The sequence below is a fragment of the Coffea arabica genome, chromosome 7c, assembly GCF_036785885.1.
Source record: "Coffea arabica cultivar ET-39 chromosome 7c, Coffea Arabica ET-39 HiFi, whole genome shotgun sequence".
NCBI lineage: Eukaryota > Viridiplantae > Streptophyta > Magnoliopsida > Gentianales > Rubiaceae > Coffea > Coffea arabica.
The window spans coordinates 6,070,765-6,139,074 of NC_092322.1; the positions used below are offsets into that span (position 1 = coordinate 6,070,765).

General features: G+C 36.5%; 9 protein-coding genes, 1 non-coding gene and 1 pseudogene across 14 annotated transcripts; 6 read left to right on the forward strand and 5 right to left on the reverse strand.

Moving 5' to 3' along the window:
* Window positions 1-1,795: 1,795 nt before the first annotated feature.
* On the forward strand, window positions 1,796-6,517 carry LOC113699275 (mannose-6-phosphate isomerase 1). The gene is made up of 5 exons (XM_027219522.2): window positions 1,796-2,294; window positions 2,673-2,840; window positions 3,488-3,697; window positions 5,122-5,388; window positions 5,998-6,517. Exons 1-5 carry the CDS (start codon window positions 1,944-1,946, stop codon window positions 6,298-6,300), a joined length of 1,299 nt encoding a protein of 432 aa, XP_027075323.2. The 5' UTR covers window positions 1,796-1,943; the 3' UTR covers window positions 6,301-6,517.
* Window positions 6,518-7,114: 597 nt separating this feature from the next.
* LOC113699276 (uncharacterized) lies at window positions 7,115-11,032 on the reverse strand. Of its 2 annotated transcripts, XM_027219523.2 has the most exons (8): window positions 10,630-11,032; window positions 9,729-9,773; window positions 9,420-9,549; window positions 8,807-8,876; window positions 8,684-8,732; window positions 8,242-8,339; window positions 7,836-7,974; window positions 7,115-7,541 (listed from the first exon to the last, which is right to left on the reverse strand). In XM_027219523.2, exons 1-8 carry the CDS (start codon window positions 10,972-10,974, stop codon window positions 7,356-7,358), a joined length of 1,062 nt encoding a protein of 353 aa, XP_027075324.2. In that variant the 5' UTR covers window positions 10,975-11,032; the 3' UTR covers window positions 7,115-7,355. The 2 variants fall into 2 exon arrangements, with proteins under 2 accessions (XP_027075324.2, XP_027075325.2); XM_027219524.2 differs by lacking the exon at window positions 8,242-8,339 and having other exon boundaries at window positions 8,814-8,876.
* Window positions 11,033-12,651: 1,619 nt separating this feature from the next.
* LOC113699174 (uncharacterized) lies at window positions 12,652-18,300 on the forward strand. Of its 3 annotated transcripts, none has more exons than XM_027219318.2 (11): window positions 12,652-12,871; window positions 13,451-13,643; window positions 13,755-13,840; window positions 14,277-14,361; window positions 14,782-14,860; window positions 14,989-15,119; window positions 15,244-15,330; window positions 15,456-15,559; window positions 16,482-16,612; window positions 17,420-17,560; window positions 17,980-18,300. In XM_027219318.2, exons 1-10 carry the CDS (start codon window positions 12,801-12,803, stop codon window positions 17,530-17,532), a joined length of 1,080 nt encoding a protein of 359 aa, XP_027075119.1. In that variant the 5' UTR covers window positions 12,652-12,800; the 3' UTR covers window positions 17,533-17,560; window positions 17,980-18,300. The 3 variants fall into 3 exon arrangements, with proteins under 3 accessions (XP_027075119.1, XP_027075120.1, XP_071913466.1); XM_027219319.2 differs by having other exon boundaries at window positions 17,420-17,570; window positions 17,980-18,178; XM_072057365.1 differs by lacking the exon at window positions 17,980-18,300 and having other exon boundaries at window positions 16,526-16,612; window positions 17,420-17,457.
* Window positions 18,301-18,969: 669 nt separating this feature from the next.
* On the forward strand, window positions 18,970-19,797 carry LOC113699452 (uncharacterized). The gene is made up of 2 exons (XM_027219825.2): window positions 18,970-19,345; window positions 19,422-19,797. Exons 1-2 carry the CDS (start codon window positions 19,104-19,106, stop codon window positions 19,687-19,689), a joined length of 510 nt encoding a protein of 169 aa, XP_027075626.2. The 5' UTR covers window positions 18,970-19,103; the 3' UTR covers window positions 19,690-19,797.
* Window positions 19,797-20,528, forward strand: LOC140010411 (uncharacterized; annotated as a pseudogene).
* On the reverse strand, window positions 20,452-23,770 carry LOC113699175 (protein ABA DEFICIENT 4, chloroplastic). The gene is made up of 6 exons (XM_027219320.2): window positions 23,381-23,770; window positions 22,123-22,339; window positions 21,520-21,620; window positions 21,153-21,281; window positions 20,982-21,070; window positions 20,452-20,835 (listed from the first exon to the last, which is right to left on the reverse strand). Exons 1-6 carry the CDS (start codon window positions 23,423-23,425, stop codon window positions 20,694-20,696), a joined length of 723 nt encoding a protein of 240 aa, XP_027075121.1. The 5' UTR covers window positions 23,426-23,770; the 3' UTR covers window positions 20,452-20,693.
* Window positions 23,771-29,736: 5,966 nt separating this feature from the next.
* Window positions 29,737-32,906, reverse strand: LOC113698177 (caffeoylshikimate esterase-like). Its single transcript, XM_027217889.2, has 9 exons — window positions 32,733-32,906; window positions 32,327-32,517; window positions 31,813-31,842; window positions 31,271-31,397; window positions 31,034-31,180; window positions 30,825-30,955; window positions 30,605-30,742; window positions 30,362-30,460; window positions 29,737-30,188 (listed from the first exon to the last, which is right to left on the reverse strand). Exons 1-9 carry the CDS (start codon window positions 32,803-32,805, stop codon window positions 29,976-29,978), a joined length of 1,149 nt encoding a protein of 382 aa, XP_027073690.1. The 5' UTR covers window positions 32,806-32,906; the 3' UTR covers window positions 29,737-29,975.
* Window positions 32,907-38,361: 5,455 nt separating this feature from the next.
* On the reverse strand, window positions 38,362-38,434 carry TRNAV-UAC (transfer RNA valine (anticodon UAC)). Its single transcript has one exon. It is a non-coding gene; the product is annotated as a tRNA-Val (tRNA).
* A 3,993-nt stretch (window positions 38,435-42,427) lies between these two features.
* LOC113698165 (ribulose bisphosphate carboxylase small subunit, chloroplastic 1) lies at window positions 42,428-43,663 on the reverse strand. The gene is made up of 3 exons (XM_027217874.2): window positions 43,421-43,663; window positions 43,166-43,300; window positions 42,428-42,930 (listed from the first exon to the last, which is right to left on the reverse strand). The coding sequence occupies exons 1-3, from the start codon at window positions 43,655-43,657 to the stop codon at window positions 42,700-42,702; spliced, it is 603 nt and encodes a 200-aa protein (XP_027073675.1). The 5' UTR covers window positions 43,658-43,663; the 3' UTR covers window positions 42,428-42,699.
* A 9,278-nt stretch (window positions 43,664-52,941) lies between these two features.
* On the forward strand, window positions 52,942-54,666 carry LOC113698207 (LOB domain-containing protein 41). The gene is made up of 2 exons (XM_027217928.2): window positions 52,942-53,484; window positions 53,593-54,666. Exons 1-2 carry the CDS (start codon window positions 53,295-53,297, stop codon window positions 54,285-54,287), a joined length of 885 nt encoding a protein of 294 aa, XP_027073729.1. The 5' UTR covers window positions 52,942-53,294; the 3' UTR covers window positions 54,288-54,666.
* Window positions 54,667-56,316: 1,650 nt separating this feature from the next.
* LOC113699059 (KH domain-containing protein At4g18375) lies at window positions 56,317-63,117 on the forward strand. 2 transcript variants are annotated; one of them, XM_072057366.1, is made up of 9 exons: window positions 56,317-56,620; window positions 56,951-57,102; window positions 57,371-58,094; window positions 59,469-59,933; window positions 60,004-60,249; window positions 60,394-60,606; window positions 61,056-61,111; window positions 61,193-61,265; window positions 62,443-63,117. In XM_072057366.1, the coding sequence occupies exons 3-9, from the start codon at window positions 57,462-57,464 to the stop codon at window positions 62,755-62,757; spliced, it is 2,001 nt and encodes a 666-aa protein (XP_071913467.1). In that variant the 5' UTR covers window positions 56,317-56,620; window positions 56,951-57,102; window positions 57,371-57,461; the 3' UTR covers window positions 62,758-63,117. The 2 variants fall into 2 exon arrangements, with proteins under 2 accessions (XP_071913467.1, XP_027074914.1); XM_027219113.2 differs by lacking the exon at window positions 56,951-57,102 and having other exon boundaries at window positions 56,318-56,620.
* Window positions 63,118-68,310: the final 5,193 nt, after the last annotated feature.

Genomic DNA, 68,310 nt, shown 5'->3' on the forward strand with positions numbered 1-68,310 from the left:
TGTGAAGGAATTTTTATTCCACGGCTGCCCCTTTGCTCCTTGTATTAGTAGAAGATTGAAAGAATAATAAATTACTAAAGTTGAGGGGGTGTAAGTACAATACAAAAAATTGTAAGCACTAGATGTGCCAGGGAAAATGCCGGTTTTCATAAATCTTAAGTCAACTAGTATGTTATCTATTTCACATAACTTAAGTAACTAATTAAACTAATTAAATTACCTACGAGTATTACTTTCACATAATTAATTTATGTTAAATACAGAACCTATCAGTTTCCCTTTCGTAAAAATATGAGTGTAATACTTTTTGAATTTTACTTACAACCATTTGTATATTTAATATAAATTAAATGATTCAGAGTAAAATGCCTATAAATAACTTGTACTTTATTCATATAATAGAAAAAACTTGTAAAGAGCTAGTAAAAAGTGGGTGATTTTTTTTTTACTTTCACGTATTTAATTTATGTTAAATACAAAACCTAATAGTTTCCCTTTCGTAATAATATTAGTGTAACAATTTTTTAATTTCACTTATAAACATTTATGTATTTAATATAAATTAAATGATGCAAATTAAATTGCTCATAAATAGCTAGCTAGTACTTTATCCATACAATGGAAGAAACTTGTAAAGAACTTGTATGCTATGAAAATTTTTTTTTACCTTCAAATACTTCATTTATATTAAATACAAAACATGCTACTTTTCCTATCGTAAAAATACTTGTGTAACAGCTTTTGAATTTTATTTGCAAATATTTATGAACTTAACATAAATTAAATGATTCAAAATAAAATGCCCATAAAACCCGGTACTTGGTTCATTTAATAGAGAAAAACCATAAAGAGTTTGTACTTTATAGGATATTTCTTTTTTAAAAAATGATTAATTTATGTTAAATAGATAACCTATTAGTTTTTTTCGTAAGAAGTTACTGTAACATTTTTTTGAATTTTACTTAAAAACATTTATATATTCACAGCAGGCACAAAAATGGCGCCTTACTCCCTAGTCTAGCTTTAATTCATGTATTAGCCATCAAGTTTGTGTTATTGTTGTTAAGCTTGATTAATCACTTAAGATGCATTTTTTCTCCAACTAAACAGTAGTAATACACTCCATCTTCAGTAATAAATTCCCAACTTCATAGGATATATTTGTAATTTTGGCCTTCATGATGTTAGCAAGGGGGCTCAATTTTCTATCAAGGGAGGTCAGTGAAATTTTGAGAACCTCAGGGGTGCCAGTGAAAGTGTCAAAAACCTCAGGGGAGGTTTCTGAAATTATCCCTTATTTTTTTGTCAAGAAAAAACAAACCTGATTGAAAAATTTTCAACAGAGCTCCACGTAGTTTTGGACATCAAAGTTTGCGGGGCCTAGAAAACCGCAGGTGTCAGGAGTCCAACACTAGAATCCGAAGAACATACCGCTTTGGCACTTCACTCGTGATTTGCCAAGTACCCGATTCTTTCCTCAGACTCCTCCCATCCATCCGTCTCTTTCCTTCGTTTGGTGCTTTTTCATCATCGCTGAGCTTGTGGGCCCTAAATCCGTCATCTCCCGCATATTTGACATCACCATCAACCGTCTAAAATAAATGCTAAATATTAGCACCCCACGATCCTCACGGCTCCGTCAGCTAACGCCGTGCCCTGAAAAACAACACATCTCCATTCCCTGTAGTAGTACTACTATAAATCTGACGATATTTTCTGAATTATTTATTTATTTAATTAATTAACTCCGTTACTCCGACTGTGATTGTTCTCCGTCGGACGTTGTGTCCTTCGAACACAGAACTTGCTCCGACTCCCGCTTTAAATAAATTCTCAGACATCCCCAGGCTGCTCACTTCCGAAACGCCTCCTTTTTAAGTGTTCATTCTACTTTCACTCTCTAGGGTGGTTTTGGTTTTGGTCTTTTTTTGCTGCAGTGCTCCATGGAGGCTAATAATCGTTCAGCGGCGGTTGCTGGTCAGGAGGGGAGACTGCTGAGGTTGAGATGTTCGGTAAAGAGTTATGACTGGGGTCGCATTGGGCGGGAATCCAGTGTGGCGCGGCTTTATGAGAGGAATTGTAAGGCAGAGGCTGAGGATGGGAAGCCTTACGCTGAATTCTGGATGGGTACTCATGACTCCGGACCCTCCTATGTTGCACCAGAAACGGCAACGGCAGCGGCGGCGGAGAAGGAGTTGCTCAGTTTGAAGGATTTGATCGAGAAAAATCCCAGGGCTTTTCTAGGGGATAAGGTCTATGATCGCTGGGGTCCCAACCTGCCCTTTCTCTTTAAGGTACTGGTCTTCTTTTTCTGTTGTTTTTAGTTGCTTTAACGGAGTTATTTTGTTAATTTATTTGTTCTGAGCATTTTTGTACTCGTCTATATTGGCTTAAAGTTTTGCTAGTATTTGAGCCAACCTTTCTCCCTAATTCTGAGAAAATTTAAGAGTTATTCATACTGATCTTTCGTTTTCTTCAGGTAATTGATGGGGCAGGGGTGTCGAGAAATTTTTTTTTTTGTTTTATTTGTTTTTGAGTGCCAAGGAATTTTATTTTTTTTTTTGGGTTTATGAGTGGTATTTGTTTATTGATGGGGGTGCCCAGGCTTTTTTTTTTTTTTGGGTTTATAAGTGGTATTTTTCTGGCTCTCTGATTGATGGATTAAATTTTAGGTGCTGTCAATTGCGAAAGCCTTGTCAATTCAAGCTCATCCAAACAAAGAGTTGGCTACCATTTTGCACAAGGCGCAACCAAATGTTTATAAGGATCCCAATCACAAGCCTGAAATGGCTTTGGCCCTAACTGAATTTGAGGCCTTATGTGGGTTTATCAGTCTTGAGGTAACGTAACAAATATTAACATCTGCAGCTTCTTTATTCACATGTGCATTTTTTTTTGCGGCTGGAAAAGGGAAAAAGTCCCCTATAGCCGAATGACACAGCAACATCTAGTAGCAATTGCGTTTGTGCTTCTTAATCATGAGTGTATACTCCTAATCTTGTCTCGATGATACCAACAAAAAGGAAATTTGTTTCAAGCAATGATATAAACACAACTGGATCTATAAACTTTGGTATTAAGCATTTGAAAATTTTGGAAGCATGTTTTTTCATTATGCTCGGGTAAGAATTTGGTAGTAAGGGCTTGAAAAATTTGGAAGCATGTTTTTTCATTATGCTTGGCTAAGAATTCATTGTAATATGATGGGATCTCTGTTTACATGCATACGCCGGTGTTTTGCTCAAACATTGGAGTGGAATATTCTTAGTGCATTTGCGGATGTTCACGGTCTCTATCGTCCATGATACACGACAAATGTTTTGGAGCTGTTGTTGTTGTTGCATATAGTTGTTTTTGAGGACATACAGAAACTTCACAATAAAAATATGTACAGCTAATGACCTGAACTTTAATTGTTTTAAATTCCTGCAGTCGTGCAATGTGACTTTGTTGAAATGTATTACAAATCTTGTTATTGTTTCTCCAGGAGCTGAAGAGTGTTGTTCACAATGTTCCTGAGATTGTAGAGGTGGTTGGCACAAAATATGTCGACGAACTGTTGTGTGTTCATGAGGAGGATGTCAAGAAAGCAAAAGAAGTTCTTCAGCTTATATTTACTCAACTCATGGCAGCTAGTAAGGATGTGATTGCACAAGCTCTATCCAGATTGATTAGTCGTCTGAGTATAAAAAATGAGGTACCTGTGGACTTATATTTTAAATTTGTAATCAAGAGTTGTCGAAATTCTTCGAGTGGGTGACATGACTGTTGAACTTCTTCTGCTCTTGTTATATTCTTATCTTGGTACTATTGCATTCTATGCAATAGCATTTGACTGTTAGAAACTTAGGCCCTAATTGGGAAGGCAGGACCAGTTTTGCTGGCACATGTTAGGTATTCAATGATTTGCCCATGTTTGACTAGCTCCATCCTGGGGTTCTTCAGTACTTCTTGGGTTCTAATTGGCCTCAGAATTGGTGTGTATATATAAATTTAGTCTTCAGTGTTTTTATGAGCTTGTGTGCCGAGATAGATGCAACTATTTTTTCCTCTTATGCTGTGTTTTTGTTATCTAAAGTAACTGGACTTTGTATACTTCTTGATCTGATGAGTTGGTCTTGGGATATCAAGTAGCTATAACAGGTTAGGGAGAGTTGTATTACTAGTCATGTGCCCATTTGAAGTGATGTCCACATTCGTCATCACTTGGGAAGTGAGCACCAAATACTTTTATGGATGTTATCTTTTCTTATCATTGAAATTCTAACATCTTCATTCTCCTCCCTTTTCTTCTTGTTGTTTTTTCCCCTTGGGAGGCCCTTTTTTTTTTTTTTTGGGAGGAGCGGGGAGAGGATTTGATGCCAAGTTGTTTGACTTTAAAGTGAAGAAGTTAGAGATCAGTCTTGGAAAAATTGGAATTATATTAATTGAACCTTATCTGTTAATGCCAGTCAAGATGTGGTTGATGTACCAAAATTTCTGTATTAAGTAAACAATTTGCCCATCATATGAAGCCTTTCATCCTGGAAAGCATAATCTGAAGAAGTTTAATCATTACTCAAAGATGATTGATTTTCCGAACCTCTCTGTACGAAACCAAATCGAAGCAATTCTAAGCCTTGTCAATGGGGCTGGGTTTGAGAATAATGCACATCTCCAGTATTAGTCAACTTTTACCTGAAGCTTGTACAGAGACTAGGAGATTTTGAACAAGCTTGAGTACTGAATTTTGTTTAATTATACACAATGAGGTTAGACTTAAATCTTTTCTCAAAGATGACCGAAGTCTGATTTATGATTGTAAGAAGATGATTTGATCTTGTGAATCATGTTTACGTATCTAGAACCATGTGCATATGGTTTGATGTTTTGAATGAAGTTTATATGTCATGTGCAATGCATTGTGGTTTTCTTACCATTTTTATATGGTTTTTATATATCATGTGCAATGAAGTTTATGATTGTAATGAATGATTTGGTGCATAAGGCATAATCTTGAACTACTGACCTCATGCAGGCTGCAGCTATAATATATTTTAATGGTCACTTGCATTTGCATTCTCCTGTAGTCTTGTAACCGATCCAGCTTCATGACAACTTTGTTTTTCTCATGTTAATTAGGCAAGGGAGCTGACAGATAAGGAACACCTAGTATTGAGGCTTGAAAAGCAGTATCCAGCTGATATTGGTTTGCTAGCAGCATTCCTACTGAATTATATTAAACTTAAACCTGGTCAAGCTTTATATTTAGGGGCAGATGAGCCTCATGCATATATCTATGGAGAGTGTATAGAGTGCATGGCAACTTCAGACAATGTTGTCCGAGCTGGTCTAACTCCAAAGAGCCGGGATGTCCAAACTCTTTGTTCCATGCTCACATACAAACAGGTAAGGATAGTATTCAAGTTCATGGATGAATAATTCCTCATTCTTGGTACACTTTTTTTTTTTTTTTTTTTGAGTTTCCATTTTTTGAGTTTTAAACTTGTGTAGTTTTTTTAGATCCTTTTCTGTTGAAGGAGCAATAAGTAGTTACTTTGAACTTGAAAGGTGCTGGTAATTCGAATGGCTGCCTGTTATAAATAGTGCGAAATCCAATTTGGCCATACAGTAAAGATTCAGATTTTTGCTGATCCTGAATCTTTTCAGTGATGTTGTTGAGATCAATATCTTGATTTTCACATGAAATGTATATTATGGATAAGTGGCTATGGTTTGCCCTGTGTCTGGGTTTCCATAATGATTCATCATGTTGGGCTAGGAGTTTTTTCAGCTGGACACTGTTTATTTGCAAAGATCATGTAGACTTATTGCAGTGAGTAACCAATTGACCTGCAAACCTCTTCGATTTATTCTTAGTTCGAAGCCCTTTTTATGCCTGTTTCGCTCTGTGTTCCCCTGCTCTTTTTTTTTTTTTCTCAAAGTTTGTCCGGGTTTTATTATATTCAATTTAACGGCTTAGGTTGGTTGATTTAGTCTGATGGATGGCTGCTGCAGGGGTTACCAGAGATTCTTGATGGTGTTGCTTTGAATCCGTATGTGCATAGATACCCACCACCTTTTGATGAGTTTGAGGTTGACCGGTGCATTCTTCCCCAAGGATCATCTGTGGTTTTTCCATCAGTCCCTGGTCCTGCAATTTATCTTGTCATTGGGGGACAGGGAACGATATCTAGTACATCCGAGGAGTTAGTTGGTGAAGGTGATGTACTGTTTTCACCTGCGAACACAGAGATCACCGTAACAACTACATCGGGCTTGAGTTTGTATAGAGCTGGCGTCAATAGCAAGTTTTTCTAAGCTGGTGGTTTATGGAAACATCTCATCCAAGAAGCACGGTAACAGTCGCACGCGATGTGGCATGTACTGTCTCTCTCGTATAATATATTAGATATGCTTGTATATGCAGAGCTAATAATGTATATATATATATATATATCACTTGAATTTTCTTTCCTGGGCATGAATGGCCAAACGTGTTATATAATGTGGTAAAAGCTTGTTCCGGTCGCGTCAACTTTTTGTTGGTTTTTATTCCTCACTGTTGGTTCTGTGGAGCAACCTTCGGTCCATAGAGACTGCCAGCAAGCAAGGGAGAGAATTTGGTACACATCTAACTTCTTCCTTCCCGCGTTGAGTACTAGTTAACCGGATGCTCGTGCGACGCTAACACCTTATGAGCCAATGATTAAATTGAATCTGTCAATACATTCTTCACTATCAGCTTTGCGTGTGCTATACTACTAGGGATTATTAAAGAGCGCCTGCAAGCAACGCTGATACATTTTTGTTCAACATGTTTGTTCTTTAGCCGTGTGTTTGGTAGCTATTTTCTGTTTGTAGCTGGGAAAGAATTTAAGTTTCAATGCTAATGTTACAAATCATTTATGAATCAAATGATAAATAAGTGGATATAGAGCACTATTCTCCTGATATTGAACTGTTTCAGTTTTTTTTTTTTTTTTTTTTTTTGATTTGACTAGGGGATAGCCACGCAATTGTTTAATAATCAGGCAGATACATTAAAAAAGATGGGTTGGCGAAGCTAATGGTTGTTTTTCATCATTATGGTAACGAAGGGGTCATTTCTGAAGCCCCTTCTTGGACTTGGGTGTGTAAGAGACTCGAGCCGAAAACGTTTTCTTTGGTATCAAGAATCAAACAGATGCGCTCTTTTGTTTTCTACAATGAAATGCAATCTGTAATTGATAGCTTAGTGTTTGATGACTTGAAAGGGACTTGTTTCCCATGATAAAAAAAACAAAGCGGGAGAGAAATATGAAGAAGAGAAGCCTAGTCATGTGTCCGCATGAATTTCCTCATCTCCGCCCAGGCACACATACGTCCAAGCAAATTTACACAGCCATAGGCCGGCCTTTTTCTGTATTAGCCACCTCTTTATCAGATCCACTGAGCCACAGCAGGAGTGCTTCAGCACCTTTCTCCCACGAGCAATCCAACATCATGTCATGGGCTACTCCTTCGAGGCAGATAGGTGACGCACCACAAAACCGGCCTGTTTCATTCAGTCCCTCCATATCCTACAAAATTTTAAATGGTCTTAGATGCACTTCAAATTTTCTGCATACTACTCCTTAAGAGCGATCCCAGTGTAATATGGAAAAAAGTTGAAAGCAATAGAAATCACTCCAGCGGCATGAGAATCAAGAATCAATAAAGACATCATAAGTTCTCTTCAGGTTCATGTTTACTTCTACATCAGCTATCTGTCTAATGGAGATGCTAGCAGTGACAACAAAAATCAACATTTAATGTATGCACTGTGAGTAATAAATTCTGCATTTAATCGGAATATCTATTGAAGCTGAATTTACCACTATGAAGTCATCATTTGCGCCCAGCACCAAAATTTTTGCACAAGAATTGTTCACCGAAGGAACAGGAAGTGAGGCATTTAGCTTTCTTAGGTCAAACAACGGCATCCTCGAACTTTCTGTCATCAACTTTTGGTAACTGAAGAGAAAAAAAAATTTTTATTGCAAAGCTTATTCAGTGCAGAAAAATAGCAGAAGGGAGTTCCAATGAAAGAAACCAAACAATCTTCTAGACCAATATTTTGGCTTAATAACTGTACACAGAGTTTAAGCTACATCAATTTAGGCAATACACCTAGTTTTCTAACCTGCTGATTTTACATCAACACAAATTTATTAATTGCAACATTTGGTAATGTTACATTAATTTCAACTAATGGCAGCTGTTAGTTTCTGAAGTACACACCGTAAAACCAGCTGATCCTCCAAGGAAACAGAGAAAAACGTTTCCTTACAAAGAGGCAGGGAAGTTTGAAAAGCTTTGGCTGCCAAGCTGAGAGTTACCTGTAAAAATTTTTAAGGACACTGAAGGTTAAAGAAAAATTGTTACCAAAAGAAGAAGGTGACACAGAAGTTTGCCAAGCATTGACAAAGCAAGTTTTATGCAATTGTGATTGAATGGTCTCGTAGGCAGACAAACTATGAAGTTTCTCAAACTAAGTAATGCTTTCAAAGAAGAAAAATTAGAATTAAGAGTATAGTAGTTCACAAATGATCTGTCCAAATCTTAAAAATAACAGTCTGAAAAGTAGAAATAAATGAGGAAGTAAAAGAATGACATTATTAAGACGCTCTTTTAAGGATGCAATAGAAGCAGTGTCAATATATTCACAGCAAGAAACAGAGACCTTAAATGCAGCAATAGGTTTGGAGAAGAGATATCGCCATACTGCTTGGCTGGATAAAGTGAACGAAATATGTTAGTCTGCCATAAGTAATGGGAAAGATGAGGTTGTTGCACAGGCAATCACCTATTACCAGAAGGAGGTACGGAGCAAACCAGCGCTGCACCAGCAAGATAGGAGTGCAACCTTCCACTCTCTAGACACAAAAGCCAAGAAAAGAAACAGCCAAAAGTGATCACAAGTAACTTATCTGATAAAAGAATTTGTTACCAATTACAGTAAATAAAAAATTATGTTAATCATGCTTGTGATTTAAAAAGTCACAAAAGCTACTACAAGTTTGCTTTTTCCAGAAGAAGGATGGAGCAATCACCCTGAAGGAAAGTACTTTGGCATATAACCTATGTAAATTTCACGCATCCCTGACTAGATATCAGATTTATGACAGTTCATCCTTGAGGCAACCCTTGTCACAGTTATTTGAACCTTATGGTTCAGGAAACAATATATTTCCTTTCTCCAAAATAAACAAGGTTAGCCACTCAAAGGCGATCTATTTGCTATATGTCCTTTTGTTCTTAGCATTGGATAGCTTAGTTATCAAGCTTGAAATTTGAGGGTGATAAGCATCTGACATTGGAGTTAAAATATGTTTGTATTTCAGTCTAATATCCAGTAGCCATAGTAGATTCACTCTGCCTTCCTAAACATGTTTATATCTCCAAAATTTTAAAATTACCTTGAATTTTGTTGGATCTCATATTAGCAACGTAATATTGCACGATCAGTCCCCCAAATGAATGTCCTATTAAGACAGGGCGCAGTTTGAGTTCTTTCTGGATGAAGTCAGCAACATTACCTGCATGTGTCTACTGCAGAATTAAACTGGTTTAGTGGGAGAAATAAGATAAACGCAGGAAGCACTTAAGGCTTAATCTCTGAGAAAGGTACTCTCTCTATATCAGTTTCTCTTGTTCATTTTTTCCCTTATCCTATTCCCACTGCTCTATAAGTACTTAGAAAGGATTGGCAATTTGAGCTACAATACCTGGAGAGTACCAGCAACAGGACCAGCAGGATCATCGCTTTCTCCCTGACACAATAGTGAGAAATTGAATCAGCATCTGATATCATATTTACGTGTATTATAAAGCCCCAAGACAAGGTACAACTGTTGGGAAGGGGGAATAATCAATAGAACCCGGCTGGATCCGGGCTGGGATAATGGTGTCCATTCTTAACCAGCTCCGAAAGGGTTCCTTCCAAAAGGTTTTGAAGCTTTTACTCCAATTTCAAGATATTCCAAATGGGATGTCTTTTGAGCAAGACAAAGATCACTGATAAGCAATAGCAGAAACGGAAAAGGCACATTCTTTACACTATCATATCATCGAGTACACTAGAAGGCTTGTAGAAAATCAAGCTTACATGTTTCCTGATGCTGCATTAGCACTTATACATGGTTTTGGTTAAGAGGGGAGAAGGGATGAGGAGCCTGATGCAAGAAGGGGCCATGCTCAACTGAGACTAATGATGGTTAGCAATTTATCAATATAGACCAAATGTTTTTCTTCTCAGTTTTCTTTAAACTTATGTACCTTCTCATTTCTTGAGATAAGAATTGCTCAAAGCCATGTAAATCAAGATTAATCCACATTCTTGGATTGGACTTTCCGTGAATTAATCTGAAGCAAATATTTTTTTGGCTATCGATTACTCAAAAATAATAGTATAAAAAGAAATTAGGAAGCTATATTTTGTCAGAGAAATTTAGATTGGCAGTCTAGGCGTTAAGGAACATAAATCCAATCATCCACATATCTAAACCACGGAAATTTATATCAGTAATTCATAACTTTGATGTATCTTTCTTAATTAACATTCTCGATAATATTTCATCAAAGCTGAGTTTCAAGAGCTCTACACAGCCACAACTAACACAAGAGTACCTGACCCAATAAGCTGAGAGCATAGCAATCATATCCATTTTGGGAAAAATACGGCAGCCAATGCTCAGCCCAGCACCAAGCTGCATGAAAGCTCCCATGAACGAACACTAATGGTGGGATTTGAGATTCCTCTTGCCTCTCGTCTGAGCTTTTGTGCTTTAGGCCCTCTTGGAAGATAACCTCCATGTTCAACCCAGAGGGAAGCTTGTGGAAACGACGTGACTGCCCTTGTTTCAGTTCATATGGAACCCGCATTTTGTATTCTTGATTGAGCGCAGCTCTTGGCATTATGGCGGTTCTGCTCTTTCTCGGGATCATGCTCGTAGTCAAACTCAGAGTAGCCATTGCTGGGATTTGGGAGACAAAGCAAAGCTAACCTACGGTTTCAGCAGCACTGTTTCACCAATCCCCGGCTTGAATTTTATCGCCAAGGAGTTGTCCTTTTGACTTTTTAACCCCTACTAGTTAATGAATTTGTAATTTCGGTCATTAAACTTTTACATTCATGCCATTGTAGCCTCAACGTTTTGGATCTTGGAATTAGAAGTATTTTTTTCTTTTTCTCTTTCCGACAGCCGTAATTACTAACTTACAATTTTCCCTTTTGCCTATCACATCCTCGGGACAAATTTACTGCAACGGTGGAATAAGTATTTTTTTACCGTTAAATCATAATATTTGTATAACCTAATATATCATATTCTAAAGAAGAGGAATCGATGACCAGCCTTTGAGTTGGTAGCTACCACCAATGCATTAAAGATTGGTGGGTTGAGAAGCCACATTAAAGTGGCACTGCTTAAAAAATTTAGGTTGATGCGTAGTATATCCATCTGGTCCGTTGGTGATTCAGTTCTCTTCAAATTATCTTTGGATTGCTTCGGGTCTTCCCCTTCCCCCTAGTATAGGATAATCTATCATATTGACCAAAGAAAAAAAATAGAGGGAGAGGGGTCCAAAGAGAATGTCTAATCTATTCTATTCTATTTGTATAACCTTATGGTTGCCAACAAAAAAAGGGTCTCTTAAATCGTAATAATTTTATTATTTAAAATATAAAGCACAATCATCGTTGAGAAATATAAACCGAGGGAATAGTTTCCTGCAATAACCACAGTATCTTTCTAGTTCCTAGATTCCAAATGGTACATAGACTTGAGCAATTTTGATTACTCGTCAGCAAAACCAAGGTGGATGGGTGGCTTCTAAATCTTGATCAGGTGCAGAATTATCGCTTTTGATTGTTCTTTTTAGAAGTTATTTTTAATAGAATATATATTGTAACAATTGAATATATATGAGTTAAAATAGTGATAAGGAAATATGTTCATAGAAAGTGAAATTTTTTTTGTAAAAAATAGCAATTCCAACAAGGTCGGACACTATTCTGTTTGAAAAAAAAAAGAAACCTATAACCAGATGTTATTTTGTTTGGAAAAAAAAAACTACAAGTGAATATCTCTCTATATTACTCAAAAAAAAAAAAGAATATCTATCTAAATAATAAAGCATGAGTAGGGATTTTGTGTTAACGAAAAATGCCATTATTTGTTATTCCAAAAATGTCATTTCAACATTTACCATTATCCACTCACGGTCTCATATGAAAAATCTCCCATTCCTATGTAATTACCACTACGCAACTATCACTACACTTAACTAATCTACCAATGAAAATTGCATCACCGTAATCTCTCATTCCTACATAACTATCACTACACTTACTAATTTAGCAATGAACATTGTATCACCATCCAAAAATCTCTCTAATTAGTTTTTTATTCTATATATATTTTTTATTACTTTTTTTTTTTCAAAATATGCATACGTATAGCGTGTTTTCTTATCCACTAGTTTATTTATACTTTCAGTTTAAAGATTGAGGCCCGACAAAGATCCAAATTCTAAATCAATTGAAGCCCAAACAAACAAACGGACCAACTACCCCACAATCAGCCCATTCGGCCCTGTCATTTAACCGCAGCTCCGCTCGACCAAGGAATCAACTTCTGGTAAAAATTTTCCCGGACTAAAGCGACGTCGACGACGACGACAAATTCATCGGCGATTGAAGCAATTTCTTGATTCCAGATGCTTTAGGAGTGCTGAAGCAATTAACAATCCATTTCTGAGCAAATTCTTTCAGCAGATAAAAAGAAAATTTTGAAAAGATGATGTCCCCTAGGCAAAATCTAGACGATCGAGGAGGAGGAGCAAGTTCTTTCCAATCAGCTAACTTTAGGTAATGCTAAAACTTCTACTTGTTCTTGTTTGTTCAATTTTTTTTTCTCTTCAAAAATGAATCATTGAAGCCTCATTTTTAATTCTACGTTTGATTCACTAGTATGCTTAATTATTAGCATCTGTTGCTGTTGGTAAGTACATGTATCTGCATTTTTTGCTACTCGAATTTGCTGGATGGATATGTTTAAGCAAATAAATTCCTCTGTTAGGATTTGAGTTAATTACGTTTATAAAGTATTCTAAACTTGAAGTTTTCAGTTGATTCAGTAATTCTACTGCTCACTGTATCTTTAATTTCACTGCATTGCCTTGTTTAATTTGATAGCATTTCTTTGTCTTTTAACTTTACGCTTTTTTTAGGTTCGTTTGCTCTATCGATCTTTTTACTTGTCTATTTTCAAGAGTTTCATTGTTGGAAATTTTTTAAGAATTTGGTAGGCTTTCTTGAATTAGCAGCTTTAATGATTCTACTGATGTAATAGTTGTTTCAAATGTGGAAAACGCTTCAAAATGGTGATAAGAGGCTTTCTTTAATATCAACTTAGACAAGCCTACTAATTGTGTTGTTCAATTGTAGGCGAACTCCCTTGCAGATAATCCATGTTTTTGGCAACTTCATGAGGATATGGTCCGTTTACACTATGTATCGCTACTTGTCTCAAACAGGAGCGTCAGTTGTTCTTTTTATTTTCAGCTGTCTTGTTCCAGCATCAATCCTGTTTTTAGTTTTGCAAAAGCCTTGGAAAGGCAGGTCACTCTCTAGCACGCAGGTCTTCTCAAAATACTCCACTTATGAATAATTAGACACAGCTAGGAAATCTTCAAACGTTTGTGGCTTAACAATGACATTTATTTTCTGGCATTGCTCATTGTTTCTACAGGTTGTACCTTCTGTTATAAATGGTGGTATAACAGCTCTGTATTTCATACTGTGGGGAAAAGGTGTTAAATCTTGCGGTCCTCTTAGGTAAGTTTTTCAATCTGTTCTAGTGATCCTCTCTTGTAATTTTTTGAATGTGCTTTGGTTTGTTTATTGATGACAATTCGCAATATGTGGATAAGTGATAATTAAATTTTTTAAAAATAAAATGATGCATAGATGAACATTTACATCACTTAGAGTGATAGTGTGTGTAATCTCCTTTGGTGTTTTCTAAGAGCTTGGTTGCCAAGGGCTAATCCCTATGTTGGAGAGAGAGAGAGAGAGAGAGCCATGACTTACTTGGTCCTTGATCTCTCTTTGATGTTCTTTTCTGAAATTCCTCCCAAAGCAGAAATAGGATATTCGGATAAGTTCTTTGGTTTCATTTCGTGTCTTTGAATTCCAGAAGTTTAGTGATCTTCAATGTGGCCAGTCTTGCAATTATTCTTGTTTGTGTAATATGAACAATTCTCTCACTCAGGGCAATATTAGCTGAATATTCTGGAGCTGTTCTTGGAGTATTATCTGGTGTACTATATGGAAGTAGAGGCCATGTTTGGAAGAAGGTAGACAACTTTCTATTCCTTTTTGATTCAAAAGCTTGTTCAAAAAGCTGTCAAGTTGATTATGTGCAAGATATGATTCTCTTATTTTAGGTTTCAGAACAAGAACTTGGCATGACAGGCTGGTGATGTATCTTGTTTAGCTGGAATACATCTGGAGTCTTCTTTGAAATTTATTATACATGTCCTTGCTTTCTTCTTACTAGGAGAAATGCAAGTCTGTGTGTCGGCTGGAGTTGTAGTGTGGTTGCACTTCCAAGTCAGTTAGTGGTCTTCTAATTTGAGCTCAGAATTATGTGCACTTCAAGGAATAAATAATGCTGTTGCTTATGTTCTCATCTGACTTGGATCAATCCAGTTAAAATCCATATATACTATTCATCCATTTTGCTTATAGGATTTGTGTTTCCTTATATCTATCAGGTAGGTGGACTTGTTGCAATGATGGCATCATTTTACTTCTTGTCTCAAGGATGGGCCATGGCCACATATTCTCCCTTTAATATCCTTTCATTTTAGATCTATATTTCACATTTATTGGGAATCTGAGTGCTATTAGAATTTTCTTGCATATTGATTTTTGACAAGCAGATTATCTTGTTCACAATTGTCAGCTTAACCATAATATACCATTTAGTGATAGTCCTGATGTTGAGGTTAGGACAGATCAAGTTGTGGGAATGAAGAAAATGCTAGTTCCCATTGTTGCTGGAGTCTTGTCAGCACTCAGAAGGGTGATTGCAAGACGTGTCTCACTCAAAGTATTGACTACTTCACCTTATCATTCTTTGTGTATTTTCTTGATCATAATATAACTATTAGGTTTTGCTGTTTTGGGTCAGAAAGAGTTTGTAAGACCTGACTCTATTTGTTTTATGGTTGCAGAATCAACTTAAGAGGCGGCTTCATGCAATAACTATCACTTCTGCAACTTGTTTTCTGTTCCCTGTGGCTATGTGGGACATGATTATAGTGAGTTTGATTCTATGGCTTCTGTGGCATTTTGAACAAGCCCTGGATGCCCTGTATCAATATTTTCAGGGTGATTTAGATCTGGTAAATGCTCATAATCTGTTTCCTCCTCCTCCTTTCCTCAGGGAACAACCAGCGTAGAATTGCCATTTTCTGCATGGGCATTTTCAAGCACCATCTTCTTTGGTGTTATGTTGATCTTCTATGTTGACAGTATCGCAGAGGAGAGGTACCCTATTGTTTATTCCGTTCATTGCCCTTTGCTTTGCTAGTTGAATTTTAGTCTATACTCAGTGCATCAGCACCAGTTCACTGGGTGATTCACGATTCCAAATGGATGCTTCCTGTTGAGCTTCAAACTTTAGAATGTAGTTTAAATCCTTAGCTTTAAACTTTAGTTCTATTTACCTTCACAAACACTTAGTCGTACTGTTTAAAATCAGAGGAGATAGATGACATGTCAGAGTATTGACCTTTACTTAACGGGATAATTGCATGCTCCCCTCCCCCCCTTTTGTACTGGTTAATTCATCAACCAATTGGTGTTTCTTTTGATTTTTAGAACTTTCTCAACTAACATTTGCTGTAGCCTATATGGTCACGCTTTTACATGGTATGCCATTCAATTTCAGATAGATTGCTCCTATTTTATTGAATGTTAACCTTCATTTTACTAGAAATATGTTTAAGCACTTAGTATGCTATATAACTTAAATATATTGTTCTTGCCTTGTGGAGTTCTTGTTTGTGCATTTTTTCGCATTTAAAATTGAGTGTTTAATAAGGGACACTAGAAATAACTCCTCTTTTCCTGCCCTCTAATGTTTGCTCCAAAGAAAGAGGCAGGTTGTTGCGATGTTGTATATTTCCAATTTTCGGGGTTTACAAGAGTTGATGTCTTGAGTTTGGGTTGTATTGCTTTACATTTAGGGACACTAGAAATAACTCCTCTTTTCCTGCCCTTTAATGTTTGCTCCAAAGAAAGAGGCAGGTTGTTGCTATGTTGTATAATTCCAATTTTCGGGGTTTACAAGAGTTGATGTCTTGAGTTTGGGTTGTATTGCTTTACATTTAGCTACAAGGTCTTGCGTTTCCCTAATGAAGTCTTGTTTGTGGCTCCTAACTTGTCAGTCTTTCCTATCTGTTTGTAGATTACATATGGTTTTCTCTTCTCCGAGACATTTGATGGTCGCAGGAATATGCATCATCGTCATGGAAATTGTGTACAAAATGGACTTCTCGCTCCTGGGCTTTCTGATTTGTGTTGCAATTTTGGGCTTTGGTATGAAACGAAAAGCTGTCTTCATTTTGATTATGGTTATCAGAAGAATGAGCAATATACATTATCAATTTTTGTGTAGTTGTGCTGGCTAACAAAATTTTCCAAAGTTGTGCTGATAGTTTATTTTATCTTATTTTTTGAAGCTGAGAATCTAATGTTCTTTAGTGGGTTAGGGTCTTGGTTTTTGCTAGGTTAGATTCTCGCAGGCTGCATTCTCCTTTTTCATCACTTCGTTCCACCCTTCCCTTCTTCGATAAATTCAAAGCAATGTTAAATCATTTTGGAAGCTCACAATAGCTATTGTCCCACAATTATTTAATGGAATTTAAATGATTTTTGCCTAAGGTAAAGGTCTGAGATTAAACAGAAGCCTGGGGACGCCAACTCTTGAGTGAATTGTCTATGAAAATGAAAAACATTCATATATATTATAAAAGATACCAAGCTGACTTAGCATCTGATATGGTACAATTGTTAACTGATTAACAGGAATTTAGTTGTTTATATTTTAGTTCCCGTCTTTTCAATTACCAGTCATTAGCATTAACCCGTAGCATAGAGTAAAGATATTTATTTGGTAAATGTATTCTTGCTTCAAGCGTGTATTTTGATAAAGGGCCAGCATATTGAGTAGTGGTTTTAGGTGCATTAATAATACAGTATGAAATAAATCTGTTCTGTTCCTTTCGACACAAGTCTTTTCATTGTTTCATGTGCCAATACTTATGATTGGGTACAATTATCATTCAACATCTGCGCATTTAAATTGCCTCTGTATTTAACTTCTAGTTTCTTCAATTCTGTTAGGAATATATGAAGCAACCTCATTAGACCGATTTCGAAAAGATGCTCAACGGAAATCAGATGCATCAAATGGAATTCTTGAGGATCGAATCGAGATGTCTCCTCTTCCAACGTGACGTGACTAGGTAGCTCAAGCTTGTGCATGTAAGACGCAGTAAGCTTCATTCATTGTTTCATTATTGCTTTGACTTTGAGTTTCATTAAGAGATTTGAAGCAGAGGTGGAGGGCTAATAAGGATTTTGAATAATCTGTGCTTCATGGAATAACTAACTGAGGATTCATGATAATTCCTATGGAAGTGTGTTGTGCTTAAATGAATCAAGATTGAATGTTAATATTATATAGCTTTAGACGTTCAAGACCAATTTCATTGGAAGTTAATTAGGAATATTAGATCTTTCACTGGATTAGGAGAACGGAAATGTCACCAATGAAAACGTACGTCTGTTTAACAGAAAAGTATGGGACAGGATGAGTACAACTGAAAACTTTAGGTCTCATAGTCTTCTGTTAGGTACGATCATGGCTTAGACTGCTGACGTTTCCTCATTTTCTGTTGCAGATGCAATCTAGGATTATTCTTTAAAAAGCAATGGGACTGGTGCAGAAGCGTTGATCTCCGCGTCCACATGGGTGACTAAATATGCCGCAGGATATTACAAGTATTGCACTGCGAGCAGTGAGAAGCGCCACAAGTGTTCTAATGTTGGGAGTGACGTAAAACCCTGCTCTCATTGCAGACAAGTCAAGAAAACTGGAAATACATGCTGTGGTTGCTTTATTTCTTGTGTCGCCCCAACCATTTTTATTTAGCCAACACTGGGACAGGTTGGAAGTGAGGAACCATTGTACAATATATACATTTAGTTTCCTCGTTTTGCTATTCTCTCATCCTCCTCTCCCCCCCCCCCCCCCCAACCCAACACAAAAAACACACACACACGCACACAACCCCTTCCTGTTGCCAACCAAAACTTTTCTGTTGAATTTCCCCAGTGTTTAAACATTGAATGTCTTGTCCTATCGCTCTATTTTTCCTATTCTCCATCTGCCGGTTAGACAATTTCAACGCATAGCACGTTCAGAGCTTTCTTTCTACTTTTTAAGTTGGCCTTAAAACTTGTATGAAACTTGTTTAAACGTTACAGCAACAGTTTCCCGCCAACAACCTCTTGGGTTGTTGGTATTACTAAGACTTAAATGTTTCGGTGGGGGGGGAGGTCAAGTGTTCAATCCTTGACCTCTCACCTTGTCACTTAATTGTACGTGACTGGAAGCCTGCAACATGTAAGGACGTTCGAGGAACAGATGCAGTCCACTTTCGCAAAATCACGGCAATATTTATGAGGCCTGTTATGGATCCTTCATTAAAGATCTCGTCGTCGAGTTTTTCGTTCCGGTAAATATAATTCCGACTATGGGAAAATTGTCCGACTGGTCTGATGCGAGGGAACTTGTGCCTTTTTCAACTAATGCAGGCTTGGCGCAGAGCTTGCCAGTGTAAAGACGGAGATGGCTAGTCGATTTACTACTTCCGTTTACGCTATTGGTGTTCGATAGAAAGTCTCAGAGAAATGTCCCTTCCCCTTCAAATGTTCGGCAAAATCAAGCAACAGCTAAACTTCCGCCACCAAACTCTGATCTCCCCATAGCTCTGAAATCTGCAACCACTGGGCACCCGCATCCATGGTGTTGCCTCTTTCTTCGTCTGATCCTCCGCACCTCCTGAAACCCACAAGAAAAATCATCTCTTTTTCACGCACTCACAGCAACAACAGCTTCGGTAGATCACCATCCCACAGCTGCAATGGACTAACGTTTGTTCGCAGTAAGAAACCTCTGAGTGATCTCAATGCCTGGGGAATTGGAGGACCCTGCAATTATTTCGTCCAAGTCTTTGATCAATCTCAGCTTACTACTGCCATAAGGTGCCGCTGTCTTTCAGACTTAATCCTCTTTGCGTCCTGCTTCTGTGAGCATAATGTGAAATTTATTGCAATGCAGGTATTGTAGGGAGTATTCCTTGAGGTTTATGATCATCGGCAAAGGCTCAAATTGTCTCTTTGATAACATGGGATATGATGGTTGTGTTATCCTCAACTGGATTGATTTCTTGGAAAAGATTAGATCGGTTGGCTACAGAGTTGGAAGGGGCTATCCATTTAATCGGTTAGGGGTGCAATCTGCAACTGAAGGATTATCAGGGCTGGAGTTTGCTAGTGGAATCCCTGGAACTGTTGGTGGTGCTGTGGCTTTGATTTTACTACGATGAAGAATTCAATTGCACCAATATAACATATTGTCTAAACTGGTGACGGTATAGTTCAACAAAGAAGTCCAAGACTAGGCGAGTTGGCGAAATGTTCTAGCAGACCCTTTTTTTTTTCGGTTTTGAATGATTAATTTCATTTTTTTTTTCTGGAAATGCTAACTGATGGATTTACATGTGTTTCTTAATGAAGGAAATTGCTGATGCAATTGATACTGTGGAAATTATAACATCTGATGGCGAATATCAGATTCTCCACCAGAGATAAGCTCACGTTGGGGTATCGATCATCCATATTTCAAGACATGAAGAACTTAGCTGCCATTGTTGCAGTCGCTTTTCGATTGAATAACTTGGAATCAGCGAGAGATAAGCAGCAAGAATATTTGGAAAGGTAATATTAAAGAACGTAATTAAGAGTATTGGAAAGGTAATAAGAAAGTAGGTAATCAATGGTCATGCAAATGGGGCTTTTGAGGAGTCAATGAATCCAACGAGCTCTGTGTTTTCTCTGCAGAAGAAAACTGACTCAACCACTGGGGAAGCGAACTGCTGGTTCAGTGTTTCGAAACCCATCTCTTTGAGGTATCTGAGCAGCAGAGTTGATTGAGAGATCTGGACTTAAAGGATTCAAACTGGGAAAGGCTGTGGTCTCCAATAAGCATGCAATTTTCTTCATAAATTGTGGTGGTGCAAGTTCTCAAGACATGCTCAAGCTTATTGGCTTGGTTAAGCAGACTGTCTATCAGAAGTTTGGAGTAAAACTGAAGGAAGAAATTTTGAATGTTCACCCATATATCGAACATTCTATTCCAAATGTGTGTAATGACAGTATCAAGTAACCAGGAAACTGAAACTACTTTTCCTAATGGACAAAAAATAATCATATTAATAATTTCTGCATAGTTTCTCATGATTTTTCACATTGAACGCCTTTATGCTATTGATATAATTACTACGAATGTTGGATCATCTTCAAAGAAGGAACCAGAATGATCCGTTCATTGCTAATGAATTTGCTGCTTGACCCTGCTGGTCAGAGCTTTGGTGATGAAGTGAGCAAGAACTCCTACTGGACAAAATAGCAAGCACAGAGAAACTGAATGCCGAGTTTCAACATTGTCCTGCAGCCCATCATGAAAAACCTGCCTGCTTGCATGGAAATCACAAGAGCATTATTAAGTGTTCCAATAACTAAAGACCAAATCCCCCCCCTCTCCCCCCCACAACCCAAAAAACTCCCAATGGGGGTCCCAGGATCCCTCAAACCCCAAAGAAAATTTACATAGACAGACCTTGCAGCAAAAAGATCCACCGCCAGCAGGTGAATCCATGCAGAAGCAAGTGTCATCTCACTGGAGAACAACTTTGCTATAGCAGACAGCTGAGGGAAGCAGCCGAGTTGACAATGTTAATCTCTAACCATGATGAAACATAAATTCAAATGCGTCCATTTGTGAACATACCTCCGGCAGCCAGTTTTTACTAGAAAACATGAGACGCAATGTATCTGGTGTCCAGGAGTGATATAGAAGATATGCATATAACAGTCCCAGCATAATATAAGGTATGCTGCTTTCCATTAACTTCTTGGTCTGCATTTGATGTAATACAACTAGTTACAACATCGAATCTTATTTGAAGTCTCAAAACCCAAAGTGAACAATTATCAGGATCAGTTGCTAATCATTGAAACAAAATCATCTCGCTGGAGCACTCAACAAACTGAAATAGAAATTCAATTGAGAGGTGGAAGAACTTGAAACAGTGCAGCATCACTTGAGAAAATAAAAAGTTGCTTTTTTGGTATAGTTCCAAGATGTCCTTACTTACCAATTCAGCTTTAGGTGCTGCAACCATGAGTGTATAAAATGGAAGAACTGCTACAGTTCCAAATGTAAAAACACTAGCTGCAAGTTGAGAGCTCGGCAAACCTGCATAGCCAAATAAGAGAATTTTTAATGCTAGAAGTGTAACATTCACAATCTTTGTTTGCCTTGCAAGCTTCTTTCCACATCAAACAAGCTGCTATAGAGAAGTGCAATAGTTTCAGTCACTAAAATCAAAGAATATCTAAGGCTAGAAAGGCATTTTAAATTATAAATCATAATGCATCAAGCACAAGGTATGGCCTCTATATGTGTAATTTTGTCTAGCATGGAAAGAAAAACTTCTACAATCCGAAAAGACCATAACATGTTTCTAAGACTACCTTCTTTAGTCTTTTTACCACCTAAGTGATTTAAGATTCCCATCTATTCACAGCTGCGAAGCATCTGTACTCTGTAATGCTTGTCAGTTGCGAGCCAGCTATGCAGGAAAAATAAACTGCTAACCGATGATAGACTTCTACCCGCCCTATTAAACAGAATGACCCTAAATAATCTAAATGTGCTCAAAGACAGAAGGAAATGGTAAGTCACGTATAAAGATTACATGAAGCATAGACTCTGCAATCAACAGCTCGTCCAAGATTTGGGTGAATGCTTGCTATTGGTCTTCTGGGAAAGCTCCATTCAGTGCTTAGCTTGGTTCCCAATTTTTCCGTTTGTCCAACAAAGAGCTGTTTATTCACACTTCTGAAAGCAAATATGGATCTCTTGTTCATCCTCATGCATTCCGAAAATCTGTAACACAACCCTGTGCGCTTAACCTACAAGCAATAGGCACCAATGTTGACTACCATTAAAATTCAAACCCTCACAACGACATGATTTATTGAACTGTTTTGGCAAATTTGGGATTTCTAGGAATTTGCTTCTTCTTTTCTTAATAGTTGGATGTGTAAAATTACAGTCATGGCTTCACATATATGCATCAGCAGTTATGCCTAAAATGTGAACCTAGTTAGAAGCCTACATCTAATGAAGTGGTGACTCTTAGTAGATTCAACTCAACAATATTTTGCATATTGGGCACAACCTATCGGATCTTCAAATAAGGTCACGAGATTGCGTGCAAGGTTTTATGTCCGAAAAAAAGAAAACAAAAATAGCAAGAGACTGTATAAGAGTGAGGATGAGAAAAACAGGGCAAAAACAGTATCTTTGCAAGCATAGGTTAAAAGAAGCAGTAACCAAGTAGAAGTTTGATTCTTTTTTCCCCAGTGGAGAGGTCATTCCATTAAGTTGCGAATTACGCACAAGATGGGAAAAAGAAATCGCACTTCCAGCACAAAATATCAATGCAAGGGAAAAAAGATCTGTGCTATTGGGTAGTTCTCCCCTTCAGAACCAATTCACGAAACTCATAATTGAGTTCCCAATTCACAACTTTGTTTCCATTATTACCTCAATTGAGATATAATACTAAACGGAAGGATTGAAGAATCAAGCATGGTAATTACTGTAACCTTAAGGTTGCAATTGTTAACGATTGAAGTGAACCGGAACCAATCCATCCAATTCATCCAGTCCTCCTCCATTATAACTTCCGCGATTGGTTATAATGTATGACAGAGCTATCATTAACTATATTCAATTCCTCAATATAAAGGCCATTAAAAAGCATGGTCAAAAGAAGAAAACTCAAGAAATGACAAACTGAGATTGAAAGCTGTGAAATTTTTTGATGTGCACAACAAAGCAACAAATCCCACAACCACAGAAATGAAAACCAAGACACAAAGAGAATGGATGATCAGCATTCGTGTAAAACGTACAAAGTGATACAGAGAAAAGCATCAAGAACTTACCTTGAATGGCAATTGGGCTTGGGTAAAGCTAGGAGAGAAGGCCATCTTTGGTGTGGAATCGAGATCGAACAAGAATTGCAAGAACTTAAAGAGCAAAAAGCGCTTTCCTTTAAGTCATGAGTCAGTACTCAACCTGGGTATATACAGAAAGGGCTGAAAGTAATGGCCGGTAGGAAATTCGCTCCCGAAGACACGCAGCTTCTGACTTGGATTAAAATAAGAAAGAAAGATTTGGAATGAATTCATGGTACAACTCTGCACTATCATCGTCCCCGTCCCCGTCCCACTATGCTAGCAGCCGCCCAACACTAGTCCATTATCAGACCAAATTTACCGAACTTCCACTCAACCAAGTAAAGCTCAAGCCTCAAGATCAATCGGGACAAGCTCATTGGATGGAAGTTTGTGCCTCTCGCCTTTTTAGGATGCATGTCCCAAAATTTGTTGTGGTCTCTCTTCTCAGTCAAATCTAGGATGAGTCATGTGTCTGTACACGTGGCGCTCATGCAGGGTAGTCGGCTATTGCCACCCAACCAATTGGTGGAGGGGCGGTCTGGGATTGGTCTAATCTCATCCGTTTGGAGATCAATTGGGTATGCTTTCAGTCAGGGTCCCGTGTCCTTTTCTCTCTTCCTTTGGTGAAGGGAAAAAATATACACCCTCCGTCCTATTTTGATAGTTCTATTTTTCTTTTTCATCTGTCCCAAATTATAGTTCATTTTCTAATTAAAAAATATAATTATATTTTAGGATAAAAAACAAAAAAAACCCCTGTGGTAAGCCTAATACACAAAAAAGCCCCTTATGATTTCAAAATATACAACACGGCACCTCATGCTTTGAACTAAATTGTAAAGGTGACGGAATCCGTTAAATTTAACGGAAATGACTTATTGGAACCTAAAAAAAAATTTTATACCTAATTTTTATCAAATATACATATTCTACCCCTTAATCCTCAATTCTCTCTATTTAAAGAATAAAACAAATGATTTTTTTGAGTTGTCTTTTGCTTTATTATATCAGGGCATTTTGGTCATTTTGTTCATTTCCGTTAAGTTTAACGGATTCCGTCACCTTTATAATTTAGTTCAAAACATGAGGGGTCGTATTGTATATTTTGAAACTATGTGGGGCTTTTCTGTGTATTAAGTTTATTATAGAGGGCTTTTTTGTTTTTTACCCTACATTTTAATATTCCTAAAATACCCTTATTCAATGTAAGTTGTTGTTACTATAAACCTACTCCATTTAATAAGAGTTGATTCTTTTTTTACTATCAATTCAAGTTCTCATAAAGTTGTACTCTAATTAATATGAGAATATTTTAGAAAAATAGTTACCTAAATTGATTGTTCCAACAAAATTAACTACTTTTTTTTTAAATCGTGTAAAAAAAAATCAAAACTATCAAAGTGGGACGGAGAGAGTATCTATATCTATATGTATTGAGGAAGGGGTTTTTAGCGGAAACCCTTTCAATGTCTTCTGAACTTCCCATTCTTTTTTCTAGATTTTTGTATTTATTTTAATAAATAAAAAGTAGTGGGTTATAACCAACCCTATCACCAGTCCAATTTAAAATTTAAAACTTCCCCACTATCTCTTATCTCATCTTACAACCACTCCTACAAATCCTCTAATCATCATCCCATGTTTTCCCCCACATTTCCTCCCACGGTTCCCACTCCAATTAAGAGTCCTCCAATTTAAGAATCCCACCCCAATTAAAACTCCTCCAAATATAGCATCCTCCTTAAATTTTCTTGCGTGCTCATTCGTATTTGTTGGTTAACCAAAACAAGAATCTATTATCTCTTTCATCTATTGATTTTATAAATGTATTGATTTTGTCTTTTTTGTGAACAGTTATGGAAGAGATTATGTGCAGAGACTTCAACGGAAATCAACCTTCTTGCGGAGAATTGGAAGTATCTTCTTGCCGGCTTAATTTTCAAGTCAGTCCTCTCTGCCCCTCCTTTTTGTCATGTTTTGCTTTTCTTTTAAGGTGATTTGGTTTTTTACTTTCTTTATTTTTTCTCCTTTCATTTTCTGGGCTGGCGGATGGTTTTGATTGCATACATGATCAATGCTTTAAAGAGGCCATGCGAACAGCTGCGTGCTATTTCACTTTAGGCCAATGGATATGGCCGACTGATGACTTTGTCAACAATAATGTCTTAAATTTCTAATAACGGTGACATTCATGTTTTCAAAGATACATCCATTCTCTTAGCAACACAGTGCTGTTTCTAGAATCGCAGTATATGCATCATCCGTTGGAGCCACCTCTGTGAAGCGGCTATGAAAAATTTGAAGCTGCTGCTCTGCACAAAATGCTGCTATACAAAACTTCACTCTTCGTGGGAAGAGATGTTGCCCTTCTAAAAGAGTTACTTTCCAGGTGCATCCAGGACTAATAAACTATCTCAATTTTTAACAATCCCTTCATAGTTTCCCCACCAAGAAGCAGGGATCCCATGTCTTTGAAACCCTTCAGGCATATGAAACCTTTCATACAGCACTGGCCTTACATCCTTCTGCTGAGAGAGGTGCTTGAGAAGTGGAAGGATAACTTCCAAAAGCTGATGAGCATGTGCATATTTAAATTAGTGTGAGTCTCACCCAGCGGACATAGTTTGACAAAAGTTTTAATCCAATTACTGTAATCAATGGTACCTGTTCATCCTGCGGTTGCCCTGCTGAAAATGGAATGCATGGAATACCATTTAGTGGTTGCAACAAGAAACTGAATGGATTGTTATCACCCAAAATGATCCGCCAGGGAGACCCTACTCTTACGGTCTTACCATGACGTTGGTCACCCACGGGCAACATATTATTGACCAAGCATCAGAAAAAAAACACTAGGTATCCTAATGCAAGTTCATGTTTACTCAACTGAAAATGTTGAAAGCACTCTAATAGCACCCTTCTGTCTGCATATATTACTCTTGCTACACAAATAATTGGTGATTCACTTGGAAAGTACTCAGCAATTGAAACGCAATTGATTCCCAGTTGCGTCTCTTACTTGGAAATGCAACTGTACCTATCCATTCACTTAGCAATTCTTTTATAGATTAGCAAGGTTATTTTTGTTTTCTTACGTTTTAGAGCTTTCATGCTTAGAAGAATGAGTTAAATCTAAAACGGATGGAGACGAAAATAAAATAAATGTTCGAAATATTTAGCATTTTCATTGTCTTACTTTTGATCATGTACTTTGTTGGTGCACTTTTAGTACTGTAAGATTTACTGCTCTTTTATATGCTTTGGATATGAGTTGTACAATCGTTTTCTTTATCAGTTGAACATATTAGACCATATTCCATGCCGAGTTGACTTAGTTTGCCTAGCTTACTTGGAACAACGGATGTTTGGTTAAAATCAATGTTGACAACAACTCCTGAGGTTCGCCTTGCCGCAAAAAATGTAAAACTGCCTAGAGTTAATTCAGAATACTCCATCAGTAAATAAAAAAAAAAGACAAATAACTAATTCTCAATAAACTACTTTGCCCATGCAAATAACCATTTGAATTTACTATAAACCAGAGCATAATTTAAACGAATTACTGCTATTCAATTATCTCTGATGAAATCAAAACTTAGAATTGTCTGGCAAGAGGGAGATGACAAACACTTCAATTTTTTGATGTGTCCATTAGTTCATGCCTATAAAATTAGTCCAGTGGCAGAAACTTCCTTTTTTTGTTTGAAAATACTCTACATATGAAAAAGCTATCCCGACAAAAGCGTAATTCAGATTATGAATGTTACAAATGAGCTGAAATTGAAAATAGAGCCATGGTACTGTGAATTCCTTAATTTCATGTACATTTAATTTAAACATATTTTTCTATATTGTATATCTATATCTTATTTGTCAAACAGGTACAATGTTAACGTACAAATCAGATATTCCAGTAGTAACATGCATCTTAATGTACAAGACAGACATGCACGAAAATGGTAACATGCATCTTTATTTTTATAGTACTATTTATAAACTATGTAAAAAAATACACTAATTTCGTATGTTCTTAATTATCAAGAAAATGGTGATAGATTGTTCAGCCAACGAATTAATTCATGCAAAGATCGTACATTTTTATTTGTAGTACGCACTCCACAAAATTCAACAAAGTTAATTATAAATCACCAAATTTGGCTTTCGTACTAAAAGTGGATTGGTGTGAAGAGTGTTCGCACCTTCAAGCAAAATTATCAAATCGAGTAAGTATTTCATTTTAACAACATTCAATTACATTCATTTGTAGAAATATATCATTCCCTTTTTTAATATAAATTTTATTTTTTTCAGGATCCATCTTCCGAAAAAAAAACAGTTCTTGAATGATATACACATTCTATTATATTTCAAGCTATTGTTAAATAGATATTACATTTTAATTTTATTGGTACAATTTTTCACATTTATTTATTCACTCTTTTATTTTTATTTTTTTTAATAATGTCAGCACCGTGCATAGCACGGGTATTCCCACTAGTTTACTAGTACTAGCGTAGCAAATGCCTTCAAATTTGAGAAACCCCGATTCTTGAGACTAAGGCCTTGTGCGGGGTTGTCCTAACTTGCTTTAGATTTTATAAAAATTTGATTATAAAAATTAATTATATCATAATTAGTAAAAGTTATTCTTTGAATAATTATTGTAAATTTTAGTTTTTAATTATTAACAAAATATATAATTAAAATACAAAAACAATTAAGAACACCGTAAAAATTAATTATTCAAGATCAGAATTTATAATTAGTTAAAATAAAATAATCCATTGAGAAGAAGCCCTAACCCAATCTTTGATGATCACATCATTAAGTATCGGCTTTTTTTTCTTATTTTAAAAAATTGAAACCATCTGATGGCATTTATAGCTTGTTTGAGAGTTGTAATTTGACGAGAAAATAAAGGAACGTGACAAAAAAGATATTGGAGTTTTTGAGGGGCAAAAAGAATAGAAAGCGAATGATTTAGAAAGTTAAGCTTCTGCTGCTCCGGTTACCAAACTTTTCTGCCCAAGTATGGATGGAAAGCACAGGAAAAGCTGAGAATACCAAATAAAATATTTTTAAATGTCAAATTTATTCTCAAATGTGTATTGAACAAATTTTTATCAATATACATATCCAAAATTATTAAATAATATTAAAATCTCTTCTCTTCTCTTGTGTTCTTTTCTTTTCTTTCATAACTTAATATTACCCATCTTTTGTTTTTCTAACATAAACATCCAAACTAGCTACTAGCACTTGGTTTTTTTTTTTTTTAAGTCAGCAACGATACATTTATATAACCTACTCTATCCTAATTTAGGGAGAGGGGGAGCCTAAGAAGGTTGTGATAGGGGAACAAACCTACTCTATCCTAATCCATGGGGAGGGGAAGCCTAAGAAGGTTGTAATAGGGGATTAGTAGGTATACAGATCCAATTAGATCAAAAAAATGTTATGGCACAATACTTCAATTTTTTTTACTGCAGATGAGGTTTGAATCCTCATCTACAGTTTAAGGAGGGATTTAAGCCTCTCCCTAATGACCATTGAGCCATTAGCCCGGTGATTTACTAGCACTTGGTTGGGCTTCCCTGACTTTTTTCAAGGACGGCGTCCTTCCCACCTTTCCACGTAGTGGAATAGGCGGTAGTGATCCACTAAAATAAGAAATAGATGGCTTTTTCCAAAAGAAAAAAGAATAGAAAGATGGGGAACGATGCTGATTGTTGAACAAGTGTTCTTTACCACCTCCAGCTGCCACCACGTTGTACGGTGGTCGTAATGATAGTTTGAGGCATTGTTAGACTCGACTGTAATCATGGTTGAAGGACTCAGCCGAATCGGACACAATTCGGTCGAATTGTCATCGTCTCCGCCCTTCTGATACGATATTGGAACGATATGATTTCAATATACTTGACTCGTCGAGATGTCAAAGTGAGGGATTGAAATAGTCGAGTCATACCGAATAACTGCGAGTCATTTCGAGTCAACTCGAATTTTTATTATTTTTAATAAATTTTTAATTATTTTATTTATCATATTTTTTATAACTTTTAGAATATTAAATATTTTAAAATTCGTGTCTCGCTAAAACCACAATCGATATGCTAAAATCGATTTATTTGGAACGATTCCGATCGAAACTATAACCGCGACCGCGGCTTTTAACCATGCTCGTAATTGGTAATTGGAATGGCAACTTGTTCAAGCTTTTGGAATTTTCTTCATAAGCCGCTTAAAATGCATAAAGTTATTTTGGAAGATGATGATCTTCTTCAAAAAAAAAAGTTGCAAACATGACGGTCAATTGGAAGCGTCAAAATTGGAAAGCTCGGTGGAGTCAACATCTCGTCCCACTCCAGGCAGGATATCATTCAGGATTTCTCAATTACGACATCTTAAATAATGAATTAAACTGATTATTCAACATATTAAACAATTGGTGTGGCCATTCCATTGGAACGAGCCTGTTCGATTGTACACCATGACAGTCATTTCCTCTCCTCCAATTCCCGTCTTAAAGAAAGAATGTACGGCCTGCACAGATTGCAGGCGCTGGCGACGGGCTTTGGCTTCAGGGACTATGTGCATCAAGCCAAGAAACGATGTCACCAAGCACTCCAAGGATCACCTCATCTGGCTCGCCTTCAAGAAGGGCATGATAAGCATCGTCATAGAGAATCAGTTCCTTGTCTGCACTGCTTGCCTTCTCATATAATTCCTTGCTAACTGATGGATCTGTTACCCCATCAGCCTTGCCGTGGAGGACCAATAATGGCAGAGAAACCTACAAAAGAGCATTTATCATCAGTCGTCTTTCAAATGTTATGTTATTTCCACAGCATCAAAAAGCATGTTGGAAGTCATAAACGGAAAGCAGTCTCTCCAAGAAATTAAAGCAACTCCATATGATAACTTCAAAACCTCCTTAGAACAAGAAGAAGAAACGTGTTTACATACATTCTCCAGTTGTTGTCCTATTTCCTGGGTGGTGTTCAGTAACTCTACGGCAGTTCGTAGCCTTGGTTTATGCTTGTAAGCAATCATGTTGCACGCAAGCTGCAAACAGTGCCAAAAAGGGGGGGAAAAAAAGAAAAAGATGAGCAGGTAAACAATGGAAAAAAAGTTTTTTTCTGCTCTGTTTTCTACAGGCAGTGTTCTGTCTCTCTGTTGAACACTTCATAGAAGGGAAAGGAGGCTAACCAAATTCCTTTTCTTGACGTCTCTGATTGCTAAGTGAACTAAATCCTTTTGTGGAACTAGCTGCCGTGTTGGAAGAAGTTTCGCCGCTCCAATAAGAACTTGGGTGAGTACCCATGGCGGAAGCATTTCATCTGCAATCTGTAGAAAAATACTCGGATCAAGAAATGAGGTATATGAGAAACAAGAAATGTACAAGTCAGAAGGTAGTTGAGAGTGGTACCTTGCACATCGGTGCAAGAAGAACAGCTCCATTCCATGAATTAGGCTGTTTGAGGTGAGTCTTCAGAGCTACAGCTCCTCCCATAGATTGTCCAAACAGGAAGCTTGGCAGACCACGGAAATCTGGATTTTCTGCACCACAAAATGTAATTTTAATATCCTTCCAAAAACTGTCATGCAGTTTAACTTTTGAGAAATTAGCCAAAATACCTTTAACTTTTGAGAAATGCTCAATCACATCATCAACTAGCCCGTCAAAGCTTGGGATATAACCATGAAGACCCTCGGAAAGTCCAAATCCAGGATAATCCATAGCAAAAACTGCATAGCCGGAGGAGGCTAACTTTCTAGCAACTCCTGCAAATGACACCATACATCCGTTAAACCATAAATATACACTGAAATCTGCAAATCTGCAACTACAAATCATTTGGTTAAGCTACATACCTTCAAAGAAAAAGGTGCAAGTGTCTCCATAACCATGACAATAACAAACCACTGCCTTGGGAGGACTGGTCTGTGGCACCCAACTCTTCGAGAAATATTCCAATCCTTTAGAGTTCACCTCATATGACTGCATCACAGGATTCAAATTCTTAGAAAGATGTACGAACTTTCATAAATGCTGTGAAACTATAAAGACAAAAGATGCCACTGGTAAACGCTAGTTTTCAAAATAAACGTGAAAGTTTGCGAAAATATGAATGATTTCTAGCATAGGCTAGTCGACAGAGACTAGACAACTATCAGTCAATTGTAGCAGTTACAATAGTGTATAAATAGAAATTTATGGCACTCTAAAGCTATGTCTATGAACTGACTTATCATCATGACAATCTTCTCAACATGGAAAATCATTTTTCTTTATCACTTTTTCAAGGACCACAAGCAAATACTACTATTATAGTAGATGACCCGGATACGATGGGACACATTCCAGTTATAGGTTCAGAGACAGGAATATAGAAAGATATACTAAGAAGTTGTACCTCCTTCATCGTCAAGCCATCACTTGGGATCTGTTAAAACACAAACACACAGCAAGTCAGCATCACCTAGCAAATTGTCAATCCAAGAAAAAGGAACTCAAACTTCAACACAATATGCTTCCTACGACGAAACTAGATTTTTTACTAAACCATCATATTTCGACCGAGCCAAATCCAATAAAAGAAGAAAAAATTTGCAGCTCCAACAGTTAAAACCATGCACAGCCACAAATCTTAACCAAGGATGGAAGAGGCAAAACCCTTCCACTAACAGAAACCATATCCCATTTTATGGGTGCCAGATGTAATCTTGTAAAAGTGCATCTGCCCTTCTAATTCGTTAACAGCAAGTGGAGTGTACTTGGAGTAGCTTGAACACATATAAGCAATTCTACGCATTTGCTAAAAAATAACCAATAAGCCATGTATATCATCAATAAGCTTTCTTCACAATGGCGTAAGTTTTATCAAATTACCAATCCCTTGAGCACCTGTTGCAATGTGCAATAATTACCTTGAACAAAATATGATCAATTGAAAGTTGAATATCCTTGAAGGCCTCGCGAGCAAGCCTTCGGGCCCCAACCTCTTGCATATTTGTATCCATTATCTTCTGCAACTCTTGACTTATCCATGGGAACTTCTCAAACCTCAACATTGTAGCCTTTTTCTTACCCCTCAAGGACGAAGTTTTAACCTTTGCCTCTGAATTATACAATATCAAATATTTGTCAGAACCCAGAAAATCTATCAACAAAAAGAGGAAAAGAAAGAAAAATCAAATATTTGTCAGAACCCAGAAAATCTATCAACAAAAAGAGGAAAAGAAAGAAAAATCAAAGGGGAATAGTCAGTGCAACATAAAAAAGCAGCTAGATGACTTCTGGGAAGCTATTCAAAATGTTAAATGTCAATGGTACCTATGGGATTATTATGAAGCTGTTCGTGCTGGTTTTTAGCAGACGATAAGCATGGCACCAACAACAGAAGCATTGGGCCTTTTAAAGGCGCGCGATTCTGGGATGGTCAAGAATCTGTTTGTCAGTATTAGACTTTTCAGTAGCGTTCAATAAAAGTGTTTTAAAAACATGGGTGGTTGAATTCAAGGAGATGCGGGGTCTTATGGAAAAGTAATAGTCAGAGTGCGTACTTGGCGAAACAGCGAAAAAGGACGACGTAGAGGTAGTTTCTGATTCCGCTTGTCGGAGATCTTCCTCTTTTGTCCTTTCCCTCCCTTTTATTCTAATTTTTTTTCTTTCATTTGTTCTTCGCGTTGCTTAAATAAATCTAGGGATAATTTCGGAAACTCCCCTGAGGTTTCGACAATTTCACTGAGCTCCCCTGAGGTTTAAAAAAAATTACACATAGCTCCTTTGATTTGATAATTTTAGTAACAAAATCTTAAAATAATATTGACTTGATCAAATTTTTAAATGAATACCCAAAAATGCGCTTGTGTAATGAGTTTTAATTTACTTTCCTATAAAATTATAAGATTATTTAATGTAATTACAAGGAAAATGTGTCGAATTTTTCATGTTCATACCTACTATTTGATAAACAACTATAATAGTAAATTTATCACTATGATAGGATACATTTGATGGTATTTTAGTATGGATTTAGATTTATAAGATAGAAAATAAAATGTTGAAATAATTGATTCAGAGTTTATGAATTTTTTTACTAGTGGGATTATCATAATTTAGTAGTGATTTTGGGTAATTTCTTTTTGATTTATTGTTAATTTTAATACCAATAAATAAAAAACAAAGATTAGCAAAAAATATTGGATTACGTATAAAGTTAATTCATAATAAAAAATTAGTTCGACATTTGATTACAATAGAAACTAGAGGTAATAATAGTAATTTTACAAATTTATTGGGAAAAATTAAAATAAAAAGGAAAAAGTATGAAAAAATAACTTTAAGTATAAGCATCCAAACAAGGGAATTTCATTAAAATATTTAAGGATAGTATTATCATTTTAAATGACAAGAGAGGTGTGTGTAATTTTTCAAAGCTTAGAGAAGCTCGGTAAAATTGTCAAAAATTTGAAGGGAGGTTTCTGAAATTGTCCCATAAATCTAATTTGCGGTCTTCTCTTTGTTATCGTTCGTATTGTATGAATTGAGGCAATCAAGATGTCAGCAGTGTTTATCACATTGACCCGGAAACTTTCACGGTTGTATCTTATAGACTTTTTTGAAAAAAAATATATATATATATATTGTAGGTGTTAATTTCAGAATTGAAATCTTAAAATATCAAACTTTCTTCCGTAGCCGAAGACTCTAGGAAGTTTAAGAGAGCTGGTAAATGTTTTTTTTTTTTTTTAAAAAAAAGTAAAGAGCACATTATAATGAAGGTATTTATCGGTCCGTGCAAACTTCATCCATAACAGTCAAATAGAACTTGTTGTTCCAAATACGGAATAAACTATTTTTTTTATGGTCTTAATTACCTTCTTGTTACGACGTTTGTGATGTGTTACTTGCATATTATTATTGTTTTTCTTTTGAGGGAAACGTGCATCTCTCGTTCAATGACAATTAAATAGTCCCTTACGGTATTCTTAATTATTATTAACAAACATGAAGCCCGTTGCGGTGGTATACTATCGGATTACACATTTTCTGCTTTAATTAATTAATACCAAGTTTTGAAGCAGTAGTAGTAATTATTAAAAATAATAAAAGGAGCTTGGCGTTCATACCGCGCGCGCGTGGGGGGATGGACGTACATTGTACCATTATCATTCATGGGTGGGAATCAAAGGCGGCCAGTCCATTTTGGGTTCTGAAGTGTAAAAAAATACTAGTATATATTTTAGGCACCGGGGAAGGCGCCCGAAGACTGACGGAACAGATAAACAACAAGAAGGGATTGATGAGATCGATAGTTTTTTGGATTGGAACAGGTGCTTTCTTTCGTGGACTTGGAAAATTCTAACGGGTGCGCTTTTGAAGACTGGGAATCCGTCCCCACACCAAAGCGGCAAAACATCGCCGGGTACAGAGCCAAGACAACTCCACATGGCCTTTGAATGGCATCGCCATCATGTGGGCGTGGCGATGATTTGTATTTTTTTTTATGATATTAAAACAACGACCCTTGTGGCTTATACTTCATTACTTTGAAGTAGAATTCCATACAGGTGCTGCTGTTGATGACTTCATTCATATAATACTCTTACTTTGGAAGATTCGAACCAGTTACACCATTCACGTAACGACAAATCTAATACCCCTACGCTCGCCTTGGAAATCCGGCAAATGATTACGCGTGAAGACAAGCGCTGCACCACGATGACCGGAAGTGAACGACCAAATAATATTATATTCCTTAAATAATTTGAAAAACGTGATGTGGACATACACTGAATGGGAAAAACATGATGGAGTGCAGATGCCGGCGACTATAACTGCTTCTGTGCCGTAATCATTTACCGTATCCTTCTCTGCGTTGTTTAGTATTCCCCGAACGACCTGAAAAGTTTTTCCCTTCTTTTTTTTTTTTTTTTTTTATGTTTAATGTTTTTAATGATGCATAATCAAGCAAAAGATAACAACGTTGAATTAGTAGATGAGATAAGATCAAACTGAAGACAAAAAATTCAACACTTAAAGTGAGAGATCTTCACGGTGTAGATTAAGAATTTTGACAACATGCTTGCGCCGTAATCATTTACTAAACCTTCAATAATATATTATTATTGTTTAGTATTCCCCGAATGACTGACGTGAGTCTTTGAAAAAAAAAATTTTTTCCCTTCTTTTTTTTTTTATGTTTAATGTTTTTAATGATGCATAATCAAGCAAAAGATAACAACGTTGAATTAGCAGATGAGATAAGAGCAAACTGAAGACAAAAATTCAACAGTTAAGTGAAAAATTTGCAAGTGAGAAATTCAAAATTGAAGTTAGTTATACTAATTTGACGCCGATTAGCTGCAACAACAAAGTAATAAATAAATGATTGAAACTGAGTTAGACATGCAATTGCGGATGAACGTGATATCAATCATTCTTGTATGTAAAGTTTGCAGCAAGCATCCAAATGCCGCCAGCCATGTACATTGTAATTTGTGCCGGAAGTGATTGGTACATTGAATTGGTAAAAATAGACGTGATTATGGAAAACCATAAAATATATAAAAAAAAAAAAAAAAAAATCTCGTGGAACAAGTAAGCATGTATGTATGTTTCGAAAATTGGTGAGAAGTTTGCAGATGCATAGCTTTAAAATGCCGAGTTATAATTTGTTTAGGAAGTAGGATACCTAGCTTTAAGTCCCGAGCAATGTACGATAATCACTTTGAACTACTTGACACGATGAATAAACTATTTAAATTGATTATATAGAATTTCATGTAAATCCTAACATTTAAGGAGTCAAAAAAGGAGGGGGGGCTAGAGTGCAAATGCATGGAGACAAGAAAGTTTAGGACAACGTGCATGTGCCTTAATAATTTACTAAACCTTCAGTAATATATTATTGTTTAGTATTCGCCCGATATATATATATATATATAGTATTGTTTAGTATTCGCAGGTATGACTTGACACCTTGAAAATTTTTTCTTTATTTTATATATTTAATCTTTTTAATGATGCGTAATCAAGCAAAAGATCGCGTTGAATTAGTAGATGATATGCGTGAACCGAAGACAAAAAATCAGTGGTTAAGTTAGAAATTCAAAATTGACGTTATAATTTGACTATTAATTAACTACGAGAACGTACGTAGATGATTGAAATTGAATTAGAATGCAAGTGTGGATGAATGTGATATCGATCATTGTGTGTAACAAACGTCCTAATGCCATGTACCACATTTGTAATTTGCACTGGAAGTGACTGGTAAATTTTCACGCACGATGTATAATTAATGCAGATTAAGAATTGTGGTTTCGATCATAGCTTGAAGCCTCGTGCAATGTACGAGAATCACTTTAACCTACTTAATTGATACCAAGAATAGATTGTTTAAACTGATTATATATAGAAATTTAGGCAATACTTTATGCAGAACTTTTTAAGCTAGTGTTCAACAATTCATTTGAAAAGTCGCCTAAAATTTTGTTGATTAAGCTTTGATTTCAAATCTTCCATCTTGGTTTTGGTCAAAATCGTACTTTGTGCCTTGAGATTTATACGCCTTTTGTTGTGACTTATAACTAGTTATATGTATATGTCGGTATGGACTATTGACCATCTCATTAATAATGAGTATCATTCTAACAATTTGGTCATAACACATGTAAAGTAGTAGTTACTTAATTACTCATCACATAATACATTTGAATGCTTGAAACTACATATATTTTCAGAGATAAATCACGTAATATATTTTCTTATAGTATACCAGTTAGCAAGATTACACCAACATACATATATATGCAGTGAATTGATGATACAACAATTTTAAGAATGATCTTTCTGTGAAACTGCTCCTATACAAATGATGATGTCTACCTTCAAATCTCTTGTCAGATCACAACAACATGTCAGGCCTGAAATATTAATGCATGTATGAAAGACTCACGCCACGCCACCAATTACAACGAAGACAAAATAGACCAGATGCGCAAGAGAGTGAAGCGACGACTGATGGGAGAAGGGACAGTTGTATTTGGTGGTCTACTGTTGCCTTCTTGGACCAGGAACTTGGACCAATTAGTTTTTACGGGTTGTTGCTTACTTGTAGCCTGCAAATTGAATCCCCGTGCAAGCAACAACTGGACGATTTCGTAAAGGACAACGAGGACAGAAGATGTATGACATTTTCTTGAGTCGTACAATTTCTGAATGGAAAAGTAGAAACATCAGCAGCAACAACTGCCTTTTCTTTTTCCCTTTTTTCTTTTTTGTATGCTTTTCAATACGCATTGCATATGCTCTTAGTACAACATATTATCTATCGACTATAGGAACTCTCGCATCATCTATGCTTGCTCTTCTTAGAGTAGTTGGTCATTAAGGGAGATTTAAAACTCTATTTGGATGCAGGTCAAGAAATTTTGATTCCTCAACTTATATTCTAATATCTAGGATTTTTTAAAAATATTTTAATCTTCTGAATGAATCGATGGTGGTTCATCAAATTTTTCTTGATCTGTTTAAGTATGCTAGGAGTAATTGTAGTTGTGGAGACCCAAAAAAAAAAAAAAAGGCTATAGGAACTCTCCTGAAAGAATCTTTACATCAACCAATTCATTATCTTGACAACCGAGACTAATATATAACCATCATGCCTTCTAAGTTCTGTTGAAATATTACAGCGCCACACTTGCAATTTCAAGGGGGATTAAGAAATGAAACAAAATTGATGCTCCTTCGAGTTGCTGATAAACCTATCGTGATTGCTGTAACACAATACTATGGGCGTCAGCCAGCATTCTTTTACAAAAGATTCTGGAGATAAAACGTGTGTATCATTTCATTATTTGTCTACAAGGGTAGAAGACTAGATCATGCAAAAGGGCATGAATGAAGTAGCAAAAAGGCATTAACATGATGAGACAAAACAAAACAACAGCAGACATGTTGCTGCCCAGGATCGAACTGGGGACCTTCAGTGTGTAAGACTGACGTGATAACCACTACACCACAGCAACTTGGGTGTCATTGTTAGGTTTCTAGGAGAGATATTTTAGCTGAACTTTTCGGTTCCACCACTACAGTTGCTCTTCACGCAAGTCGTGTCATAGTTCTAAGATTTGTTGCATTAGTGAAGATATGATCAGGTTGGATTGACTTGATTTTCTTTCAATGAAAGGGTAGAAGTTTGTTTGGGATATACGACTGACAGTGTCATTTTGTAGCCCGTAGTAGTTCGGGAATGGAATTCAATTTCGTGGGAAGGCCGAAGGCCTCGTTTCAAGCCCATTCCAAAATCTGCGAATGTGATAAATTGGAATATCAAGAAATTAATGAGCGTTTTTAACACGTTCACGCTTCCAAAAAAGTTGGAGCAGTTCGTTTATCTAAATTAACCAGTTCGTCCAATAGGCAAATTCAACGTGTCGGCAACAGTTTTAAACAACTTACCTAGAACTTACGACAATTTATCAAAAATCTGTATTTATATCTAGGTATATTGCAGAGAGGGTTTTTAACATAGACCCTCTCAATGACTTCCAAACTTTTCATTTTTTTTCCTAAATTTTTGTATTTATTTTAATACATAAAATCTAACTAAAAACTTTAAAATAGTGGGTTATAACTAATCATATCCCTAGTCAATTTTAAAATTTAAAACTTTTCCAATATCTCATTCATAAATCGTTTATAGTTTATTATTTATACTTTAAGTCCTTTTTACTCCTTAATTAAATAAAATACATTTGTCAAGCCAATTTTCTCAGGGATAATTGATTAGTCTCATTTTAAAATTATTCACCCAATTATATTTTTATCACCTTCCTTCTAGGTACAATAATCATTTGTCAACATCTTCTAATGATATACTCGATTACTCTTAATTTTTAATAATTTATGATACAATTACTAATTCAATTTTCTTGCAATCTTAAACTTATTCTTTTTCTTTTGTATTCAGCAAACTTAGGGCACTTTAATAGGTTTGTTTTTTATAATTTTTATGTTAGATTTTATTCATTAGGTTTTTTTTAAAGTTTTAAAATTTGATTGTTGAAATTATACTCTAACATTAAATTGGAGTATGTAAATAACAATTATGACATTTTATTTGCACTTGGAATAAACTCAATATTAATATCGTACGAGCATCTAGATGACTTTTTATTTAGCACATGTACACCAAAAAGTGCATGTAAAGAAAAATTTATGTATGAATTTTAAATTAATAAAGGTGTATCTAGAAGGTTGCTTTTGGTGGTATTTTAGCAAAATTTTGATAAAAAGGTTGTATTTCACCAAATTTACATCCGAAAGTTTACTTTTCTCGGTGATTGCAATTCTAGCTTTTTATTTGATTGAAAACACTTAAAAATGAGGCAGCAACTTGGACAAATAATTATAACTTTTTATATGTCCAAAAACACTTAAAAAGTGAGATGATAAATCCTATATAGTGAAAGGATTAGAAAGATGGGACTGTAAAGTTAAGGAAAATAAAGATCAGGGGAGAGTTATCAAATTAGATTATTCAAGTGAGTTTGGGTAAGTTATAATTAGATTAACCTATATATTCCTACTTAATTATGGTTCAAAATAGACGAGTCGTCAATGAATATAGTTTTATATGGGTTTGGATTATCCAATCACCCATTCATGATCCACTACTAAATTTTATTTATTTTTTCATCCACATTTTGTTTGGCAACAACTTGGTAAATCACATCAACATATCAAGTTAATAAATCAATTTTTACCTAAAGAAAGAGAAAAAACATAAAAAATTGCTTAGAGGAGCCTCAAATGGTCATCATAGTGAGTTTCAAATTTTGTCACTTTACAACAATCTAAAAATAATTTAGGTATTAATGCAAACAATCAATTAACATTCACGAAATTTATTAAAATTTTATGAAAGGAATGGAAGAAGTAGGATAAATTTTAAAAGATAAAATAATAGAAATTAAAGAAGAGGAAAAACGATGAATGCACCTTTGCAAAATTTAGAATATAATTATTAGAGTAATTTAGATTTATCCATTAATGATTGAGTTTGAATCTACATCTAATTTAATTAAGTCAAAATATGTGATCCAAATCTATGAATTTCATACCCACTAATTAATGGGTTAATTTGGTCACCCGTTTGAATCCAATTAAATTACATATGCAAACTCATTTGTTAATAGGCGAGCCAAGTAAATAAGTTACCATTTACATTTATAAATAGATGAAAATAATAGTATAATAGGAGACAAGTGGGTTGTAAAATTGGATAAGAGATAGGATAATTAGATGAAAGCGAGATAGGGCAAAGAGAAAATAGAATTTGGTGAAACGAGAAAGGGTTGTAGGGATACAAGAAAATTGGGTGGAAAACGAAGGAATGAGAAAAGGTTATAGGGAAGCGAGAAAGTTAGATTCAAAAAGCGAAAGGAAGAGTAGTGAAAAGTAGGGAGAATATCAAGGGAGAAGAGGTTGAGAGGTGAAAAAAATGGCACAAAAAAGGAAAATACGAGAGAAATGGATAATAATATTGTGTTTAACCATATTTTCCCTCCTTCCCATATAAACCTGTGCATAACATTGATCAAAATACTAGTAGAACAGTATGAGCACATCGCTCATACTGTTCTATTTCGCTCGTACTATTCAAAAATAGAACAGTATGAGCGATGTGCTCTCTCTTGGCATCTTTTTATGAGCCTAAGAAATGTAATTTTTCAGTTCCCTTACATTTCAGGTGCTGAATATATAATAATCGTAGTATTAATTAGATTGTCAGACTCATTTTTTCCTGAAGTGATAAGAAGTTCAATTAGAACAGTTTTTGTGATATGTTTCAAAGGATGAAGAAATTGACGATTTTCACAGTTGATGATGATGACTCAGTGATGATTAGAATTGCGAAAAGACAATGCATATCTAGCGAGTGGGGTGGCGCACCAAATCATGTGGACCACGGAAAAAAAAATTGAATGAAGGAATCATTAATTGTTTTTCTTTGTTTCATACATTTTGAGAAAATGAAGGTGAAAGGACCATGTAATATATAGCCTTATCGTTTTATCTGGGGGTAAGCATGGCCACAGATGTAACCATCAACATGCCATTCCAGCGAACGCCACCCTCATCAAGCAGATATGTGAATTTAATTTTAGCAGTTTTTAGGAGAATTTGAAAAACAATCTTAATCGGTGGTATTCGGATTCAGGCCATGAAAATCTGTTGGTGATGTTAAGATGGTTTTAATACTGCACCTCATTCCAATGGAAAATCTGGTCTGTTTAATTAGGACAATTCAATTACTCATCCACTTGTAAGATTTTTTTTTTTTTTGTTTTTTTGTTTTTTGGGTTGGGGAGGGGGAAGAGCTATAGCTAGTGCTAACTCACTGTCCAAAGACCTAACTTGCAAATTCATTTATCCAAACTATCAGAAGTTGCCTATGGGTTTGTTCGGCTTTAACGATTGGAAGATAAAATTTAAACCCAACAAAATAACAAATTGATGGAATAAAATCGAGCGCAACAGGGTTCACTGAAATTTGCATATTTATGGGTTTCTCTATTTTCCCTGGGCTTAAAATGACGAATATGGCTGACCAATAACAGAAAGATATCCGTGCATTTCTTCTGGCATTAATATTTTCCTTAACGGTCAAATTGAGCTGCTTAGTTTACACTCGTCAAATATTTTTAAAAAAAGGCGTAATTTTTTTTTGTTGCATAGCGTCGTTGAGTTAAGGGCATCAAGGCGTGATACCATAGATTGGAATTTTTTTTTTTCAGAATATGCGATCTCAGGAAACAGAAAAACAAAATGTATCCGATTTTTTTCAGAATGTATGCGATCTCAGGACCGATTAGTGACTACTATAAAAGTCTAGATTAGTGATAAATAAATAGACGAAAATTTGATGATAATTAAACAGGACAGGACATTATTTCCTTGCACTCTCTATTTTCTTTTCTAGCCAATGCGAAAGGAAAAAAAAAGAATGCATAGCGTAGCAGACGAATATAAAGCGGCTTTCATTATTAAAAGTCTCATACATATCTTTGGAAATCCGGAAACATATACCGAAACCGAATGTCAAAGCGGAAAAAAAGAAAGGAGAAGAATAGAAGCAAAACCAGACCACCACGGAAAAGGCAAATAAAAATGAAAAACAGCTAAAAGTACAGCCCCAGTTCTCAATTTTATTGACAACTAACTGTCAACTGCCAAGAATCGCAGCCTCAAATTTGAGGGGCCGGGGCCAAATTTGTGAAGAAGGGGCTTAGAAACCCTTTGGCTTGGCGGCAATGAAACTGATGCACTGCACCTGACGGACGTTGTCGAATCCGATGATCCTGACCCAGCAATTTGGGTATTCCTTCAGGCATTCCCCAACCTCGTTCAGCACCTGAGTTGCGTCCGTGCAGCCGTACATAGGCAGCTTCCACATGGTCCAGTAGCGTCCGTCATAGTATCCCGGTGACCTGTGGTATTCACGGTACACAAATCCTTTCTACACGTTCAAACCCACCAAATCACAAACCCCGCATCAGCATATTAATCTATCTACTCTACTCTACTGCTATTAACATTAACCAAACGAACGTATTAGCTTCAGTATAAATATTAAATGCCTGTCTCTATACCCTTTTTATTTGTTTGTTTGTATAAATCTTTCCGCCACTGAAAAATAATATGTTAGTACATGCAAACATCTTATCTGTGTAACCTTTTTTTTTTTTTTTTACCTCCAACTCGAATTCCAAGCAAGGAACCCATCCACTGCGGATAAGGTAATCAATTTCCTTGAGCAATTGCTCGTCGGTGAGATCTGGAAGATATGACAAAGTCTCGTACTTCTTCAGTCCCCTTGGTGGCCACACCTAAAATTAAAAGTGTGTGTGTGTGTGTTCGAATCAAACTCGAGTGGAAATCCAAGTTGAATGCATACATGTACATATATAGAGAGAGAGTGCTAGTATTTTGCGGTTGGTGTGGGGTACCTGCATGCACTGGACTCTTCCACCGTTGGTGGCAAGGGAAGTAATGTCGACGGACTTCTTGGAAATGGGGAATGAAGAAGCGGCTTTGAGGCCGTTGAAGGGTGCAACCATGCTAGCTTGAGCAGGGCTGGCCCTGGTGGTGGTGGCAACAGCTGCCGAGGAGATCATTGAGGATGCCATTCTCGCTAGCTCGTTCCCTTCCTTTTTTCTTCTAATAACAGCAAGGGAATCAATCATATGGCCTTTGCTCTACAGAACCCTTTCTATATATAATGCAACTACTTGCTCTTCCATGGTTCCTGTATCTAACGGGCAAAAATCCATCATCCTGATCTTAGACCATCGTCCGCCATTGGATTATGTGGTTCACCACATTCCCTACTTAATGACCACATGAAGGCACAAGGTTTTTGGACCTTAGCCTTATCATTAACCACCACACTCGCACTGCCACGTGGCGATTGATTTTCAATCATCTTATCTCATCTGTTTTTCGAATGAATGGAAGGACGTGAATCGAAGGATGATAAGTAACGGTTGGTTAATTTTGGGTCCAGTCGATATATCTTTTTTTCAAACCCAAAACACAAAAAAAATAAAAATAAAAATTCTTTGATTTCGTTTTCGAGCCCAGAATCATACTGCAGCAGCTACAGTGCAGAAATGTCGCGGTCTTTTCCTTCTGCGATCGCCATTCCCTTGCTCAGACTCAAATGTATGGAGTAAACTTATCGTTTTCTTAAGATATTTTATTTGCTACATCATTGTTCTTCAGTACATTTCTGGACGGACATAGACTCTGGTGTGATGGCCGTTGCCTTCCTTATTTTCATAATTGTTCCTCCAACAAACCACGGAGCTTGGCTCGTTGATTGTCAAGGAGGGACCTGTGTATGTTATGTAGGGGCTCAAATTTCACCTGCAGTGAACAAAATTTAAAAGTGGTGTCAAAATATCTCTTTAATTTAGTAAGGTCTGTGTATCTGTTAGTTCCTAACACGAGTTTCTTTAGACTCCCTATTCTATATAGTTTAGGATAAAATAGGTTATACAATTGTTATTGTCTCAAAAAAAAAAAAAATTGTTCCTCCGACAACTATCCATATATCTTCCCCACAACCTTACCTTACAAGCTAATTGCAACATTAAAGGAGTGAAGAAGACATATAAAACTTAATTTTTTTTAAAAAGAGAGAGAGAAGGATTGATGCATATTAATTTCCATATGGATTGATGCATGATTGGCAAAACATTATTGTATAGCTTGATGCTAAATGACTTCTTTTATAGCTCCAAGCATTCAATGGCCCCGTGTGTCATTTCCCTGTGAATTTTTCTTAGTGACCTAGAATTTTGGGACTGATCAAAAATATGCATGCCCGGTGCTCGATAGACTGAAATCAATATAGAATCCATGGAAAATTATCCAGTATGATTAACATTTATAGGTTAATCATTGATTTTGGTCAAAAAATAAATAAAAAAAGTTTCTTAAAAAAACTAAAAGTCATAGTCGTTAAGTCACAGTCAACGCAACTGCATCGAAGTAGAGCCCATTAAAAGCTGCCTGGTCTATTTGGGCCGAGGACCTAAGAAAAATGTAATGTCCCTCATGTTGATCATCATGATGACAAGATTTCTTTACAACAAAAAGACCAATAATTGTAATACCCAATTTGCGGGCCAAGCGATGCAAAGCCCAATGAAAAAGAGTAGGCATACGTGCGAATTAGTAAACATGTCCGTCCAATGGTTAAAATCTGATGCCATATATTAAGACAAAATGGACGTTTAAATCCAGTTTGAGCAGCGACATTCAAAGAGAATTGTTTGTGCTACTTCTTCACCCACGGATAGCAATCCATTCGTCACCTGATTTGATTGTCATCTTTACGAATAAAAACCAAAATACCAAAAGAGAAGTTGTCATAGACAAATGAGGCAGTAATAATCCACTCTAGAATTCAAGTACTGAAGTCTCTATAGTATATAAAACAACAGTTCTGGGGAGGGGAACATATACATACGCCCCTATGGCTATAGTACAGTATAGTCTTGCTGACAAACTGGACACGCAAATGAAGGAGGACAATTGGCGAAAGTGCAGAAGGGACCTACACAAGAAAAAAGACATATTGAGGTTGAGGCTCCATGTTTGGCTAGCGAATCAGCACACGCATTTGCTCCCCGAAACACATGTTTTGACGGAAGCTGCTTGGAACCGAACCTGCAAAGAGATGGTAGACTGACATCAAAGGAACTTCCAGTGTTGTTAGAGTTGAATAAGTCGACAACATCGGAACAATCAACAGTCTTCAACTGAATATTAAGATTAAGTGCAAGTTCCAGCCTGAGCTTACCAACCATTGGACTTTGGTTTTATGATTGGGAAAACCCTCCAATGAATCAAGTTAAGGGTTCAAATTCCGCCTACTACACTACATTAGAAAGGGAATACAGTGCTTTTTTTTTTTATAAAAAAAAATTCAATCCAAAAGTAGAGTAGATTATTTACGTTAATTAGGAAAGAAGAAAAAAAAAAAAGGAGAAAGCTTCATTCTGGCCTTCTCATTTACCAATTTCCCTTCTTATTCCGTGGCCCTTTGAGATTCCTTGCATGCCAATGTCATTAGGGCCTATATGTTTGACAACAAAAGTGTCAAAAGATCCGAAACTCTGATAAAATAAGAATCATTAGAACATTTTATTTGATTCATTAGCATTACAGCACCAAAAGAATATGTACTTGCTCTCAATTTTATGCTTCCAAAAAATGTTAGGGGTTCAAAATTTTTGAATTAAGTTTTTTTAGCATTACAACTAAGGTTTTTTTTCTTTTTTTTTTTGGTTTGGGGGGGGGGGGGGGGGGGGGGGGGGGGGGGGGGGGGGAGATGAAAATGACAAACGAATTTATGTTTCATTCGAGTGAGCAAGATGATAATTCTGCAACAACAAACTACACTAGGCAAAAAAAAAATGGCGGTTAAAGTTATGCTATACGTAACATCCAAATGTATTGTCCTTTTACTCGAATAATTCATGGTTACTCAATAATAATCTGCTTCAATGGCATGCATGATTACAGCTACAAGTATTTTTAGCGTACAGGACCCGTTCCAGAGAGTGCGGATCCTTGAGTCTTCTTCACGCTTCAACCAACCAGCTATCAGCTTATGGACCGACCTTTTTTCCTTTGTTTTTTTTTGGGGGGAAGGGGTACCATGCAATGCAGTACTAGGTTTTGAAGAAACTAGCTCAAAAAGAAGAAGAAGAAGAAGAAGCCAAGTTGTCATCTAAAGCTTTCGTCGGTACAAATAGTCTTTCGATGTACATATTCCAAAGCAATCAAACGGACCTTAAGCGTTGATCAACGTAATGCTGAGACGAAAAGTACAAGCGCAGAGCTGGAATCCAGTCGAGTGTTGATCCATCCAACTCGAAACAATTGCTGCCAGTGGTTTTAATGCAATGCACTGTGGCTTTGATTCATTGAACAATGGTGCGCTGAATTCATTTTTTAATTGCAGCCTCCTCCAATTGTTTTGGAAAAATTGAACGCTAAAATTGACATTAGACGTACTTCCAAAAAATTTCTATATCTTACCAACTAATCCTACAACACCGGATTGATGATTGCAATCGGTGGGGACGGCTGTTGAAACCACAAGCCAACTACTGTACTATTATGTATATTGGGGATATATAACTGATAAGATCAGAGAGTTCCCTCTCCTTTCAGTCAAATCGTTTTACATGTTTATAAAATCGGAAGGCTTCCTTTCCACTGAAAATGTTCATGCATCGACTGACTATTGATGAAGATGCTCTTGTGGCCAAGCACAAAAGCAAGAAAAAATAAAGAAGCCACGTGGACGGCGTGCCGGCTCGAAGAGGATACAATGCTGACCGATGCAATGTTGACTTCAATTTGTTCCTTTTACTGTGTGTATATTTATATATATATATACACGTATGCTTGCACACGTCAATCGATCAGCATCCTTCTTTTTTTTTTTTTTTTATATTTAAAGCGGTGATAATATTTATATAATTTACTTTTTTTTTATTCTAAAGAAAGGAGGAACCTAACTTATGGAACGAAGTCATAGAAGTAGTAAGTCACAAATACTGATCGATGGAAGGTAATATTTGAATTTTTGACATTTCACCCGTAACCAATACTTAAAGTCTTGGTGTTGAATCGATTAGTAGCCTTGGAATGATTCATTCCGACTGTTTATCAATTTTCTTCGCCAAATCACCATTGCTGAACACATTATAAAAAAAAAAAAAAAAAACCCACTTAATAGTTGATTCATTTGGCAAATGATATTCACATTTGAATATTAGCATTTTGCATTCCAGTCCAATTACTCGATAATATACTTTCAAAAAAAAAGTATGAAAAGTTAATTTGAGAGTGCAGATATCAATTCTTAATACTTTTTTGTTAAGAAAGCTTGTTGCCATGTGTCCTATGGAGTTTGAAGTAGGGCAAGAGGGCACGGCACGCCAATGTAAGTCCGCTAGAGGGGCGGCAACGACATAAAATGGAATCAAAATTGCATTTTATCAAATCATTTTTTGTGGGTTCATCACAACCAATCGCTGTACAATTCAAGAATAAAGAAGCCATGGGGGACACCGCGAATCTAGTTGGTACATCCATTACTAATCTAGCTTGAATTGTTTAATCTTAAGCTAATATATAATAATATAATATAATCAAGGTGGTTGAGATCAACTTTACTTGGAGCAGCAGCATGCACAAGAAGTTTTATTGTAGCGGCAGTGTAAAAAATTCTTATTTATTGACCGACTTTTGGTTTTCTTTAAGCCGTGAGTGAAGGAAGCCCGATAAATAGAAGAGCGTTAAAGTCACCGCCAAAACTTATTAGGACAGTCAAACCCATTTTCATTACTGGCAAATTGTAGCTCCTCAAAGTCAAATGTTTCTATCCATTTATATCCATTAACAACGCCAAGACTACTAGAAAACCCAATAGCTGCATGTGATTCTGATGTTCCTGAGGCTATTTTTTTTCCTTCCAAAAACTCAGCGGCCGCCCACAGGCACAGCTGGGCTTAACCAACCCTACTACCACCAGGTGCTGTGACTGAAACAAACAAACTCTTTTTTTTTTTTTTTATGAATTGCTAAATTTTTGTATTAGCATGATACTACTATTGTTAATTAAAGATAACTAGTATTTTATTTCAAATCAAAATAATATTTTATATATTTATATATTGTGGTACAAAATAATAAATATATATGTAGACTAAAAATTTTAAAGAAGTGTATGCTTAATATTTAAAAAAAATTAATCTATAATGATTTACATTATAAAAGAATTGTTAATGCATTTAAGGAGAGGGTTAGGTTGCATAGTAAGGTGAACAGAGTTTTCTAAAAAAATCAATATCCAACAAAACATATTATATTATACCCATATATCAAAACTTATGATATAAAAAAATATATTATAACCAATTTATTTTCTTCCATTTTTAGAAAAAAAAATCTTTCTCTTAAAAAATCGTAACAATTGCAGGAAAGTTATCGATGAAAATTCTCCATAATATGTGTTTTTAGAGTTCTCAAAATTATTAAAAATCACCATCATTTCCCTTTTCTCCTATATGCCAGCTAGTCATCAGATGCCTCCTACGACTTTTATATCTTCTATCATGGTACCACCTTCTCTATCATTATTATTTTTTTGCCATTTCTGTCATATCTCTGTAATCCCCTTTCTTCTTATCTACCTTTTCCGCCTATTCTTGTAACTCATATTTCTTTTTCAACCTTTCCTGCTACTTTTCAACATCTCATCATTTTCTTCCCTCCCTCCTCTCCCTATACCTAACCTCTAAATTCATATCCCTGCGATCCAATATATTTAACTTTATCTATCATAATGAAAATATAAAATTAAAAATTAATTACAATGGTTGCAATTATTAGTATCTATAAGTGGAAATGAAAAATTAATAATATCTATAATATCCTCAAGTACAACAATCAATATATAAAAATATATATTTTTTAACATAGCAAATACATATTTACATACGAAGACGGCAATAAGAATACAGAAAATAATTAATGATACCAAAAGTTATCATTAGTGTTTGGATTTTGCACTCTTATTCAATTCTAATGTCAATTTTGGGCATGATATATACAAATTAAGTAATATTTTAGGGTTGAATGTTCTATATCTTTCTCTTAAATTATAATATTACTTTTTAAAAAATTTTTGGTTGAATTGGTGTTGTTATTATCATTATTTTTTTTTTATCAAAAATGAATATTTTTAAAAAAAATTCCACGTTAAAAGGCCAGTAGTACTTTGTTTTTTATTTAGTGATTTCATAATTTGGATTTCATGAATGGTATCATTCTTGATTTATTTAAATCCACGACATTATTTTCTTTTTGTTTTCTATTTAATTTTGCCCTTTTACTTAGGATTCCTAAACTTAAAGATAAAATATTATCAATTACTTTTTTTACTTTTATTAAGTTTGACAATATTTTCTTTTTATTTACCCTCCCACTAATAAATTTCAAACCAAATTTCTATATAAGTGGAGCCACTACTTTTTCAAATTAAAAAGGTATGGAGGTCACTTCTTACTTAAGAAAATGTTATTTACACTCAATTTTTTATTATTTGCAATTCCACCATTTGTTTTATCATATAATCTAATTAATGAAAATTATATGATCAAAATGATTATTGAAGTATGAATAACAAAAATATAGTATAAATAATCTTACTTATTTAAATTAATAAGAAAGCATGAAAGAATGTTATATTTGTTATCTCTTTTTATTGTCTTATAGAATTTTTAATTGTTGTAGAATCATAAATAACGCAAGACAATCGGAAACGTGATGGGCTGAAGTTCAAATAGGATAACGCACATTAACCTTTGAAATGAAATGATTTTAAAAAATAACCAATAATTTCAAATATGAAGAGTAGATATGGAAGTTGAGAGAAATATATTTTATAAATTTAATTAAATGTGAAATGTTAGAAAAATGGAATTGGCAGTGGGAATTGGTTATGGCATTATAAGAGTATAAATGACAATATATGGCATTGACAAATTCACAAATTCTTGATTGGAAGGGTGTGGGGGTGTAATGTGCCTAGGGATGTTTTTTACAAAATAAGTTAGATATAGAATGCTAAAAAAATAGAGTTGGGAGTGGGAAGGTTTGTGAAGATTTGTTGCTAAAAAACCCTTCTCAATTTTATACAGATATAGATTATCTAACTCGTGACCTTTCAGCAGGAGCCGACTTTGAGTGAGATGTACTTTGAAAAGTAATTCCGGTAAAATGTTGAGTACTAGTAATGCTTAAAGGAGGAGTAGTTTTGGATTATTTTAACAAATTTTGGTGATTCCTTTTAAGAGCCCCTTTTCTTTAAAAGATATTCATCACACAATGGATCTAAGGTTTCTGTGTATTCGAGGGCAGCTTATAAAAAGTTTTCTGCATTAATAAAGGCGTAACAGTCCAAGCTTATGGGATAAGCATGAGAGACTGACTGGGTACCGGTGAAACCAATAGCCCACTGCCCAAGTCGAGCGCCCACAGACCGGAGCAGCAAAACCAGAAACCAGTCGTCTGTTTTCACTCCGCCCCAGAAGAGCTGGTTTCTTACTTTTCGTTGAACACGACCTCCCGAAAACCAGGAGCGAGCACGGTGGGCCCACGCCCGTGTGGTGTTAGTGGGTCCTCGTTCTCCACGATATGTGGCGATTCGACCGCAGTCTGACAACTCCACGTGCTAACCACGCGCTCGTGGTTTTTGTTCCCACTGCCACTTGCATGGCACTTCCCCCAATGCTTCCTCAAACTCCTCCACCTGTGTATCTTTCCCTTCCCCCACTAGCATTAACTTTCTCAAAATTCCCATTTATAGGCTTCAGGTGACGCCTCGTTTACCGTGATCAAGAAACCCCCCCCATTCCCTCCCCCATTGCAATAATGCTTTTTCAAGCAAGTGGAATTGGCCGCAGGGATGAATTTGGATTGGTTGGATCGAGAAAGTACGAGCAAGGGAGGTCGAATCCACTTGTGTTAATAAAAAAATTTAGAAAAAAAGCAAATGAGATTGGATTTGCAACCTTGGAACTACACTTTTAGGGTCAATGCCAATATGTCCCTCAAGTATAATATATTTTGATATGCCCTTTACAATACTAATTGCAATTGTAAGTGGAATTAGAAATGAGGGAGTATAAGTGAAATATCTCGTTTTCAAACCCTTCTACTTATAATAAAAGAAAAGGTGGAATCAGAAAATTTCCTTTAAGAGAACTTCAATTAAATCGATAAGTATATAATATAGAATATTTTTCATTTTCTGTAGAAGCAAAAAATTAAATTTATAAAAAAGATTGAAAGTTTTAAATTTTAATGAAGAAAAACTTAATTTGTTAAAAATTGGGAACCATCCCTACTTCTGTCTCTAATTATAATATTTTTTATACTACTACAATTTCTCACACATTATCAAGCTTAATTTCCTTTGAGAATTTTGATCCAACAAAATCACATGTCTTGTGAATTCCTTCCATTTTGGATCAAGATTGATCTTTCTTTTGTCAATTAATTATCATCCATAAAAAGAGTATATAAATTTCTATGGAGGTTGATTTTTTTATTATTTGATGATTTTCTTATTACCTGTGAACAGGCGTGTTACGCCAAGATAATGTTTTTTTTTACGTTAGCTTATTCAAAAATGGAGTTGGGGCATTCCTTTTGTTTGAAGAGAAGACTAAGAATGCGTTTGATAAAATGAAAACATGAAATCGAAAGCTTAAAATACGAGATCTAAATCTATTAAATTACTTAACGATCAATTATTGAAATACTAACATTTAAGCGTATTTTGCATTAAGTGATAAGTGAGTAGCTAATTATTTATTGTTTTGATTAAATTTTATCTAAGAAATTCATAACTGCTAAATTAATTATGATGGTCTATTTTTTTTTATCTTCAAGCACATCTCTGAATATATTAAATTTAAGTATTGAATTAAGTTATCAAATATTTGTTGAGTGTTTTGATTTAAAAATAATAAGATTTGTTATATATTTTTAATTGAAAAACTCTTGTATTTATATAGTGGATTTGTTTCAATTCAAAGCATGCTAAAGTCTTGTGCTACCAAAATTTTTAGAAGCAATGCAGTAAGTTATAAACTGATTTGATCAATGTATCATAATTTGATAGACCTCACTGAAACATTTGCAAATTACATTCGGTCCAAAGGGGGCATGTTTGCAATTAACCCTTGATTCCGTAGCCCTGGGCCTTGCTGTGGGAGGCAACTTGGCAAAACATACCAATGGGAATAGGGGGACTCTATTGGAATCTGATGATTGGGAAGTGAGCACACGCGGCACCAGTGCAAGTGTTATTGTGAATTGTTAGTTCAAGGTTTCTTTTTTTAAGGAAATTTGAGCGAAGGTGCAGCCCCCAATTCCACGAATATGGAAAACCTGGGGTTTAGACTGTCTCTATTTTATTTTTCTCCATCAAACAACTGCGGCCTCTAGTAATGAACTAGCTGACCGGTACCGCCCCAAATAATCCCAGCGTCCAGGCACGATACCTCTTCAACACGTTACAACTAGTCCTCCTATATATCTCGCCCAAGTCCTCAAACTATTACTTACCTCATTAAACATCATCATCTCTTCTTCTCCCCTAAAAACTTCTACTACTACTCATCTGGTATCTATTTCTTGTCTTTTTCAGAAAATTTTTTTTTGGGGGTTGGTTCAATCTATTATTTATCAGTTAGTCTGTTAAAAGTGGAGTGATCATCATCAGCAAAAATGCGGATGAGTTGCAACGGATGCAGAGTCCTCCGGAAAGGCTGCAGCGAGAACTGTAGCATCAAACCATGTCTTCAGTGGATTAAAAGCCCCGAGTCCCAAGCCAATGCCACTGTTTTCCTCGCCAAGTTCTACGGCCGCGCCGGCCTCATGAACCTCATCAACGCCGGCCCTGAACACCTCCGACCTGGTTAGTTCACCTGCATGCATATTTGTTTATATATATATATATATCTACGTGGCATTTTATTTTGTGAACCTTTTTGGCTGATTTATTTAAGCTTTTAATTCTGTACAGCGATATTCAGATCATTGTTGTACGAGGCTTGTGGGAGGATCGTGAACCCGATATATGGATCGGTCGGATTGCTGTGGTCAGGAAACTGGCAGCTTTGTCAGAACGCTGTGGAGGCTGTTCTGGAAGGAGCTCCGGTGAGCCAGATTGAATCTGAAGCGGCTGAGACCCACAATGGGCCTCCTTTGAAGGCTTACGACATTAGGCACGTGAACAAGAATGAAAAATCAGAGGGGTCGGGTGGTCTGCACCGGGTCAGGACCCGGTGCCGGTTCAAGAGGTCCGCGGTCAACAAGCCGAAGGTGGTAGCTAAGGGTTGGGTGGGTTCGGGCGATGATGAATCGGCTCATGAGGAGGGGAACCGGTCCACCAGCCATGAGTCGTCGTTGAGCCACCAGTCTGAGGCGGCAAGGAATGTGGAGGGAGAGAGCCAGGACACGGAGAGCTTGGCTTCTGAGGAGACGGCTGAGGCCGAGGCTGGGGCTTTGGAGAGAGCGGAACCGGAGTTGAGTTCAGAAAAGGACGAGCGAGCCGGGGATGGCGAAATTGAGCTGGAGCTAACTTTAGGATTGGAGTCGACGCATTCAAGAACTCATGGCGTCAAGCCGAAGGAAGTAAGCAAGCGGATTCATGAACAGGGTGCTTTTTCGGTTGACGGAGTTTGCAGAATGGAGCTGGGGTTGGACTGTTCGGCTTGAAGACTTGATCAGAAAGCCGGGCAGTTGATAGTTTTGGTGGCTCGTTCATATCAAACTTCTTCTTTTGTCTTATTTGTTTTGAGGAGTAATATTTTTGTAAGTTGTACAACTTTTGCTTTGCAGCAGCAGCAGGTTGGAGTCTTTTTGGGCTTTTTGTTTACCTTTTTTTTTTTTTTTTTTTTATTATATATTTTCACTTTTCATGACGTGAAAAGAGAGAGAGAGAGAGAGAGGAGTTGTACAGGGATGAGTGAATATGTACGTATACACGAGGGTATAAAATGGGTAGAAGGGAAAAAAAAAATGGCTTTGCAAGAAAATCTTCTTCAAAGCCCGTAGTCTTGTCTTGATTACGGAGTAGAATATTTATTTTCCATCATTATTAGTTTATTTATTACTAATTCATGTCTGAACAAAATCCTTTACTATCTACCCATCGATGAAAGAATCCTTTATTTATTATCTAATGTTTATTTACTTGAAAAAGTTTTCAACCTATTGATGCATCAAGTGCCCGTGGAAAAAAGGGCAGTTTATACTTGGTAACTAACCATCGGCAGGTCATCTGATTACCGTGAAAATGCAGAGATGATTAGCATGGAAGTTTAATAAGGTTTTTTTTTTTTTTTGGATTGTTTACTCTTCTTACAGAAGCTTATGGATTTCCTGCCCTTGCATCCTTCTTTATGCAATACATTTTACATGGGGCAAAGCTCTATCCAAGCTCTATACATTTTACTTGCAAATTTGTGTAAAGAAAATTAACCTTATGTTTACTTACTGTATTTTCTACACTTTACTTCCCTTTAGGCTTTCCTATAAGTCCACGTGTACAATTTTTTCGATAATAGGCATTTAATAGGGAAAAAGCTAAACTACACTCTGGGACACATCAAAGAGAGTCTCACTCAACTTAAGGGGAGACTCATAGAATTTCACCATCAGGCAATTGCACACCAGAAAAGTCCACGTGTACAAGCAAATCAACTAAGTGTACAATCAATTGGCTAAGACTGATGGTCATCACCAAGACTTTGGGAGGCAATGGTTCGAACCTTGCTTCCCACCAATTGTGGTTCTTCAAAATATCCAGATGGGTGCGTGATATACCCGTCTGGTCCGATAGTGATTCTGTCTCCATCGGTCCCGTAGGTCCGATTGGATCTTTCCTAGATAGAGTAGGAATAGAAGTAGGATTGATGATTGACAAAAAAAAAATTGGACAAGTCACTGAACCAAAAACAGAAGGTACGGATCATAAATCTAGTGCAGAAAGAACTCTTCATTAGGTGTCAGAACTTTCCTGTGAAAAATGAGAAATGCCAAACATTTTACCTTTTTTTTTTAATATATATATATATATATATATATATATATATGACTATTTTCATCGAGCGAAAATTATGTCGATTTCTCATCCATGGACAAAAAAAAAAAAAAAAAAAAAATCTTTTAAGTAGAAGTTTCCCCTGACAGTGCAAGGGGTAAATAGGTGTAAGTTTCTTCTTAAAAGCAAGCAGCCCTGCTTCTTCATATGCATCACTCTCCCAACCCCACACGAGACATCAATTATTGTTACTCTTTCAATCCGATATAAGAATGGTTTAAAGTGACTGATTAATTTAGTTTGGCCCCGCTTAAACCATTTATTTATATGTCGTAGTATTTCAATTTTTTGGAAACTGTTTTTATCTCTCAATTTGAATTGTTCTTAGTTGGGGACATTATGGGGTAAATTATGCCATTTTACTTCAGATATAACATTCATGTATAATTTAGTGATTAGGATTGAAATCTCGATGTCCAAATCCTCCTAGTTTCTTGCCGTGTTTTAAATCCCAGCCTTTCCCTGCTGTAATTTTTATTTTTATTTTTCTAAATAGCATCCTCATATATGTTTGCCTAAGTAGCCTGGCCTGCCATATATATATATACTCATCCGGATCCGGACTATCGTTTACCCGATTTTCCGGGAACCCCAAAGATCCATTTGCCATTAATACCAATTTCCATCTCTATTGGCCCATTACTAGCAAGTTACTGGACCCACGCCCACTGCGCATATCCCTAAGTAGAGCAAATTGCAGGCCAACCAAAGCCCTACTGTCTCTTTCCCTTTCTCCCTGTCCGGCCTTTTTCCCCGTTTTCAGACTACTCAGCACCTCAGTGGTTTCTTCTGGTTCTCCTTTCCAAAACCAAACCCCATGGAGCAGGAGCTCAGCAAGCACCAATCCCCTCGCCTTTACCACCAAAAATACACCTCAAAACCCTCACTCAAAAAACACCGCATTTTAGAGTAGGAAATTTAGTCCGACTCCTTCGTCGACTCCTGGGTACGTATCCTAGTTGGTGTTTTTATTGTTATTTTATTTATTCTTCTTTTTGTTTTAAATAATTTTCACCGGTTAAGAAAATTAAACCTAGCTCCTCGCAAATGAGTTGTTCGATGCTGGTTTATGGATTTTTTTCCCCCTTCTTTTCGTTGTTAGCTTAGAAATTGGGTAATTATCTAAAAGCTCAGCTCAATCGAGCATTGGTATTCTTCCCGTTTTGCAATTTGAACAGACTATTTGTATTTATCTGCTCGTGTTCATTTTAATTCGAGCTTTTTGCATGAAAAAAATTGAAAATATAATAACTCTGGTATTTAATTGACTTCACAGCCGTTGGAATCTAAAATTCCGCCCTTTTTGGGATCATAGGGCGAGGCTATCGGCAAATTAATATTACTTGGAATTCGTTTATGTTTGCTGTCCATAAATTCTTTCGCAACGGTGTGCGAGAAGCCCTGGAGGTTTGAAATGTCTATTTGACGGTATACATTTCGGTTTTCGGTTTTTGTCACTTAATCGGTTAGACTTATAGACGCGAGTGCAGCTTTGATTCTGTTAAGAAATCGAGCTTCTATTACTCTAAATCGACTGATAAGCTATGAAAGTATGGTCAGTTTACAGCTGGATGATTTCGTGATATGGGCGCCTGATGCTGATCATTAGCTTCTTTTTTTTTTTTTTGGTATTAATCTATGCGAAGAGCTAATTTTATCCTCTTCTTGCTGATGTCGATGGCTTCTTTATTAACAGGTTGTGCCACTCGAATAAGTTTTGCTGTAAACTCATACCCCAGAAGAAAAATAAGTAACTTTTGCTGTAGCAGTTGTATATTAGTTGAATCATGGATGGAAACAGGAACAATTTTTTGAAGCAACGGCCGAGCGCACACTTCAAGAAAAAAGCAGGTCCTAAAAAAGGAAAATGGCATAATTCTGGCCATGAAGAGTCCTCTGAAGATTCACTTTCTTCGGACACTGTTTACCGGATACTTTGTCAGTCTAGGAAGATAGGTAGTGTTATTGGAAAAGGTGGTGGTATTATCAAAGCCCTGAGAGAGGAGACCCAAGCGAAGATCACAGTTGCTGACGCTGTTCCTGGATCAGATGAAAGAGTCATACTTATTGTCAGTCCTTCCGCAAAACTAGCAAGAAGACAGAATGCTGACAAGGATGGTGATGATCAGGATACTGATTCAAAAGAGCATCTGATGGAGCCGCATTGTGCAGCCCAAGCTGCTCTCTTGAAAGTTCATGACAGAATCGTCGAGGAAGACCTTGGCGGGGCAGATAATGATGACAAAAATGAAATCGTGGTCACTGCACGGCTTCTTGTTCCAAATAATGTGGTTGGATGCCTTTTAGGTAAAAAAGGGGATGTCATACAGAGATTGCGTGGTGAGACTGGTGCCAGCATACGTGTGCTTCCAGCAGACCATCTTCCTTCCTGCGCCATGAATACGGATGAATTGGTGCAGGTAAGTCAGCTTTGTTTGGGAGGATTCCCTCTCATTGGTTTACTTGTAATTTCTTGCTTACAATTTTGTTATTCACCAAATTTGCGTGAATATGAGCTTTTTCTTTATGTGAAGTTCATATATCATATGTGTGACTGGCTTAGTCAGAAATTTATCTTTGGCTGTTGTTGCCATGTCTTGTTGATGCATCTCTGCGTGTATGTGCTGTAAATGTCTCGGTTCATGATCATTACCAGATGGCCATCGTATTACTTTCCTACTTAAAATCTCTTTTGGCTTGACAACCAACGTAAAAATGACAAAGAAATTCCAGATCAATCCAACTACAGCTTGATCAAACCCAATCAGCTTTTACTTCTATTGACAAGCGAGAGGGAGTGAGGGATGTTGGTCAAAACATGTTCAAGAAAGGGTGAGCTTCGTGTGTTACAGAGAGATGTCCCTGGTTGAAACTTACAACTTGTTATGGGGGACCTATTGTAAATGGTAATGGCTGGTGATATCGAGTCTTCAAGCTTGGAGCTTACTGTGGTCTTCGACTTTAAGTTTCTCACTTTATCTGAGATAGAAGGGTATTGGGTTCTTCTGCCATAGTTAGAAATTTGTCAATGTCCTAGATTTGCATTTTCTTTAGGCTTCTTAGACTGGTATGGGTTTGAAGATTGTTGTATCCCTCTCGACATATTTAGCTTCACACCTTTCCTTTCTTCAGTTCAGTAGTAGTATATAGTGTTCTCTCATTTATTTAGTAACAAACTTCAGAAGAGGGTTGCATGGTGTTTCCTCTGTAACTATTGATGTATACTTATTGTAGTGCTCATCATTATCTTGTTGCATCGCTTTTTTCTGGTGGTGGCAGGGCAGTGGTTATTAAGCACTTTCTTCAGTCTGACTCTAGTATATGGTGTTTTTACGCTCATTTCATTAAAACATAAATAGGTGGCTGGATGGTAAGGCCTTCTGTAACTTTGATCTGTACTTATTGTAGTACTCATATTATCTTGTTACATCCCCCTTTTTGGGGCAGGAGCAGAGGGTTTTTATTAACCTCCAGACAAATGCCTGTGAAGCTTCGAAACTGGGTCTTTCAGCATTACAGTTGAGGCGCTGACATGTGTTTGGGCTTTCTGTCTTGATGAACTACTTTACAATTCAAGTTTGTTTGTTATGTTATAATTCTTTTCTGTTGAGAAGAATTTGATGTGCTTTTATTTTTATGTACAAGCACATCGTGGTTTGTGAAAACAGATCAGATGCTACCATTTTGATCAATAATTTAAGCTTAAAAATGTCTTTTCACCTTTTTGAATGTATTTGAGTGCCTGTGGGATCCTTTTAAGTAGAAAGGGTTTCTGACATGATAGGTTTCTGCAGATATCAGGTAAACCTGCAGTGGCAAAGAAAGCTCTGTATGAAGTGGCAACTTTGTTGCATCAAAATCCTCGCAAGGACAAACTTCCTTTAAGTTTTCCTGCTTATGGTACTCAAGGTTTTCACCCCTCTGGTCCTCCCTTGGCAAATATGCCGCCTCCAGGAAATTTGACTTGGTCCCAGCGTAACCATGATGACCGTGGTATGCCTATGCCATGGCCAGAAAGATATGGAAATCTGCCTTCTGGCATTGGAAGTGATTTTGATGCTTTTCCTCCCGTCGGTGGTGAAGAAGCTCCGTCGGAATTTTCAATAAAAATTTTGTGCTCTGCTGCAAAGATTGGTGGAGTAATTGGTAAAGGAGGCTTCAATGTGAAACAATTACAGCAAGAGACAGGAGCTAGTATTCAAGTTGAGAATGTTTCCCCAGAATCAGACGAGAGAGTAATTCGTGTCTCCTCCTTTGAGGTTAGTAGATATATACTTCTGTTAATAATAGTAGCATACTGGGGTGATTGCTGAAGTCCATGTGTTTCAGGTTCTTTTGAATCCAAGATCACAAACTATTGATGCGATTCTTCATCTTCAAAATAAAACTAGTGAGTGTAATGAAAAAGGAGTTATCACTACACGACTTCTAGTTCCATCGAGTAAGGTTGGCTGCATTCTTGGGCAAGGAGGTCATGTTATCAATGAGATGAGAAGGAGAACTCTTGCAGATATACGTGTATTTTCCAAGGAAGACAAGCCCAAGTGTGCGTCTGACGATGAAGAACTTGTGCAGGTAAAGAATTGGAGCTTGCCCTTTTGGGATGATATACAATTCCGTGCACTTGATTTAATCTGGTCATTTGATCGTTTTGGACTTTTTTGAGCTTAGATAACAATTTTTCATTATTCAAGCTTATATGTGCCTCTGATAATTCAGATATCAGGGAATTTTGGTGTTGCTAAAGATGCCCTAGCCGAGATTGCATCAAGACTCCGAACAAGATGCCTTCGAGATGCAAATCCTAAAGGTGAACCTGCTCCTTCCAGATCAGTCTCCGGGTATGTTCCTTCAGGGAACTTACCAGGTAGAGACCCGCTCCTATCTGGTGGCATAGGAGCTGGCAGCTCGGGTAGATATGAATTTTTTAAGGTAGGGCTGTGATGTCTTTGCCCTGTCAAAGAAAATGTTAGAATTTCTTTCCCAACTTATTTGATACAGTTTGGCTAGCATTTCTCTGTGGAATACTGAATACTCAGGCGATTACTGCTTAGCTTTTGTGTTGAGCATGCTGTTTCATTTATTGCTTTCTTAGTTCCTTGTTATTTGGCATGTGTAGTAATTTCTTTGTTATGCTATCCATCCCTATCACACTTAAACAATATAATATGCCCTTGTATTGCATACCAAGTTGGGTCGTATTCGTTGTTCATAAATGTTTTGATTGTGTTTATGGCTCTGGCACGTCCTTTATTTGTTTGAGAAACTGTATTGTAGTAAGATGTTTCCTCATGAAATAAGTCCCTTGTTCTTAAATCATGATGATATTCTATCGAGCTGGGCCTTACATGTTGCTCATGAGTTGTACGCTTTGCTTGAAGGGCCGTCCTCATGAATATGAATCTCCACGGTATCCAGTCCCTCCAAGTGCTATGGGGTATTTCTGCTTGTTCGTTGTTTTTTATCCTATTTTATTAATTTAATCTGAATATAAAGCACTATTCTTTTAATACTTCAGATACAGTGATGTGAAGATCCATAACAATACTGTTGGTTCAATGATGGGACCTGGCAGGAGCAGTGTTGGTGAGGTGAGATTTCTCCTATAGATATATTGAAGGAATAGAGTTCTGTTCAGTAGGTGTGGTTTAACTTTAGCTTTTTGGCCTCTGGTTGAAGTGCAACTAAAATTAGATTGCAAGCTCTTTGCTTACAAGTACATCATCACCATGTTGGGTTTACATCTCAAGTATTAAGGGAGTTTTCCTGAATCTGGTTACCTTATTTTTCTTGTAGTTTTCCTTTCGTAATGCTTTACAAGTTCTTAGAAGAGTGGTTATTGTGCTCTGATGTAACGTTTTTATTGCTGTGAAAACAAATGTGTTTTGCTCAATTGGATCACATTATTATTACTTTAAGCTTTGTATTGATTGAGAAATGTGTTCCGTGGACAAAAAGAAGGATAATTTGGTAGATGTACTGACATGAGTATACATGCACTATTGCGAGCAACTATATTTTCTAGAGCAAATGACACAGTGTCACTAAACTATTTAGAATTCTCTATTTTTGTCGCTAAACTATTTAGAATTCTCTGCATTGTGTGAGTAACTAAATTTTTTATTCAGTTAAAACGGCCATTCAACTAATTAAAGCATACATTTTGTGACCAAAAGTTGTAAATTTTCATTAGTTGAGTAGCTAGAGGTGCAAGTCATTACTAGTTGAGTGACAGAAGATATCCATTTTTTTATTACTTAAATGATTATTTTGGCTAAATAAAAGGTTTAGTGACCCAAACAAAGAATGCCTAACAGACAAGTGACTGTTTTTGTCATTTTCTCTATTTTCTACTGTGGCTTGATCTTGAGATTGAGGTTCAATACTGACCACCGAAGAGGACGGATGGATTCCATTTTCATGCTTGCTTACTGCTCTTTCCAGGCAGGATGTCATTTATACCAAGATCATGGCTTCCCAATGTGAATAATAGGCGTTACCACACTACGGTTTCTTCCATGACTGGGCATTTCATGTTGCCTTTCTGTTGGTGACAACTTTGTCCTTTAAAAGGACTAAACGGATATCCACTGTTTCATGCTGATAGAATACGAATCATTGTGACCTATCATATTTTCTTTAGACATTTCATTATGCTCGTAATGTTAATTCTGACCTGAGGTTTTTGTCTGTTGAAGTGGGTTTACTGCCAATAAATTTGAGTTTCAACTGTGGGATTGGCTGCTAAACTGCTTAATTCAATCCCAGATTGCTGTCACGAGGCTGAAGCTTCAGGACTCTCTGTCTGGTCCTGGCCATCTTGGCGACTTTTGGCGTTCTTCTGATCACTTAAATGCTGCACAAAGTGTGGTTCAGGCTTTTGGTTCGCCGGCTGGAAAGAGCAACAATTTTCAACGGGATCCTTATCAAAGTTATAGGGCACAACAGGGTATCTACCATGGCACTAATGCTTCACATAATTCGTACCAAAATCTCAACGCTCAGCAGGCTCCATATCAAAACATAAATATGCAGCAGGCCCCGTACCAGAACATTGGTGCACAAGGTTCTTACCAGTACTAATGTGAGATTTAAGCATTTTTTGTATCATAGGCTCGTTTCCTTTTGATAATTTTCTATTGTTGCTGGCTAACCAGTGCATATGGCTATAGATTTAGATTAGCATTGACATAGTGACATGAATTTCTTGTTCTTATCTGCCATACTGCTGTATTTGGGGGCTATGAATTATACAGTCTCTTCTGATGTTGGGCATCAACTTCTTCGTCTCATCATATAATCTAGGACATTTTGTAGAACATCAGTTGCATTTTCTTTTTTCTTTTACATAGGTAGGAGTCGTGGATCTGAACTCTTTACTTCTGGCCAAAGGCTTCCGTCTGTTTACTAGCTATGGGAACGTGCCCGTTTTATTTTGGCTTACATGCGTCAATGCTGTAATGATTTGTGGCGTTCTAGACCATTTCCGGTGTTGTGCCCTTTTATTTTTGCTAGCACGGAGGCTACATGCCATACTGGCAACGCAACAGTGAACCAGCAAATTAAATGTTTCTGTAACACTATTTGAAACCAGAATACTGGCAGAATTGTAGTTCGTTATTCATTGGAAAAACTTGCTTTGATTGTATTGTTGTAGACTTTTGTTCGAAAGCTAATGCTGTTTATTAACAAAATCTAGTTGTGGATGTGGATGTATGGATTGATGTCATTTGTGTCTGGGCTGGTTTTCATTTGCTTGTGCTTGATTGTGCTGCTGCTGATTAGATGTGGTTAAATCCAATATAAATAAAATTATTAATATTTGAAGTAAATTTAGGAACAAGGTAAATATAGGCAAGCATGTGTCCATCATCTTGTTATTAAATAATTTTGTTCCCGTAAAATTTGGACATTTAAGCATCTTGGGGTCCGAGCCAAAGTATGTATTAATCGAACTGGATCTACTACAGAGAAACAGGATGGCAGGCACAGAGTGAATAATAATTAATGCATGAGAGTCCCTCAAATCTTTGCAAATTACTCAACTAACCTTGATAACATCTCGAATGTACTTTTTAAAGTCAGTTATGTGAAGAAACTTAAAATGGGCTAAGCTAATCATGCCGAGAGATTTCATTGAGGTCTACAACAGAAGTGCGAAGTTTAACAGCCCAATTTCTCCATCTCGGTGGTTGCTGGGGATGGTTGACTTGAATTTGGTTCTTGTGGACCTCTCGTAGGCCGTAGCCCATGTCACATGCGAAGCTCCGAAACCGAGACTGCATCAATTTAAGCTTGCGCAACTTTTAGCCCACTGATTTCTAATATCGTGCAAGGAGATTCTGAAGTGAGGTTTTGGTTACGAGTCTAGCTGTACTTCGGGGCTTCCCAGTTCCGATAAGAGGCAAAATTTTTTAATTATAATATGGCGTGGGTGCACTTTGGATATTTTATCCCTCTTCCACGAATTTTTTTTTATTAGTATGAAATGTTTATTTTGTTCCTTAAATTAAAATTATATAAAATATAAATTTATATTTCTTAAATTCGATCAGGCTCGATTGATCTGGAATTAATGGGTTTGATGAGCACGAACTCGATTTCAAGCTCATGTAATGTAAAACAAAATCGAATTTGAATTCGATTTCAACTTTCAAGAGTTCGACGAGTTCAATGCTTTCGAACTCGAGATCCGGTCCAAGTTTTTTAATTCAAGTTGAGATTGAGTTTGAGTCCAGATTTTTTTAATTTGAGTCAAGCTAGAACAGTGACTGGACTCGGTTGCATGCCTGTCCGCAATGGCATTTCTTTTTTCAGCCAAATTGTCCTATTGAAATTTATCCACCTTCTTGTTTGTTTGGATGTTTAGTCTCCTCATGTGGGAATGTGGATGCGCATCAATTTGGATTTGTCTAAGTAGGAGAAATGGATGCCAGATTGTAATCGAATCATATATTCTTTGACATGACATGCTTTTAGAAACCACGATAGTTGACCTCAACGCTTGATCGTCTGCATGGTACAAAAGTACGGCAATCAAAGTTCTAAGCTACCGTAAATGCAAGTCTCCATCATATTATTTGTGCTCCGCAAAAATGCAACCTTTCCGTCCACATTATTCCGCCTTTATCTATGGGTTCAGATTTAGGCAGAACATGTTTTCAAAAATTCAACGATTCAAACTGTGTTACATATTAAGTGATATGACACAATTTGAACCATCAAATCTTTGAAAATCAGATCTATTTAAATCCAGACCTTTGGTAGGAGAATCATACGGTGAGTGGCACCTTTAAGGATAAGTTGTAGTAGAATTTTCTCCAAAGTAGGATACACACTTGCGAGCCTAAGATCCAAATTTACATCATTGCACATATCACTGTAATTTATAAAATGTGCTAGTTGGACTACTATTTATTTGATTTATTGCGAGAAAATTTTGATAACTCAAATTCCGATTCTTACATTTCATGAATTTAGACCAGTTATTTCTCTTTTCTTTTTCGTACTTTCATTCAGAAGGGGAAAAAAATCAAGTCTACAATGAGTTGAACTTAATTATACGCAATTACTAGTACATTATATTGAAAGCTATGAATTTTGGTTGAAGAAACCTACTATTTGGAGTAATAGCGAGTGTGTTTGGATAAGGTATTATTTGAAATATTATTTGGAATAATCACTGTAACATTTTTTTTTTGTGATGCGATGTATGTGAAATAAAAAGATAATTGAGAATATAAAAAAGTAGACTGAGAAACGTGTTTACGATGCAATTGAAATATTACGTGAAATAATTCAGCAATCCTAGCATTTTCTGCTTTTACTTGGACACGATTCAAATTTTCTGAGTCAAATCGATCCAATGATCCCCGGTTCAAAAAGCTTGGGTAAATGTCCGAAATTTCATGATTGCAGTGGAGTTTCTATTGAGATCGTCATTTTCTCGTGCTGGAGGAAGCTAGCTAGTGCTTCTCCAACTTGGCCACTCTCTGAACATATTGTGGTGTTAGATCAAAATGGTATCTGCTCTGATGCTTCTGATCTCCAATCCAAGCCCACTTAGTCTCATCTTCACTGCATGCCCACGCCACTAGAAGATCCATTCGACTGTTCTATCATCTCAATTCACACTCGTCACTTCACTGGGTGTTGGTTTTATTTTTGCGCCAAGAACGGTGGCGTACGTGCTCTATTTAGTCACCACTTGCGTTTTTAGTCTGGATTGAATTCGTTGGTCGGACAGCATTGATTTGGCTTTCATGTTTAGCTAGCCCAGTAAGTAGAAACTGCATCTTGCCGCTCATGAATTCTTCTTCAGATCAGAAGCAAATGCTTTCTGCAGCTCCAAACCATGGTACGGTGGAAATGTGCAATCCATCTTCTATTCAGCTTCTTATCCCGCCCATTACTTGTCCCACTTTTTATTGTACTGTCATTTATCCTTTATAGACGTTACATTTCAATTCTTTTTTAGTTCCTTAACTTCCAATAGCAACCGACTGGATAAAAAAAAAAAAAAAATTGGTTGAAAAACAGTATCCTATAGAAAAACAAGAAGTACAACAAAAAATTCATCCAAGTCCTATTTTTCTGTGATATTTTATTTTATTTTTAGGCTGTTGAATCTTTATGTTTTAACCCATCAGTAGTTATTTTGGAATTCAAAGAAATAAAAAAGAACTTAATGTGAATGTTTATGAAGAAGAAATGATAATATAATAAAAAATAAAATAGAAAGTGGGATAGATAAAAGATTCATTGCGATGAAATTATTTTGTTACCAAGTCACGCACGTGCTAACTAAGGTAGACTTTTGGGCTCAATGGAGGGATGGCGGGGGAATTGCAAGTATGTAAAAGCTTTTCCTTTTTTTTTTTTTTTTGTAAATAAAAATTTAGATGAATTGTGCTCCGATCACCATCACTAGTTAGGACATGGCTTTGAGACTGTAGATCAAGCGTCCTTATAGATCGCTCACCAACACTACCCTTACATCGACAGCGGATTTCGAATACGTGATCTCTTTGTAAGGAAGTTATCCGTCCTTAAAGCGTTGACTGCACCTTCAGCACAATGTGGAACATGTTGGCAGTAGGGACTCTCGGATAAGATGGCCATCTAATGTGTATCCCTTGAATTGGTCCGACAGCAGTAGAGGCATCCGTCCATCGATATGTCTATTTCATTAGGATTGCTGGCCATCTTGCTTAAGTTGAACACTTGAGATCATGAGATGTATGTGAAATGCGTGGGAGTAATGCTAAGATGTTGAAAACAATTCCTCAGTTGTAAACGCGAGGAAGATAATGCTCTCATTTTCTTGTGCCCATATTGACTAATGTAAAAGAATAGCAGTAGCAGCCACCGAGAATATAATTACCGGGTTGGTTAGTGGAATCTCATGCACTGCCATTTTCACATAGTCCTACCATTCTCGATCGAAAGTTTAGTTTCTCTTGGCGTAAATCCTCAACTTGTCTTGCGTCTCTTTTGTTGGTGGCCTTATCCATGCATTGACTTGCCCATAAAATCAAAATGTAGTGGGAAAAGTTTTAAGGTCGAGGTTAATTTTGTGCCAAAACTTTCTTAGCAACTGAATAACGGCACAAATTGAAAGAAGCCAGAGGAGTCGACCATTAGTATTTGTATGCTGAGTACCAAAACCATATCCAACGAAATCTTGGAAGATTGCTTGAAGAAGTCAGCTCGCACTGAAACTCCACCACCACCGACACATCAATTACCCCCCTCATATCCCAACGCCTTTCGATGGGCGTTTTGGAAGGTTTTCATCCTAACAACGGTTGCTCTTTTTTTTTTTTTTTTTTTTTTTTTTACCTTTTCGTTTCTTCTGTCTTTGTAGGTTTTTTTTTTTTTTTTTTTTCTATTGGAGTTTAACAATATTTATCTGCGCTCCTACTTGACCAATTTGGAGAGTGATTCACATTGCTGTCCTCGCTATTATTATCTCCAGCATTTCCGCATCGAACACTTCAACTTCCCTCAATTCACAGTGCACAGCTCCCTCTCCCTCCCATTGAAACGTTTTACCATCTTTTGCTTGTTCCCTTTATCGCTCTCTCTGCTCCCACGTATCCAAACTCAGGTCGTGTTTGATGAGTAATTCAACTTAATATAATGCTGAAAATGAATTCATTCAGAGCCTTTTGAATTCATCATGCTCGGTAACTGAAATATCTAACCCCTTAATATATTAGGCACTGCTTAACTTGCGTACAAAATTTTTTAAAACATAAAAGTATAACTTTATCGATTCAACAACAATTTAACATACATTATTCATTCAGTACTTCATTTTCAGATTTCAGTTTTATCAAAACGGCCTGCCTTGGTTCTTCTTAGTCTTATTACACAAATTTCTACATCACTCATCATCGCCTCTTAATTCCTCAACCTCACGACCTTTTTGCAAACCTCTGGAGTCAAAGATTACAACGCAAGTCATGGCATTATGACATAGATTTGAGAGCAGCACCAAGCATCTGTATCACAAACACAAAAACATGTGTAGTTGCACATCTACTGGACACCCATAACCTCAATAAGTCCAGCACAAAATTTTTCAGCTGGTATAAAATGTCAATTACATTTTCTGAGAATTAGATTCATCGG

Bases quoted from the DNA above. Each gene is read 5' to 3' on its own strand.
- LOC113699275 (XM_027219522.2), top strand. From the start codon at position 1,944: ATGGAGGCTAATAATCGTTCAGCGGCGGTTGCTGGTCAGGAGGGGAGA. The intron at 3,698-5,121 runs GTACCTGTGGAC...CATGTTAATTAG, and splicing joins GTCTGAGTATAAAAAATGAG to GCAAGGGAGCTGACAGATAA. The intron at 5,389-5,997 runs GTAAGGATAGTA...TGGCTGCTGCAG, and splicing joins CCATGCTCACATACAAACAG to GGGTTACCAGAGATTCTTGA.
- LOC113699276 (XM_027219523.2), bottom strand. From the start codon at position 10,974: ATGGCTACTCTGAGTTTGACTACGAGCATGATCCCGAGAAAGAGCAGA. The intron at 9,774-10,629 runs GTACTCTTGTGT...CTATTGTGTCAG, and splicing joins CTCTCAGCTTATTGGGTCAG to GGAGAAAGCGATGATCCTGC. The intron at 8,877-9,419 runs GTAATTTTAAAA...TTTTGTGTCTAG, and splicing joins GAGATCCAACAAAATTCAAG to AGAGTGGAAGGTTGCACTCC.
- LOC113699174 (XM_027219318.2), top strand. From the start codon at position 12,801: ATGATGTCCCCTAGGCAAAATCTAGACGATCGAGGAGGAGGAGCAAGT. The intron at 13,644-13,754 runs GTCTTCTCAAAA...TTGTTTCTACAG, and splicing joins GGTCACTCTCTAGCACGCAG to GTTGTACCTTCTGTTATAAA. The intron at 16,613-17,419 runs GTATGAAACGAA...CAATTCTGTTAG, and splicing joins TGTTGCAATTTTGGGCTTTG to GAATATATGAAGCAACCTCA.
- LOC113699452 (XM_027219825.2), top strand. From the start codon at position 19,104: ATGGTGTTGCCTCTTTCTTCGTCTGATCCTCCGCACCTCCTGAAACCC. The intron at 19,346-19,421 runs GTGCCGCTGTCT...ATTGCAATGCAG, and splicing joins CAGCTTACTACTGCCATAAG to GTATTGTAGGGAGTATTCCT.
- LOC113699175 (XM_027219320.2), bottom strand. From the start codon at position 23,425: ATGGCCTTCTCTCCTAGCTTTACCCAAGCCCAATTGCCATTCAAG. The intron at 22,340-23,380 runs GTAAGTTCTTGA...TATTGCTTGTAG, and splicing joins AAGCCCAATTGCCATTCAAG to GTTAAGCGCACAGGGTTGTG. The intron at 21,071-21,152 runs GTATGTTCACAA...TGCTTCCCTCAG, and splicing joins GTAAAAACTGGCTGCCGGAG to CTGTCTGCTATAGCAAAGTT.
- LOC113698177 (XM_027217889.2), bottom strand. From the start codon at position 32,805: ATGCTTCTGTTGTTGGTGCCATGCTTATCGTCTGCTAAAAACCAGCAC. The intron at 30,956-31,033 runs GTATTTTGGCTA...TTTGTGGTGCAG, and splicing joins GCATTTCTCAAAAGTTAAAG to AAAATCCAGATTTCCGTGGT. The intron at 30,189-30,361 runs GTATGTAAACAC...GCTCTTTTGTAG, and splicing joins TAGGACAACAACTGGAGAAT to GTTTCTCTGCCATTATTGGT.
- LOC113698165 (XM_027217874.2), bottom strand. From the start codon at position 43,657: ATGATTGATTCCCTTGCTGTTATTAGAAGAAAAAAGGAAGGGAACGAG. The intron at 43,301-43,420 runs GTACCCCACACC...TTTTAATTTTAG, and splicing joins GAAGAGTCCAGTGCATGCAG to GTGTGGCCACCAAGGGGACT. The intron at 42,931-43,165 runs GTAAAAAAAAAA...TTGAACGTGTAG, and splicing joins GCTTGGAATTCGAGTTGGAG to AAAGGATTTGTGTACCGTGA.
- LOC113698207 (XM_027217928.2), top strand. From the start codon at position 53,295: ATGCGGATGAGTTGCAACGGATGCAGAGTCCTCCGGAAAGGCTGCAGC. The intron at 53,485-53,592 runs GTTAGTTCACCT...AATTCTGTACAG, and splicing joins CCCTGAACACCTCCGACCTG to CGATATTCAGATCATTGTTG.
- LOC113699059 (XM_072057366.1), top strand. From the start codon at position 57,462: ATGGATGGAAACAGGAACAATTTTTTGAAGCAACGGCCGAGCGCACAC. The intron at 58,095-59,468 runs GTAAGTCAGCTT...AGGTTTCTGCAG, and splicing joins ATACGGATGAATTGGTGCAG to ATATCAGGTAAACCTGCAGT. The intron at 60,607-61,055 runs GTAGGGCTGTGA...CTTTGCTTGAAG, and splicing joins GTAGATATGAATTTTTTAAG to GGCCGTCCTCATGAATATGA.